General features: G+C 38.0%; 2 long non-coding RNA genes across 3 annotated transcripts; both read right to left on the bottom strand.

The window, feature by feature from the left end:
- Positions 1 to 20,498: 20,498 nt before the first annotated feature.
- LOC106047377 (uncharacterized) lies at positions 20,499 to 31,964 on the bottom strand. The gene is made up of 5 exons (XR_007163837.2): positions 30,838 to 31,964; positions 28,110 to 28,256; positions 27,893 to 28,027; positions 27,168 to 27,277; positions 20,499 to 22,170 (listed from the first exon to the last, which is right to left on the bottom strand). It is a non-coding gene; the product is annotated as an uncharacterized lncRNA (long non-coding RNA).
- Positions 31,965 to 46,694: 14,730 nt separating this feature from the next.
- LOC136790113 (uncharacterized) lies at positions 46,695 to 54,507 on the bottom strand. 2 transcript variants are annotated; one of them, XR_010829399.1, is made up of 4 exons: positions 54,277 to 54,507; positions 51,953 to 52,064; positions 50,317 to 50,483; positions 46,695 to 48,316 (listed from the first exon to the last, which is right to left on the bottom strand). It is a non-coding gene; the product is annotated as an uncharacterized lncRNA (long non-coding RNA). The 2 variants fall into 2 exon arrangements; XR_010829398.1 differs by having other exon boundaries at positions 46,695 to 50,483.
- Between the last annotated feature and the right edge of the window lie 17,582 nt (positions 54,508 to 72,089).

Consider the following 72,089-nt stretch of genomic DNA (forward strand, 5'->3'; position numbering starts at 1 on the left):
CCTACCAGCTACTATGAGCTACTTAACTCTGTCCTAACTGGAACCAGGACAGATATCCACCCCTTATTCCATACCATTTATGTCATGCTCAGGTTACACTCTGTCCAATACATTCTAATTAATCACCATTTTCATCTATGATATATAGCAATCATGGTAGTGATGACATACATTATTATATAATAATTAACATACTACAATTCAACTCATGGGCTATTCTCACCCAGTATCAAATCCCCTTGAGGTACACACCGGACCTCCCCATTCTTTTGCATTACCCACCAAGTGCATCCAGGTCCCTGAGCAAAAGCAATTCCACGAATGGGTTTGCCTTTTCCTGAGGCAGGAGTAGCCCAGACTGTTTTACCCAGCATGTTTCTTACGTGCACTACAGGAACTTTATCCCCTTCTACAGTGCGTAACAGGTTTGATTGGGCAGGTCCAGCTCGGTTGGCAGATCCCCTGGTATTGACTAACCAGGTGGCCTTTGCCAAATGTGTATCCCAATTTTTGAATGTCCCAGCACCCATTGCTTTCAGTGTAGTCTTCAACAGTCCATTGTATCGTTCAACTTTTCCAGAGGCTGGTGCATGATAGGGGATGTGATACACCCACTCAATACCATGTTCTTTGGCCCAAGTGTCTATAAGGTTGTTTCGGAAATGAGTCCCGTTGTCTGACTCAATTCTCTCTGGGGTGCCATGTCGCCATAAGACTTGCTTTTCAAGGCCCAGGATAGTGTTCCGGGCGGTGGCATGGGGCACAGGATATGTTTCCAGCCATCCGGTGGTTGCTTCCACCATTGTAAGTACGTGGCGCTTGCCGTTGCGGGTTTGAGGGAGTGTGATGTAATCAATCTGCCAAGCCTCTCCATATTTATATTTCAGCCATCGTCCTCCATACCAAAGAGGTTTTGACCGTTTGGCTTGCTTGATTGCAGCACATGTTTCACAGTCATGAATAACCTGTGCTATAGTGTCCATGGTCAGGTCCACCCCTCGATCACGAGCCCATCTGTAGGTTGCATCTCTACCTTGATGGCCTGAGGTGTCATGGGCCCATCGGGCTATAAATAATTCACCTTTATGTTGCCAGTCCAGGTCCACCTGAGCCACTTCAATCTTAGCAGCCTGATCCACCTGCTGGTTGTTTTGGTGTTCTTCAGTAGCCCGATTCTTGGGCACATGAGCATCTACATGGCGTACCTTTACAACCAGGTTCTCTACCCGGGCAGCAATATCTTGCCACAATGCCGCAGCCCAGATGGGCTTGCCCCTGCGCTGCCAGTTGTTCTGCTTCCATTGCTGTAACCACCCCCACAGGGCATTTGCTACCATCCATGAATCAGTATAGAGATAGAGAACTGGCCACTTTTCTCGTTCAGCAATATCTAAAGCCAGCTGAATGGCTTTTACTTCTGCAAACTGACTCGATTCACCTTCTCCCTCAGCAGCTTCTGCAACTCGTCGTGTAGGACTCCATACAGCAGCTTTCCATCTCCGATGCTTTCCCACAATACGACAGGACCCGTCAGTGAACAAGGCATATTTCTTCTCATTTTCTGGTAGCTTGTTGTACAGGGGGGCTTCTTCAGCACGAACCACCTCCTCCTCTGGTGATATCCCAAAGTATTTGCCTTCTGGCCAGTCCATAATCACCTCCAAGATTCCTGGGCGACTGGGGTTTCCTATTCGAGCCCGCTGAGTAATCAGTGCAACCCACTTGCTCCATGTAGCATCAGTTGCATGATGCGTAGAGGGGACCCTTCCTTTGAACATCCAGCCTAGTACCGGCAGTCGGGGTGCCAGGAGGAGCTGCGCTTCAGTACCGACCACTTCCGAAGCAGATCGAACTCCTTCATATGCTGCCAATATCTCCTTTTCAGTTGGAGTATAGCGGGCTTCAGATCCTCTGTATCCCCGACTCCAAAACCCCAGGGGTCGACCTCGAGTTTCCCCAGGTTCTTTCTGCCAGAGGCTCCAGGTGGGACCATTCTCTCCGGCTGCGGTGTAGAGCACATTCTTTACATCTGGTCCTGTTCGGACTGGCCCGAGGGCTACTGCATGAACTATTTCCTGCTTAATTTGTTCAAAGGCTTGTCGTTGCTCAGGGCCCCATTCAAAAGCATTCTTCTTACGGGTTACTTGGTAGAGCGGGTTTACAATCAGACTGTAATTTGGAATATGCATTCTCCAAAACCCCACGACACCTAGGAAAGTTTGTGTTTCTTTTTTGCTAGTTGGTGGAGACATAGCTGTTATTTTGTTGATCACATCCATTGGGATTTGACGGCGTCCATCTTGCCATTTTATTCCTAAAAACTGGATCTCTCGTGCAGGTCCTTTAACTTTATTCTGTTTTATGGCAAAACCAGCCTTCAGAAGGATTTGGACTATTTTCTTCCCTTTCTCGAAAACTTCTTCTGCAGTGTCACCCCACACAATGATGTCATCGATGTACTGCAGGTGTTCAGGAGCTTCCCCCTGCTCCAGCGCAGACTGGATCAGTCCATGGCAAATGGTAGGGCTGTGTTTCCACCCCTGGGGCAGCCGATTCCAAGTATATTGGACTCCCCTCCAAGTGAAAGCAAACTGTGGCCTGCACTGTGCTGCTAGAGGGATGGAGAAAAATGCATTAGCGATATCAATTGTGGCATACCACTTGGCTGCCTTTGATTCCAGTTCATACTGGAGTTCTAGCATGTCCGGCACTGCAGCACTCAGTGGTGGCGTGACTTCGTTCAGGCCACGATAGTCCACTGTTAGTCTCCACTCACCATTAGACTTTCGCACTGGCCATATGGGACTATTAAAAGGTGAATGAGTCTTGCTGATCACTCCTTGGCTCTCCAATTGACGAATTAGCTTATGGATGGGACTCAGGGAGTCTCGGTTGGTGCGATATTGCCGCCGGTGCACAGTTGTGGTAGCGATCGGCACTTGCTGTTCTTCAACCCTCAGCAACCCCACAACAGAAGGGTCCTCTGAGAGACCAGGCAAGGTAGACAACTGTTTAATGTCCTCTGTCTCCAAAGCAGCTATGCCAAAAGCCCAGCGGAACCCTTTTGGGTCCTTGAAATATCCTCTTCTAAGATAGTCTATGCCAAGGATGCACGGAGCATCTGGGCCAGTCACAATACGGTGCTTTTGCCACTCATTACCGGTTAGACTCACTTCAGCCTCCAATACAGTTAACTGCTGGGATCCCCCCGTCACACCATAAATACAGATGGGCTCTGGCCCTTTATAGCTTGATGGCATTAGAGTACATTGTGCACCGGTGTCTACCAAAGCCTTATACTTCTGTGCGTCTGACGTGCCAGGCCATCGAATCCACACAGTCCAATAAACTCGATTGTCCCTTTCCTCCCCCTGGCTGGAGGCAGGGCCCCTCTAGTCCTGGTCAGAATCTTCATTTCTGTGTTTAAAGGACTGCCTGCTGGAAGTTGGAGCAGCAAACCTTTCAGAGAACTCCTTTTTCCCAATTGTTTTCCTTTGCAATTCACGTACCCGTGCCTCTAGGGTCGCAGTAGATTTTCCATCCCATTTTCTCATGTCCTCTCCATGGTCACGTAGGTAAAACCACAGGGTGGCGCGGTGTGTGTGCCCACCATATTGTCTTCCTTGCATAGATGAACGTTTACCCCTAATAGCTGAGACACTGGTTTGTACAGGTGGGGAGGAAAATAAACTCTCTTTAAGTTGGTGGATCTCTTCAGAAAGTTTCTCCAAGGTATTCTCTTTTAGCTGGTGGACACTGGTTCGTTCAGGTGAAGGGGAAGATAATCTTTCTTCAAGTTGGTGGATCTTTTCAGAAAGTTTCTCCAAAGCATTCTCTTTTAGCTGGTGGACACTGGTTCGTTCAGGTGAAGGGGAAGATAATCTTTCTTCAAGTTGGTGGATCTTTTCAGAAAGTTTCTCTAAAGCATTCTCTTTTAGCTGGTGGACACTGGTTCGTTCAGGTGGAGGGGAAGATAAATTCTCTTTAAGTTGGTGGACCTCTTCAGAGAGTTTCTCCACAGCTGAGACACAGGCCTTTAGGGAAGAGGAGAGATTTCCTTCGTACTGCCGGAGTATTTTAGTCACTTCATTCACTGTGGGATTCTCCTCCGTTTTCCAGGCTAGCATTGCCAATGAGCTGGCATATGATGATGGGGCACTCTGTACAAACTTCCGCCACATGGGTAGTGTACACCGGACTGCATCTGGATCTGCGGATGTTTGTGCGTCGTCTAGGTCCTTATAAATTACTTCCCGTACGGCCAATTCCCTCAGGTACTGAATTCCCTTCTCCATGGTGGTCCATTTGCTTGGTAAACATACAAGTTCTTCCTTGAAGAGATACCTTTCCTTCACAGCTGACAGGAGACGCCTCCAGAGGCTGCGAGATCGTGCTCCATCTCCAATTGCTTTGTCAATGCATGCGTCCCTAGCAAGGGATCCCAGCCGCCTGGCTTCCTTGCCCTCCAATTCCACATAATTGGCTCCCGTGTCCCAGCACCGGAGCAGCCAGGTGACAAGCTGCTCGCCTATACAGCGACCAAAATCTTTTCGCACATCTCGTAGCTCACGCTGGTATAGAGTCCGGGTAATTACTGTTGATTTTTCGACATCCTCGTCCTCATCTTCAGTCTTCTGCACCTTTGATGGCCGGTGTAGAGTCCGGGTAGTTACTGTTGATTTTCCGACATCCTCATCCTCATCTTCAGTCTCCTGCACCTTTGATGGCTGGTATGGAGTCCGGGTAGTTACTGTTGATTTTTCGCCATCCTCATCCTCATCTTCAGTCTCCTGCACCTTTGATGGCCCAGCCTCGTCTTCACTACGCCCAGACTTAGCAGAAGACTGTCTGCGTTTTAAACGACCTGAGCCTCTATACCATTTTTTCACCTTGTCTACAGGGGCAACTTGCACTGCTACAGCTCGTTTCTCTGACCCAGCCACAGGGTCTGCCACAGGGGTTGGAATACCCTCTGCGGGGTCAACTTGCACTGCTACAGCTCGTTTCTCTGACCCAGACGCAGGGTCTGCCACAGGGGTTGGAATACCCTCTGCGGGGTCAACTTGCACTGCTACAGCTCGTTTCTCTGACCCAGCCACAGGAGTGGGAGCAGCTGCAGGGGCTGGAGCTGGAGCGGCTGCAGGGGCTGGAGCTGGAGCGGCTGCAGGAGCCGGAACGGCTGCAGGAGCTGGAGCTGGAGCGGCTGCAGGAGCTGGAGCTGGAGTGGCTGCAGGGGCTGGAGCGGCTGCAGGGGCTGGAGCGGCTGCAGGAGCTGGAGCTGGAGCGGCTGCAGGAGCCGGAACGGCTGCAGGAGCTGGAGCGGCTGCAGGAGCTGGAGCGGCTGCAGGAGCTGGAGCTGGAGTAGCTGCAGGAGCTGGAACTGGAGCGGCTGCAGGAGCTGGAGCGGCTGCAGGAGCTGGAACTGGAACGGCTGCAGGAGCTGGAGCTGGAGTAGCTGCAGGAGCTGGAACTGGAGCGGCTGCAGGAGCTGCAGCTGGAGTGGCTGCAGGAGCTGCAGCTGGAACGGCTACAGGAGCTGGAGCTAGGTTGCTAGTAGCATCAATTGCAGCTCGATAGGCACAAGCCAGACCCCAGCACGCTACAGTGATTTGTGTCACTTTGGAACTGCCAGAGTCATGACACCTTTTTTTCAAGCATTCTGCCAGCTTTTTAGGATTTTGCAGTTGTTCAGGGGTGAATGTCCAAAACACTGGAGGTGACCACTGCTCTAGAAACCTGCCCATATCCTCCCACACTCCCTGCCACTCGCAACTATCCCGCCTCAAGACAGATCTCCGGATGAGATTCCTAAGTAGTTGTTTAACCCTCCACAAAATCTGAAGCGCATTCAGGAGACATAACAACAAGAGCAGGCTGGTCTGAGTATCCCAAGGATATTCAACATCTCGGAGAACCACCGTAACTAACTCGGGGGATAAGAGGGTGGTGGTGAAGGAGAAAGGGAGAGTGAACAGGTAGGGAAACATGTCTTCCCCTGTCCCCTTCACAGATTGGCTCCCTAACGAAAACAGGCAATAGGTGTAATTGCTAATAGTTTCCGAGATATGGGTTCCAAAGTATAGAGTCGATGTCAGTGCTGAGTACAAATACCAGGTTAAAGTCATGACCAGATATCTCATCATTTCATAAGCCATTGCTACACCGCACAGTACCATAACAATCTTAAACCAGGGCCCGGAAAGGATAAACAGTGCAACAGGGAGCACATACAGAAAGTAACGCACCATAAAACTCAATTTGGAATACAGGTACAGCAGACTGGAGATTAAGGCAATCAACATCGTGACTAGCAACTATTAAGCAGGTCCAATACTTATACCAATTTTAGTTTAACACACTCTGGTCAGATTTGTCGATATCTCAACCCTTCGGGCCCCACGTTGGGCGCCAAAAAGACTGTTGTGGTTTAACCCGGCTGGCAGCTAAACACCACACAGCCGTTTGCTCACCCTCCCCCCTCCCTCTCTGGGATGGGGGAGAGAAACGGGAAAGTGAAGCCTGTGAGTTGAGATAAAGACAGTTTATTAAGACAGGAAAATAATAATAACAATAATAATAATAATAGTGATAATGGTAATAGTATTAACAATAATAATGTGTAAGAAAACAAGTGATGCACAATGCAATTGCTCACCACCCGCTGACCGATGCCCAGCCTATCCCCGAGCAGCCGGCCCCCCACCCCGGCCAGCCACCCCTATATATTGTTTAGCATGACGTCAGATGGTATGGAATACCCCTTTGGCCAGTTTGGGTCAGCTGTCCTGGGTCTGTCCCCTCCCAGCTCCTGCTGCACCCCCAGCCTGCTCGCTGGCAGGACAGAGCAAGAAGCCGAAAAGTCCTTGGCCTGGTGTAAACACTGCTCTGCAACAATTAAAACATCAGCATGTTATCAGCGCTCTTCTCATCCTAATCCAAAACATAGCACCCTACCAGCTACTATGAGCTACTTAACTCTGTCCTAACTGGAACCAGGACACTGGGTTAAAATCTGTCTGGACGACTGGGCCCAGAGAGTGGTGGTGAATGGAGTGAAATCCAGCTGGCGACCGGTCACCAGTGGTGTTCCCCAGGGGTCGGTATCGGGACCCATCCTCTTAAATATTTTTATTGATGGCCTGGATGAGAGAATTAAGTGCACCCTCAGTAAGTTTGCAGACGACAACAAGCTGGGGGGAAGTGTTGATCTGCTGGAGGGTAGGAAGGCCCTGCAGAGGGACCTGGACAGGACGGGTCGATGGGCAGAGGCCAATGGGATGAGGTTCAACATGGCTAAGTGCTGCGTCCTGCACTGTGGCCACAACAACTCCATGCAGTGCTACAGGCTTGGGGCAGAGTGGCTCAAAAGCTGTGCAGAGGAAAGGGATCTGGGGGTGTTAATCGATGCTCTCCTGAACATGAGCCGGCAGTGTGCCCAGGTGGCCAAGAAGGCTGATGGCATCCTGGCGTGTATTAGGAATAGTGCAGCCAGCAGGACCAGGGAGGTGATTGTCCCCCTGTACTCAGCTTTGGTGAGGACGCACCTTGAGTACTGTGTTCAGCTTTGGGCCCATCACTACAAGAAGGACATCGAGGCCCTGGAACGTGTCCCGAGAAGGGCTACGAAGCTGGTGAAGGGCCTGAAACACAAGTCCTGTGAGGAACGGCTGAGGGAACTGGGGTTGTTTAGTCTGGAGGAGGCTCAGGGGAGGCCTTATTGCTCTCTACAACTACCTGAAAGGAAGGTGTGGGGAGCTGGAGGTCGGCCTCTTCTCAAAGGTAACTAGTGACAGGACTAGAGAGAATGGCCTCAAGTTGCACCAGGGGAGCTTCAGGTTGGAAAATAGGAAACATTTCTTCTCAGAAAGAGCAGTCAGGCATTGGGACTGTTTGCCCAGGGAGGTGGTGGCGTCACTGTCCCTGGGGGTGTTCAAGGAAAGGCTGGATGTGGTACTTAGGGACATAGTTTAGTGGGTGACATTGGTAGTAGAGTGATGGTTGGACCAGATGATCTTGAAGGTAACTCTGAATCACTCTGCTGGCCTTTATTGACATTACTATAACTTGAGTGGATTTACAGTCTTTGGAACTGCCAAATGCTTTATGGCAATTAAAATTCATGGAGTTAGTTTTTCAGAGAACTCTTTAGGCATTAAGTACAAGTTACCTGAACTTGAGATATCCTGTGCATATATCACCTTTCTTTCCTCATGGTGACCAAAGGTAGGATACTACTTCTTTATCCCACAAAGTAGTAGTATATGATTTTTTTTTTGATACTGTTCAGAAATATAAATGTTCTCACATTTCCTCTTTTTATCAAATTAATTATCTTTATTCAGAAATGAATCGCAATCTCTAATGGGACATTTTGATGACAGGCACCAGTTATCAAACTGGTAATTTCTTCCCTTCATATTTTCTGTCTTCTTGCAGAACAGGTCTCATATGGGATGTTACCTTTCATGTCCTTGAACCAAGCCCAGCTCAACATACTATCATATTCAGGTAATATTGTGCAGGACCTACCATTTATGTGACTGTATTCTTAACTCTCTTTAGGCTCACTGTTACAATGCTTCTGACAACTATCTTTGCAAATATTCCTTTTTTTTTCCTTTTTCTTTTTTTTTTCACACTATATGTTAAAAACCTTATTGGTTAGCCTTGCATTTTTTCTCCATTCTTTATTTTCTCTAATAGACTTTCTATACTTCTTTCGCTTGAATTTCTGTAAGTATAGTATTAGTTTTTATTTGTATTTTCTGCTTTTATCCTTTTTTACCTAGAAAAGTATCTATTGAAAACTGTCCTTTATCAAAGAACTGTGGAAGAAACTGGTTATTATGGATGCCTCTCAAAGAACTCCATCTTTTCTTCTCTCAAATGCAGAATAATTTTCTGATTGAGAACTGTAGTCTATCTGCAAAATGATTTTTTTTCCACTTTTATCTGTTAGCTTTGTGAAATCACTAAAAGACAAGCAAAGAGAAAAAATAAAAAGAAAAAAATAGGACAGAGATGGAGAAGGAGCAGTGAGGTTGTCTTTGAAGAAGCATAGGGGAAGGAAGGAACAGACTCAGTGCCCCCTTGTCGGTGGAGCTGGGAGTGGTTGAAGGGATGGGGAGCTCTAGTGCCTCTTGGCCAGACTGGTAGGACTCTATCAATTTGGTATGTTGTGGACAGTTGAGTTTTCTAGAAAAGAAAACCACTTAGGTTGCTAGCCTGGGATAGACAAAGGGCCATTTTCCCTCTCACAAAATGGAACTTTTCTAGAAAAAAGAAACACTACTCCACTTAAATGCATTCACTTGACAGTAAAATATTTTGGCTTTTCATTGGAAAGGATTTCCATTTCAGAGTCAGCCAATGTTCTGTATAAAAACCATACGTGAATGTGTAAATCTCTATGTGTTACTTTGAGGTAAGATTAGGTCCTATTAAAAAAAAAAAAAAAAAATATATATATATATATATATATATTCTCCAAGCTTTGTTATCCCTTCTGCAGATCAGTTTTATTTCTGACCGGTATGAGCTGCAATTTTAATTTCAGCTTATACAGCTCCTCACTTAAGCTATTACATTTTCCAGTACTTCAGGAACCTGACAACTGGAATGCAACCTAAAATTTCAACAGAATTTTATGATTTTTTTTTTTCCTCTGACATGATTTGTTGCTCTAAAATAATTTCTAATACCTGGGGGTGGTGGTGGGGTAACAACAACAAATTTAAAATAAAATTACCTTTCTGAGACAAAGTAGGATACTGTAGGCCTTATTTCTGAATGGTATTACAGAAAAAAAATGGAATGATGAAATATTTTTTCTTCACCTTTAATGGGCCAAGTAATGGTAGGACACATGATGAAAATATGAATAATGTTTTCCCAGAACACATTTCCCTCTGATGTACAATGATCTATTTTCCTTTAACAAGAATTAGGTTGGCTTTACAGGGAAAATTCAAAGAGTTGAGAATAAGGTTTAAGTTACTGTTCAACAAATTGTATTTAGATTTAGCAATTTAATTTTCAAGCCCCATTTATTCCAGTGCTAAAAAATTGGTTTAACAATAAAAAAAAAAATCAACATGTAAGATAAATTTTCTCCTATATATTATCTCCTTCAAAACATTGTGGTTAACAGCTCAAAGAAAAAAAAAAAAAAAACAAAAAAAACAACAGAACTGAAAGTATTATAGAAATAATGTGACAGTAAATTTTAAACGATCTCTTGGTTCATATGAAAACAGGGCACTATACAAATATGTTATTGAAATTAATTTAAAACAGAGAAAAGCAGAACAGTATGTTATACAATAGCTAAAAACTTAATTTCAGAGTACCCATGCAAGTAGTTACATTCTCTATCTAGAAGGTCACAAATGTCTTGACGCATTACATTGGCTATCATTTGCATACATATCTTCTCAGCCCAAAGTCGGTATGACTTCAATAGCATGTCAGAGCTGGTTTTAATTCCCTTCACAGATAACATCAGACTGTAATGATGATTTGTCCCTGATCCTGTGAATGGTTAGCTACACAACAAGGAATAACATGAGCAGAGGAAAATGAATGATGGTATTTCCATTAGGACATGAATAAATCTAGTCTTCCACATTTAGGCACTTGACTGTATTAAGACGTAATGTTTTGAACTTGTATGTTCTTTGCTGTGTGTGAGTCAAGAGTATTAGACTTTGCTGGCAGCAATGGTACCTACCTCCTTGTAAACTTCACAGAACTTAATATCTATGTTTTCAGACAAGAGAATTCCTAGAGAATTTCTAACCAGTTCTGCCACTGAAAGGGCTTCAGCTGCTTCTTATACAGTCCAACAGTTCCAGTTTTCATTTGAAGTGTCCAAGAAATAGGATTAACAAGGTAAAATATTCCTTTCCCTGGTAGCTGCCATACTTTGGCATTCAGGGTACCCTAGGCCCTGAATAGAGGAATAAAGATGAGCATGTATGATGAGCACTGACAGGATGTTTGATTTTTTTTTATTTTTTTATTTTTTTTTACTCTCAGCTCTGAAGAGAAGAAATTCACAACTAGTAAAAAAAAAGACAACTTTGCTTTTGGACCAAGTGTTCAGTGATGTTTGTGGTGTTCGTGACACTCCTACAGTGCAGATGACAGGCAGCCAGGGCAGAAATTCAGCTTGCCTTGTAGACTGTCTAGATCTGCTTGAGTACTTGATCTGTGCAAAGAGAATATTAATCTATATAAAATATAAATGAGCATTCTTCTCTTTTTTCTTTTTTTTTTTTTTTTTTTCCCAGAGGAACATTAGGCAATTTAAAGAAATAAAGAAGACAATTCTTCAAGCAAGCCACAATGGTAATGGGAAACAAAAAAAGAATCAATGTAAGGCTCTCAGAGATGCTGATGCACATTGTACTACATACAGCCACCTCTAGGATGCAAAGACATCTCTTTACACTTCTAGTATGGAAAGCAGGCAGGAAGCTCTCAGGTGGTAACCAGGCTCTTACACTGAGATCACTGAGATTCAGCTTTCACTTAAGCTCTCCCTTCTGCATGCTGATACCAGTGAGGATTTTGTTTTTGTTTTTATCTGTGCAGTGCATAAAAGATCTTTGTAACTTTTCAAGATTTATCTAAATGGAATCATAGTTATATACACCCTGTCCTTACCTAACCTAAGTGAAATCCTCAAATAATATACATAGTTTCCATCAGACTAGGATATGTTTTTCAACTTAAACAAATCACCCTCTCCCTTTTTGGTGGGTCTGTAATAAAAATATGTCTTAAATTCATAGAATAATACTCTACAGTAACATATCTAATCTTTGCGTCTAAAGGATGTGCATCTTCCTTTCCTTTCACATAAGTTGTAATGTTGATAAACATGCAAAACCCATATACAAAATAAAAATGTTTTCTCTCTTCCACTGCTGACATTTTTTTGTTTTGTGTTTTCAGCTTTAGGTGCATTAGTGCTGCCCACTAGTGGACGCCTGAAATCTCTGTCAGCAAATTCCTGGGCAGATGTTGGTTATTAATCACGCTTATTTGGCCGGCTGATTTTAAGTAAATATAACCCTGGTGTTTTTGGATTTTAAATTAGTTCATTACTGGATTCAATTTTTTTCCCTTTAAATTATTTTCAAATTGAAGAAAAAAAAAAGAGAGAGAACTCTACTGTGCTAGCTCCAAAGTTAAATGCTACATGTGTGTATACATTTCCAGAAAATGTCAAAGTAGGCTTGGCTATAAGAACTTCCCTCAGAAAAGAAGCTGACTTGAGGAATATGTACTCTGCAAAAATAAGAACTCACCCACTTAAGCTACAATATTATATTACTTTCTGGAGTGTAGAGAAATTACATACAGGAATAAATTAGAGGAGAAAATTCTGAAAGACTCATTTTAATCTATTGCAACATGGATCAAACATTAAGCATACCAGTAATGACACAGAATTCTTGCATACTTATATATAGATATGTGCTAAATTGAGCCTTTAACTTTACAATTCTTATGTTTATTTGGATCAGCTTTTTCACAGCTCTCATTCCTTATCATTTTGGTACAGAAAATAGCTTTTTGTTTTCGTCTCACACTTTAAAGTAGGAATAGTGAAGTCTTCCAAAATACCATTGAAGTGGCAAGTTATATTTCTCCTACTGAAACTGGGTATAGAGAAGACCATTTGGTCAGGATAGGATACACAACTGTACAACTACAAATAGGTTTTTTTTTTTTTTTTTTTTTTGAATCAGTTTCTTCAAATTGTTTTGATAGGAGTATAGACCCTTTGGCAACAGAGTGTTGTCATATTTCATAAACACTTCTGAGTTTTAGCTTAGTCTATATGAAATTTGCTTTCTTTAGCAATGTAATGTCTTACTGACATAGAGATGAGCACATCAAACTTACTGACGTAAAGGTGAGCTTTCAATCAGGTCACCATGTCCTGTTCCTCACCATGATGTACACTCGGAATTCCTGTTGATATCATTGGGAGGAGCTCAAGTTTCTCTAGGCTTGGCAAATGTCTTCTATTATGTCTTTCCAGCCTTTCATATTTATTAAGAACCACTGCTTCTAAAAAGGCAAGTAAAAATTATTATCAAATAGGAGTCTCAAGGCATATGATGTTAATTTAATAAAGACTATACAATATATTAGAGGTGCTCATTTGGGAAGTGTCATAAATAGCTCCACCAGCCTCAACAATGCAATCCTTAGCAACCTCTAAGAGGTTTCTTGCAGGGATACTATTTTGTGACTCATCAAGGATTTAGTGTATCAAGATATATTGCCTAAATTAGGCAGCATATTAAAAAGTAATGTTAGGACAATTTCATGCAATTATACTTTTAACTGGGGGACTGATCATTTCTTGTTTGCATGATGCTGTTTTCTATTGCCTGTGCAACTTATTTCCGACTGGCAGGGAAATCAATTAGCCAGTGAATAATTATCCCCTATGAACAAGCAACAAAAACTGTCGTAACTTGAGTGGAATGGACAAAGTGGCCCAGCATTAACAGCTGTGATGAACAGACACATTCTTGGCTTCCTCAGCACTTGCAATACCTCTCTTTCCCCTGCACTGACCATCTCCATTTCATCCTTCCATCTGCCACACTGCCTGGTTACAGCATGAGCGACATATGTACACCTTTTTCAAGCCTTCCTCTGGAACAGCTACTACAAAACGGCTTCTGCAAAGCTACTACAATGCCTCCCCATGTGTTTCTTCAGAGAAAGATGCAACGGAAGACTGACACCTCAAATGGTACTCAACCTGTGTTTGTTACTACTTTGGATGGGAGTATAGGAATTGGGAAGGTGATGTGGGGTGGTAGCCATCTCCTGATGCAGAGAGCCAGTCTGCAGCAGCCCCTGGCAACTTCAAGGAACAGCAAGGAACATCTTTTTTTGGACTATCTGTGATAATGCAGATGGCATTGTCCAGCTTTGCTGTTTGAAAATATTCTTTGCCTTCTTTGGATTTGATCTTTAAGGCAAGACTTTTGTCAATATGCTTTTTACATGACGTAAAGCCTACTGAGACATTTTCAGAAATAATCACAGAGGATCACTTCTGAATAACTTCTCAAAGGGTGCTTCAAATACATAGCCTAAGTAGATGTAAAAATGAAGTAGAAGTTTGTGTGACAGATTTTCAACCTTCATTGCTCCTTCCATGAGTTATTTCATTCATACGTTTGAGAAGATGAATCTGTCTGAAGAGTTTAATTCTGTAAAATAAACCAGGGCCAGCCAAAAAGCATCAAATGACAAGTTCAGGTTGCTTAACAGAAAGTCACATTTTTTGGCAATATTTTGCCCTCCAAGGGAAAAAAAAAGTGATTTTGCTGAAACATCATTTAAGATCTCACTCATGGGAGGGGAGAGAGGAAGACTTCATCAGGCCAAAGTATATATGACATTGTGTAGTAAAATATTTGTAAGCTAATATTCCAGTAAGCTAATATACCACACTGATGATCTGGACCTACTGAAATCACTTCACATCATTCCCATCTGCTGGGCTAGCTAAGTGTTTACAGAGAGCACGGACAAAGACAGGTTTCCATTACGACATTCCAAACAGTATTATGCAATGCAAAGTAGTACAAAAAGTTTGAGCAGCAGTCAAAGAGCAGCAAAATAAATTAAGTATATCCTATGTGTTCATGTTCATATTGCTTGTGATATTAATAATGATAAGCTAAATGTTAGTGTATTTCTATTTTGAGGAAAAACATCATAAAACATGTTAAGCTGACACAAATTCATATTTATCTATTTAATTGTCTCAGAAGAGTTTTTGTTTGTTTGTTAGTTTGTTTTCTTAACTGTTGCAGTGAAGAGTGTACTAAGCAGTATGGGGTAGGTTGTGCCTAATTAATTTTATGGATTGCATTAAGTAAGGCTTGGTTTACTTGCTGAACTCAATATTGTAATAAAACTTTCACTACTTATTTGATGACAAGGGATGCCATTTTATTACCTTGTGTAGATTGCTGACTAGGGTTCTTCAATATTTCAGCAAAACCTTCTGGCAAAGATATGGTTTCCCCTGGGGAGATGCTTAAATGAACACAAGACCTTACTGAAGTCACAAATGTATTTAAATGGAAACTTCTGAGCATTTCCTTCAGATGTGCTGCCTATTAAGAACGTGGGAACCTGTTCAGTTTTGTTTTGCGCTTTTGAAATGATCTGCAAAACTGTAGTGCAAAAATCCTCTGTATCCAAGGAACTGCAAAACAAGAGATACCTACTTTTAAATTTGCCTTCTGTTTTCTATTCCCCTCCTGCTTCCCTTGTATGCACAGGGACTGATTAGGACTGGATAAGTTACCCTGTGTGAAAATTGATTTGAAATTGGTGAGTGAGATGCTGAAAAGCTTTTACATAGAATTGAATGAAACAGGAACTTCCAGAGCATAAATCCTCAAACTTTTTAGACAAAAATCAGATGAATCACACACTCGAGATTTTTACTTCTCTTCATACAGTGGGCAGGGAGTGCACAATGACTAAAATAAATATATACATCTAACTTTTAGGTGCTTAATTTGGGGTTAGTATACTCCACTGTTTGATCCAACATATTTTTATAATGTATTTTAGACCTTTCATAAGCATATGGTATTTTTTTCTTGTTTACTGGAATGGTCCCATCTCATGCCATATTCTTTTATTTGTGTTTTGATCTGCAAAAATTCAGGAAATAGTTGCCTTCAGTGAAAACCCAACATAGTTGCTTGCTCTGATCAAGTCTTTGACTTAACAGCTCTGGAAACAAGACAAGCTGAAGAAGTATGTATCTTATTTTCCCATTCTATTCTGGGAAATCTGCAAGGATCAAGCCATGTGTCTTCAACTAAACGCAAAACATAAACTCAAATGCATTACGAACCCTCGTTTGCCCTGTTTTGGCAAGATTGAGGTTACTTCTGGTATCAGTTTGGCAATCCTGTCCCAGTCTGGTAATCCAATCTGTACAACACAGACAAGCCTTCCAGTTTCTCTCTTTGATCTAAATTAAAACGTGTTCTCATGCCCTTTCACTGTTATAATAGCTTTGGTGATATGCACAGCGATTAGAGCAGCCACTCCTGATCATACTTATCTCAGTGAAGAACTGGAGATACTTTGTGGGCTATGGATCGTGGTGTCTGCTCTTCCTCCCCACCTCACAACACACACCACCTGTATCGTTTTGGAACTGGTCAAGTCAGTGCTTTGCCACCTTGAAAAATTTCTCCTTGCTGCCTACTCTCACTTCCCCAGTAAGACAGTAGGTAGATTGCCCAGATTTTGTTGCAGGAGGGTTGATTTGGATGTATTTTAATGTCTGCAACTAACTACATCCAAGAAATCTGTAATCTTTTTGTATTCTGGCAGATTAGATTACAGTCTGCTGCTAGCTGGCAAGAGTGGAGTGCAGTTCTTTCCTTAAATACTCCATCCAGGAGAAACTTTTGAGTAACTGTTAAACTGTTTTTTTTTTCCTTTTTTTTTTTTTCCTCTGCTTCAAATCAACTATTTTATCTTTGCTTTAGTTTAAATTGAACGTGGTCACAGAACAAGACATGGGTTGACAGCTTCTTCCAGTGACCCCAGAACTACAACTCTTTTGTCAGATAAGTGGTTTGGAAAAAAAAAGACACAAAGCTTGGTGCTTTGAATTCAGCTTTGCTCACTCTCTCTCTCTGTCTCTCCCTGTTTGTGTGTCTATGTGTATATATGTATGAGTTACAAGTTCTGTTAGGCAGAGAACAAAAAAGATGATTTCAGCGTCTCCATACTTCAGTTCAAAGGAAATGATGCCAAGTGATTGGTACTATAAAAGCCTAAATTGTCTATTGTGCTGAAAACCTTATGGCATCTCAGTGAATGCAGGCCACTATGGAGATTATGCTAGGGGAAAGGAGGTTTTCTGGGTGTATGTGTGATAGGCATAGGCTTGGAGATAAATTTCTGTATAGAGAAATAAAGTGGTGAGAAATCAGTTGTGCTACAATAAGGACATAGCGGTAAAATTCTCAGAGACCTTTGCTACTGCTTCACCCAATGTTCATGTGAGGAAGAAAAGATAACGAAGTCTAAGCTGAAGTCATCTTTTCTTTCTGTTTTAAGGGGAGTGAAAGGAATGCAGACCAGGACACCATTTCTGCAGGGAATGCCACCAAGGTCAAACTGGATAAAATGATTTATGGAACTGCTAGTAACCCTGTGTGATTAGGATTTTCCCTTCTCTTTTTTTCCTTTGTGTTTTGTTGTTGTTGTTGTTCTTCTTCTTTTTCTTCTTCTCCTTCTCCCTCTTCCTCTCCATCTCCCTCTCCTTCTCCTTCTCCTTGTGTTTTTTTTTTTTTAATTTATCTTTCCACACTTATAGTTAGACCAAAACCAAAACACTAAGGGTAGCTGTACCAGAAAAACAAGAGTGTGTATACTAACAAAAAAATTGAATACTGCCCCTTCAGATACCGTGTTTTATTAGAGCTGAAACTAAAACAATGTAGCTGCAGTTTTTGTAGCTTTTTATTATTGAATTATTTTACTGAATCTCTTCTCAAAAAACTTCTCAAAAAGCAATTAAACCACATAGAGCAGAAAGTCTTGGAGCTCCAAACCTATCCATGAAGTTTTTCTCTTTCCCATCCTTAATATAATGATGCTTTTAGGAGGCAATAACATACGAAAGTTTATTATAGGCAGGATAAAATACAGGATAACATATATGGTAGTTAATTTGCTGGGTTTTAAACTTTTGGCCTGATTGAAAGATAAGTGTTGCTAGAAATATTAATATCTACTGATAAATCAGATGTTGTTTATATATATATATATATTTAATTAGTCATCTCCTAAGTTGTCATACCTAGCATTATTTCCTACTTTGAGGAGCTATGCTCAGGTAGGAACACAGCTTAGGTTTTCTCTAACTAAGCGTGCTGTGAAGGAGGACATGATCTCAGGCACTGTGTTACTGGAACAGCCAACCTCAGAGGACACAAGGCTTTTTCAGGCTTTAATCTGGGTAGGTACCCTTCAGCCCAGTGCCCACAGCTTGGTTTTCATCCCTGTACTTGCAAGACTTAAAGTTTTTAGATCATTAAATTGACTATTCAGAACCAAGACCTTGGAAACCCTAAGTGTTGTCAGGGCATTTGTTGTCCAGCTGAAGTGATATGTTTGTCTAAACATAGTTCTTCAACACTGCTTTAGATATCCTAGGTTTTCCTGTGGGGCTGGCAGATAAAACACAGGATCTATGGGAAACCCATGTTTTCTGGTAGAATAGCTGCAGAACAGGAGCAATTTCAAAGGGCGTACAAAATGACACAAAAGTATTGTGGCTGAGCAGCTGCACTGAACTTCTTGTCAGCAGAGCAAGTGGAGTTGAGACAGAAAGACAGCTGATCAGCTCACTGAAGTACAGTTTGGATGCCTAAATGTTGGTGCCATTGGGGATGCCCTACTGTACATGTACTGTAATGGGAGATTTCTTCCGGTGTTGATACTGCAGCATCTGCTGAAAAGTCATTGGTTATTCACCCATTGATACAGAAGCTTCAGAAGCTTTGGAACTGGGAAACTTTTAAACAACAAAATCTATGTGAGATAAATCCTTTCTAAACCACAAGGCCTCAAATCATGCAAAAAAGTCTGTGAATAATCTGAGACACAAAGTCAAATATCTCTAACCCTTGGCTAACTTTTTAAAATCTGAGTAAATAGTCTCCAGTCTATAGAGGAGAACAGTGAGCACATTTTACTTTTGTCTTTTGTCTTTCTCTCTTAGAAAAACTGTAGAGATTTTCAAACATTTTTTAGTGAAAAAACTCAAACTGAAGTACTACAGTAAGAATCATTGTCAAGAATTCTGAGCAAAAGACAATTTCATATTATAATTTGTGTAAAAAATAACACTTTTTTCAGATGACATGCAAAATCTTTCTCTGACAATTGGCATGCACATTCAAGCTGTAATTACATAGTCACTCAGATGCAGCGTAAGTTTCTTATCCCACCTGCTCCCCTTTTATTCCACTTGTCTATCAAAGCTGTTCTCCTTGTACAAGGTTTCTGTGTGGCTAGGTAAAGAGCTGGATCTAGAGCAAAAATAACCATTAAAAATATGTTTTCTTTTGATCTGGATCAGTATATGCTGGCTAACAGAAGACAGAACCAGAGTAGTTGAGGGCATGGTCAGAATGACCTTTCCAGTTTGAGCTCTCTGTCAACCTGCTTTCCAGATGATCATCCCCCAGCCTGCACTGGTGCCTGGGGTTATTTCTACATAGGTACAGGACTTGCTAGTTTCCCTTGTCCTGTTTGCCCAGTTCTCCAGCTTTTCCATCTCCCTCTGGATGGCAGCACACACATGTGTCTGCCACTCCTTAGTTTTGCATCATCTGCAAACTTGCTGAGGTTGTGCTCTGTCTTACCCATCATCCAGCTCACTAATGAAGAGGTTAAACAGTACTGACACCATTCTCAACCCTTGCTGTACACCATTAGGGACTTGTCTCCAACTGCACTTTGTGCTAGTGCTCACAACCATTTGAACCCATTTGTTAAGCTGGTTTTCAATCCACATTGCTGTCCACTTATCTAACCTGTATCAGAACCTTTATGAGATGCTCAGGACTTTTTTCTGTATGTGCTATAACTGGATGCCCTGGAGTTCTTTCAGAACACTTAGCGATTCCAATAAGCTCAATATTTTTTCTCATTTTTTTTCTGTTTTGGGTGGAGAGATTTATCTTAAACTTTTTATTTTTATTTTTTATTTCCTGATTTTGGTCCTGTTTCCTGTGCCCTTCCCCTGTTGTGTGTCCCCTCCCTCCCCCCCCCCCCGACAAGTGGAACCATACCAGGCTGGTAATATAAATTCAGGAGGCAACAATTTTCTAATGGTCTTTTTTCTTCTATTTCTTTACAGTGCACATGGCATCTGATTCATTTCCTGTTGATGACATTCAAGATGTGTCTCCTGACCTGAGGGGGAGTGAGATTAGTCTTTGATGACGAATGCACATATTCCACTATAGCCACATGCTCCTCTGTTTCTAGAGACCAAGTAGAATATTAAAGCAAAGCAATACAAACAATCCTTGTCCTGTATTATCCCTTGCCAATCTATCTTAGGGCAGAAAAAGTATTTTTAAGAAAACACATCAAACAAAGTAATTTGTGAACTCTTTTTTTCTTTTTTTTTTTTTCCTTTTAGAGAATGCAGGCTGCATTACAAACAGTAATAGATTTTATCAGCTTGGGCTTTGCTCATGGTAGATGGATCACAAAATGTTGACAGTAGGAACCTGGCTCTTTTTCTCAAAGCTGTTCCTGCTTACTAGATTTATAAACAACTGAATCCAGATGGATTTGTATCCTAGCTTTCAAGACAAAGCTAACCCTAATGCTATTTCACTTGGCTATCACGAAAGAAACAATAAACTGAGATGACTCATATGGTTACCAGAGGAGAAAGTTGTGCTTTACTGTCTTGCCTACTAATATATATCATTGTCTGCACAATATAACTGATGGAATATACATCTCAGTCTTAGCTTAAGTTTCAGAAACTGTTAAAACTACCAGTAATAGAAACAGGACTTGCATTTAGCTGCAATGTGACTTTTTCTTTTTGTCAGGGAACTAACAATGATCAATATGTGAGGTGAAGATTTTGGGACCATTGAGCAAGGCAGGCTAAAGAGAAAATACTTGCTTCAAGAGAAAACCTAAGCCAAATAAGATACCAACAAGTCAGCCACTCCCTGTTTCATTGGCATCTCTGAATCAGTATTTGCGGAAGAACAGTTAGCTATCTTATGGCTATTGCACTAATAGCATTTTCTCCAGTAAGAAGAGACATATAAGTGAGAGTAAATGTTGTTTACAGATCACTTAATATGAGTCAGTTGAGCATGCATGTGGGCTGAGTTACTCACACTTACATAATCATTAAGTGAGTATTAGGTATGTAAACCCATTTTTCCCACTATTTTGCTTTGTTTCATTTGAATCCATTTGCAATTTTATTTCTTAAATGTAAGTACTTAATGTCAATTCCATAATCATTGTTTTAAGATTAAAAACGCGTGATAAATTTCATTTAAAATATCACGGTCTAAACTCTATTGATTTTCAGCCATGGAACACAGTAAAAATGCACAATGAAAATTGAAAACAAACAAACAAACAAAAAAACAGATATAAGAGGCAGAAGACTTATCGCATCTTCCCATTCTGGAGGCGTGGGAATCTCTGGACTCATTTCTTGCTGTGTGGAGAGTTGGGCTCTGCTGCTGAAGTTTTGTTCAGTACAGCCAGGCAGGGGAGAAGGCACATGCTGCTTCCAAGAACTGGGGTGAAACAAGCTCTGAAGAAAGGCATCAGTTCTTGTGCTGAATAAATACTGCAGTGCCACTGAATTCAACCTCTGTCTTGAACCTGGAGCTTCATACAAACAATTTCTGTTGATTTAATTAGGGATCACCTTATTTTCATTCCCTATTAGTAATTGTCTTTCAGGGTGAGATGAAACATACTTCACTGCTGTATTACCATATTGAAGTGTTTAGTAGGGTTTATTTTTACCTTTATGTAGTGTATTTTTTTTCCCAGGAGCACAGAGGCACATTTTAGCACATGTAATAGAAATCTTAATGTTCGGATTAACCTGTGCAATTATTTGTTTGGCCTCACCAGAACTAGGCTGCAGAACTAAGCATCTCAAAAAGTATAAATCCAAATCAGATGACCAGAGGTACTTGACTTTCTGACCTTTGAATAGGTGTCCACAAGCTTAACTACCCCATACCCTTATTTAACTCAGAACTGTGCAAACTACCAGAATTAGACAGGTTGCAAAACACGTTTTTGTTACAAACAGAAGTAGAGATAGCTACAGGAGGGAAATACATCAGGGAATGTAAAAACAGGACAAGGTGAAACAGGAAAGATAAAATATTCTCCAGAAACAAATGAAATGAAACAATTTTCTAAGTGAGTTTTCATTTATGAAAATATCCTAATTTATACCTGTATGCATTTAGATTTCATTGCTCTTGTGCAGATTGTTCTTTATGTTCACAAATGTCATTCAGATGAATAATTGTTAGCACAAAAGGAGTAGCCGTGGGTTGTTGGTGTCATCTATTATAAATTAAAATAGAAATGAAATTGGTTATTTGTCGACTCACATTTTCTCCCCTGGTGCACATCATAACAGCACCTGTTTCTCATACAGTCTTCCTACTTGTAAAGAATCCACAGAGAAAAAAACGCTAAAGTCTTGTATTTAAAAAAAAAAAAAAGTCTGTCTAGCACTCCAACCAAGCACAGCTGACATTTCCACACTTTGATAAACCTTTGCTCATATTTGTGCAGCATCTTTATGTCACTAGTGATACCCTCATTGTGTCACTAAGTGATGAATTATTTGCATGTTTTAAAAATACAGGAAGATAGCTTAACATGTGAAAATAAAATACTTCAAAATCCTCAGATCTGAGGCAATGAAATGCATAGCATTAAATGTGCTGGCAGAAAAAATACTATAGGGCCACCTGAGACTTCCAAAACCAGAATATAGAGACCTTTGCTCATATATAAAACACCTGTCTTTTGTGTGCAATCATGAGCCTTTGTTCATCATTGCACAAATGAAAATTCACTCCCTCAAGCCCATCACAGATATTTAACATGCTGGAGACACTCTCTGCACCAAGAATCTACCTGTGCAGGAATTTCTGGTAACATAGCCACAGACCAGTTTTCCAGTTTCTCTGTTTCCTAGTGAGGACTTTTTTTTTTTTTTTTTTTGTATGGACATTTATTTATATGATATTATGTGGACATCCAACAGAGTTACCCTCATGTCAGCTGAGAGCACAGACAGTATGCTTTCCCAGAAACATAACTAAAAATTTGCAAAAATATATGATACTTCTTGTCATGTCAACTTAAATAGTTATTCTTTGTACAGAATTTTGAAATTAAACAGTTCTTTATAAATATTCAGTATTAACAGCATAAATAGTGGCTTGACATGTTGCTCAGAGCTGAGAGAGTATGTAATTTACATATGGCATTTCATGCAAATTTACATCAGAGACTCTAGAATGCATATATTTTTTTTTCTTCCAGATTATCATTCAATTATAATGGCAATATTATTGTGAAGTTTACTATTGCTTACAATTCACATTTTTTATGAATTACTACTTTTGTGCCTGCAGGAACTCAGTAACTCATATAAATGCTAGAGGTTACAAACCACGACAGAGAAAAATATTGCACAGAGACATCATCATTCACAGATGACACAAGCCTTGGCCTCCAAACGAAATAGAGGCTTGCTGCAAACTGGCAAAGAGCACCAGCCAAGGGCTGGCTGGTTCAAACCTTTTTGTCACCTCCCATTTGTCAGCTGGTGTTCGTACCCTTACATCAGTATCACTGATGCAAGGCTTGTTTTGCTATTTCTTCTGATGGCTACAGTCAACTTGTGCTCTCTGCATTCTTGATAATTAGGCAGTCCAGATAGGAAGAAAAAAATCATTTTGCCTGCATCTGGAAATCTTGAGATGGCCAATGAATTAATGCCATAACAAACAGAATTTAGTACCCAGATTAATCCCACATTTTAATTAGCTCTGGCAATGCCCACCATGGCCACTCGAGTAAAATCTTACACACAATGATTTCAGAAGAACAAGACAGTAGATAAAATTTCCAGGCAGTAATCACAGAGAGAGAATGCCGCGAACTAGCAGCATTCACATTTTTAAACCTTTCATAGAACAGCAATTGCAGATAATGCTTGTTAACACACTGCTGCATCTTAACATGTATGCATCTCCAGTGCTGGGACAGGCTGCCTGTCTCTTTCTGGACGTGATCCAGATGAAAGCACCCATTTCTGCTGAGCTAAATTTGAACTGTAAGACAGCGCAATATCTCTGCAGTGTGCCAGTGTACTTTACGCAGGGCCTAAGCAGTACAAAAGGGCAGTACGAATGGACAAAATCTCCCATGTCTCCTGCTGCATATTCCTATTGGCCCATACAACAGTTACAAGTTGCAGTGCGACGCTGTGAAAGCAAACAGATATTGCAAGTGGTCTTGTGTCTGTGCTCCATGTACCTCTGGAGCTTTCAGTCCTTCATTTCCAGTCAAAGACACTGTAACATACTTGATCTGTCTAGCCAGCTTGGAATAAATTGTCTGTAGGTCTGTGAGAAGGAAGTATCTATCTGCTAACTTTTATTCTCTCTGTGCAATACAGAGAAGCAAATGGAAACAGAAATTCACAGCTTCATAAACAACAACAAAACTGTGAGTGGGAGGAGTATCAGAAATAAGTATTAGAATGGTGCTTCTTTTGCACTCTTGCTAGACCTTCATCTTGTTCTGCTCCATCCCACCTCCTCTCTGCCCTACCTCGCTTTCTCTGTCTCTGTATCTTCTCAAGTTTTCTGCTTTTCAAGGAGTACCCAGCAGACTGCAAATATTCCACAATAAATTCAAAAGTGCATGGAAAGAACTTTAGAAACTGTTCATGTGCTGTTGGACTGTCAGTCCAGCATCCACTGAACTGAAGCACAGCTATGGAGTCTACTGGGTAGCCTTGCCTAGACCTCAGATAATATTATTGTAAAGTACTTTTCTTTGGAATGATTCATAATATCAAAAAATAATAATAATATTAGGTAGATTAATCTCTAAGAGACCTTTAGCCTTATTCCCAAAAATGAGTTCACTGGGCTGTGCTAGAAATAGACTTCAGATATATTTATAAATGTGTACTCAAATTTCCCCACCCCCATCTTGTGAACCAAAATAAACTTTCCAACAAAAAAGACATCTTTGCTGGGTGCCAGGTTGCATTGCTTGCTTCTATGGATATGAGGAATTATTTAAACAACCACACAGATCTTATTTATTTATTTGTTTCCTCTTCCCCACTGACAAATAGACCCCGGGGATTGATTTCTTCACAGGAGAGAATCTGCTGAAGCTACACGATAAAGATTTGGCAGTGAAGCTTTGTTCCTGTGATGGTTTCAACACAAGCACATTCCAGCCAGAAAGATTGTTGCGTAAGGATTGGCATATTGCTGTTGGCACTGTTGCTCAAAGCAGGGAAGAGGGGAGCCTGCCACTGCCCATAAATTACACCATGAGAAAATGACTTTCAGCCCAGCTATAAACAGACAATTATGAAAAGCTATGGATTGCCATCCTCAGGCTACCAGTGGTGCTGGGAGAATGAGTCTGTAATGAGCAGCACATAATGACAACTGTTTTGTGTATTGTAAAATACTTTAACCCTAAATTGTCTTCAGATTCAAACAAATTTAGTGCACAGAACTTAATGCAGATAAAATATGTACATGGCAGTTCTGTTATTTCTAAGTGTTCATGTGGGGAAAAAATTCTTTCCCGAAATAGGAAGATGTAACTGCTCCCATGTAGCAAAATGGTTAGCAGAAGAAAATATAAGTGTTTCTGCCTTTCCCAGAAACTAGATAGCACTGATCACTTTTAGCTGGGAGACAGCAATGGAGTGCAAGCCTTTCTCTGAAGTCAGTACTTTCAGTTCACAACTCAACAGAAGACTCTGCCTGTCCCCTCCTTGTTTTGCACTGTTGATTCTTACACATAAGATCTCTGCCACAAATATGTAAATCAGAAAAAACCTCTACTCTTCTTTTCTGACTAAAGAAGATGCATTTAGCTAATGGATACATTGATACTGTGAAAAATTTATTAAGAGTATAAGCAGACATTAAGATGAAGCAGTAAAAAGACTGTGAGAGTTTCCTTCTTCAAAAAGCAAAAATTTGACAGTAACAGGATGTGCAAATTTCAGATAGATGTGAGTTCTCCCATTTTATGGGGTACCTTTGTCTATTTAAAAGGTCCATGATGGCAGACCTACCACTGTGGTCTTCTCTACCAGAGTTCCTTGACTCTGAGAAATGTAAAAATAAACTTGTCAAGACAATATTAAGTGCTCATAGGTGTAAGCATGCAATGAACTTTAAAGCTGAAGAAAAATTAAAATACAATATTGTCAATGGAAAAGCTAGATAATTTCCCTTTTGTTCAACTCCCACATGTAAAACTGAGTTGTTTTCAAAAGAAAAGGAGTCATATAATTTAAAATATTATGAAGGTCATACAGGCTAAAATACAATAATTGCAAAAGAACCATTTGCATTAAAAAAGTAGAATCAATCCTTAATCCTTAAAGCACTACAAGAAGACAGACATAAACATATTTTAAAAATCTAATGGAACTGAGTAATAGGTTCTTTAGACTATCATGACAGAACTGTCTTTATACATTATTAATTAAGTTCCTCAGTAACCCAAGGTCTATAAATAAACTGAAAGGCAATCCACATATTTGCCAAACTTATTCCTTTGATCATGTTTTTTTTTCTCTTTTTTTTCTTCTTTTTTTTTTCTTTTCTCCAAATCATTTCTGTTTATTCTGAATAAGTATGTTTCATTGTCTGCGTATGAATTGTTCAGCAAGCAGTCTGTGTGGTCAGTCAGCTGCAAGATGAACCCCTTTTTCTACTAGATTTTGCATCCTTGTTTGCCTTACATGTATCATTGCCATTATAAATGATACATAATAAGATTACCAGCTCATGATTTCCTTTATCTGCTGGAAGACCATGGTAGTCCTGTGATAAAGTAGAAGTTGATAAAGTTAAAGTGAAGATTTTGATAAATTATAAATCAATGCCTATCAGTCTTAGGACGTAATGTAATTATTTTACTTATGAGTAAACAGTAGTTTCTCTGCCACACATCACATATCATTACGTAGGCCTTCCAAATAGTACTAATTTCTTTAAGCACAGAGAAAAAGTTAAATAGTGGCTACAGTGACATAAAAATTATTTATTCATTGAAAAATGTGGCTTCAAGGCAGAATATGAATTCCTGGTTATTTCTGGCTGAAACTGAAATGTTAAAACATGTCAAAAACATTTTTTGGGTATTTTAAACTGTTGAAGTTCTTTGGCTTTTTTAATGTTTAAGTTGCTTGTAATACAAAACAAAACAAAACAACAGAGAGACAAAACTGAGATGTGCTGAACTCACAAAGAAAAAAGTATTGCTGCTATTACCTTCATCCAAACAGCCCATCATTTTTGAGACCGGATCTCAGAACCACAACGACAACAACATGAAGAAGGTTCATCTCCTGAATATCTTGTCCTTCTTGCGCTGGCATCACCTAACAGTTATTTGGAAAAAGTAAAAAAAAATAAAACAATAAACAGAAGCTGGAGCATCACTTCAACTGGCCTAACCAGACAGCATATACATGAACCATATGTGATCCTAGCCTAGATGCAGTCTTTTTTCTGTTTCCATGCTGTCTTCTAAGAAATTGGAAACTAATATATAAATAGAACAGTTATTTTTGTATAATAAACCAATGTTGGCTCAGAAACTCTCTGAATCACAAATCTTTAAACAGCAGAAATACTTGGGATAAACACCAGCTTTCTCCTCCTCCTCCTAAGTTCTTCTTGAAACACTCAGTAATGGTCATTCTCATACATTATTATTGGACATAATAATTCAAATTAATCTTTGATCTGATCCACTATTATACTTCTTACTTCCTTATGTTCGTATAAATAATTTAATCTACAACGTTATTTGCAATACTCAGCAAAAAAAGACTATTTAATCTTAAAATCCCAGGAGATATGCTTAATATTCTTTATCACAATGTCTTGACATGCTATTAAGAAGCTCTCAAAGGTATAGTTGTCTTTATTTTATCAATGTTTTATTTCTGTAAGCTAGATGTTAAAGGATTAAAAGGGTAAGAAGGTGTTACCTAGCTTTATTTGTTTCTACCTTGCTGTAACACCAGCAGAGAAGTGCAGTTGCAAAATACACAAAATGCAATATGGACATTTGAATCCAATCTATTTGAAGAGTTCAATTAATTGAACGTACTTGCCTCTTGTGCCTGAAAGCAAAAAAATAAAATAAAATTAGACAACAGGAAGGGTTTAGAATAATTAAGATGTGATTATGACTTCTGAAATTACCTTCTAGGGTGAAGGAGAACCAAGAAGGAAGTTGATTCAAATTCTAAGATAGTGCCTGACACAAGAGAGTCCATCTTAATCTTGATAAATTGACATACCATGCATATTGGGAATCGATATTTTATTCATATTCTAACTGCTATGATCCTATGAAAAAATAAAAAACACAATATTTAGACTCATGGCAGGATCACAGCCTGCGATTTCATCTCATATGCTTCATGGCCAAGAATTTCTCCACATATTATTTCTGGATAAAACCAAATTGTGCATTAAACGATCACTTAAGTCCTCCTTAGCTCTCAGCAAGTAGAAGTCCCCCGCTCCTGCTTTAAATTGTCTTCTTTCATGCTATTTTCAGGCTATACACGGTAGTTATGTCTTTACCAGGCATCAAGGCAGAAAACGCACAATTTAAGTTGATCATAGCGATTCCATAAACTCTCTCCTTGGCATTTTGCTAGCCTGTGACAATTGGTGCTCTGCTATGCCTTGCTTCCCAGCTGTAGCCCAGAGAACTGAGTGGGCTGTTCCCCATAGGTAGAATGGTTGTGGACATTTAGATGAGGATAATTCTACCACGCAGGTGTAACGTGTTGTGTCACTTGCTTCTTGCGGTGGGGGGAATAGTTATTTGATAAATTCATTTACTGATACAAATATAACCAGCTGGGTATAGTTATAAAAGTCTCTAGCAGGGTGACTACTCAGCCTGCAAGGGCTTGGAAAGTTGTGAACTGAAACACATCCCCAAAGTGGGCTAAACAGTGGGATTTCATCATGAAAGAATTACAGGCATTGTCTCTGCCTTTCACTGCCTACAGGGATATTGAACATACAGCTGGCTTTGAAATCATTACATGCCTTTAATCGCTGAAATATATCTGTGTACCTTACATGTATGTCAAGATACCCTGATATGCCACTTCAGGATGAGTTGTTGAATCTTTTATATCACACAATTTGAAAAAGTTTTTTTTTTAAAAACAAAAATCAATATTTCTATCACCAGTTTGACACTAGCAGCTGCCAACAACAGCTGTCACTCTTACCTAATTGAGCATTTTGGAACTAAAGAGGAAGCTCTATTAGAGAAGGCTTGCAAAGTGACATTATGAAGTGACTCCAATGTTCCATTTAATTATGCCAAAGTGATAGTTTTAAAAACATTTTGCACCACCTCTTTAATGGAAAAAAAAAAAAATCTTAGCCAGTCTCAGGCTGAATAATTCTGGCATAAGAGCTAAAGTTTCTCTGATGACTCATGGAAACCATTCTCTTTGGAAACAATTCTGTTCATAACGAAAATAAGTTTATTTATATTTTTCCTCATTGGTGACTATCAGTATAATCAAGAAAGCCAGATATTTATCAAATAATTAAATATTGTTTGTTTTGATGCTTATTCTAATCAGGTCTGAAAGTTAAGGCTGCTTGGCACACTAGCCAAAAGAAATCCAATATGAAGTTTGACTTCATAGCTTATTAGTCTGAATGTAGAAGAGATCTTACTACTAAATGTGCTACATTGCTTTTCTTTCTTTTTTTTTAATATGTTGGAGTTCCAGATGTTAATCTCCTCCCTTTTTATTACTTATTTCCTGTACTACTTGCACATTACATGTTATGTAGGACAACTACACTATGCAGACCCTCCTTGGATGTGAATTTATCCAATTAGGACTCAAGCACTGCAGAAAAATCAGGAGTTTGAATGGAGACATAAGGTGTATAGATTTAGACGTAGGGGGACATGTTTGAGAGTGTCATATTTAGGTAAAGGCAATACCTCATGCTTGTGCTATGATGAAAAGAGAGTGATTACAGACTCTTACTTTATTTTTGCATATGCAAAACCACACCTGCTAATAACTGCATATACATACCATTATTAAATGAAAGAAAAAACAAAAAAAATGGTAAACATTTAGTCAGATAACTACTTTCCCAAACCAAACAGCTAGAAACATTGCGACTTGAAGCTTCAATTGACCTGCGCGTTTCTGCAATACAGACATAAAAAGTGGTCCCTCATACTCGGGATCATATTGCAGTCTTTTACAAAAGAAAAGTTGGAACTCCAAAATCTTAACCCAGCATAGCAAGTGGCAAAAGCCTATGTATAAGCATGCACAAATTGCTGTGATTTTTTTTTTCTAAGCATTATCTTAGAGAGGACAATCGCCCTCAGCACACTGGATGAAGACCTACGTCTGATAGCCAAGGAAACTGAAGAGTGTTTAGGGATGTTACCAGCCACTGGAACGTGCAAGCCTGTTCCACTGAACTGTGAGAATAGTCTCTGACATGTTTGGGGCTCAGGTCAAGTAGCACTCTCCCAGACAGATCTTTGATGACTCAGCACTTACAAAGTCCTAAGAAACATTCTCAAAAGGTGGTTTTGCCACATCCTCTTAGGAAAGTGCAAGTCTTGCATAAACATGGGCTGTTTTATGCCAGCTGGTGTTTGTGCCCAGAATATTCCTGGACATGTTTCCTGTATTAGGATAGAGGTAGAAAGTGAAGATTTTAAACAGCAAGTTTTAAAAACAACTGAACATTTAATAATCTCTTTGCGAAAATAAGGGAAAACAGATGAACAAACACCAGAAGCTATTACACTTTCTTTTGTCTGAGGTGACCTTAAGTTTTTTCCAGCCCAGCTGATGCAGTATGGTCCTGTTTTTTGTTGCCCAGAACCCCTGCATGAAATTCTTGTAATATTTACCTCTCAGCTTTCCAAGAAGTCTTCATCTTCTTGTTCTGGATCCACAGAACCCTGTCTATTAGGGTCACTCTCTGCTCCTGCTCTGGCATGGTGTTCCCGAACTGATCCCGTGTGGGTTTCCTACAGACAGCAGCCCTTCAAGAACTGCTCCCACATGGCTCCGTATCACGGGGTCCATCCCCCAGGAGCAAACTGCTCCAGCACGGGTCCCCCACGGGCGGCAGCTCCCCCCAGACCCTCTGCTCCTGCGTGGGCTCCTCTCCACGGGCTGCAGCTCCGGCCCGGGGCCTGCTCCTGCGGGGGCTCTCCATGGGCCGCAGCCTCCTCCAGGCCACATCCACCTGCTCCACCGGGGGCTCCTCCACGGGCTGCAGCGTGGAGATCTGCTCCGTGTGGGACCCATGGGCTGCAGGGGGACAGCCTGCTCCACCAGGGGCCTCTCCACAGGCCGCAGGGGAACTGCTGCTGCGTGCCTGGAGCACCTCCTGCCCTCCTTCTGCATTGACCTTGGGGTCTGCAGGGCTGGTTCTCACTCCTCTCTCTCTCCAAGCTGCTGTTGCCCAGCAGTTTTTTCCCTTTCTTAAATATGGTATCACAGAGGCCCAACCAGCATTGCTTATTGGCTCAGCTCTGGCCAGCAGTGGGTCCCTTTGGAGCTGGCTGAAACTGGCCCTTACCTAAAAAGGGCAGTTTATGGAGTCTTCTCATAGAGCCCACCCCTGCAGCCCCCTGCTACCAAAACCTTGCCATGTAAATACAATACAGGTAGAACTCATTTCTCTGGCTGTGTCAGAACTCAACATACCTCTGATTACCAGAGGAGGTCTGGATTAAATGAAGAGAGACTGGCCTGGCCTAAGGTAGAACAAACAAACAAAATCATCCTGAACTCACTTTTCCTCTTAGTTTGCCAACATTTGCCATTGCTGGCATGTGGTAATCCTTTCTTTTTTCTAGTCTTTTCATTTGAGGAGATGATGGTGGTTGACTGAATCCTATTTTAAGAAAAAAATATTCCAGACAGAAGCTTTTTACATACACATTGTGTATGTATTTACGTACAATTAATAATCTTACACCTATGCAAACAAAGAATTAACTTGCGTTTGCAAGATGGAGAAGTTTGTTCTAGAGAGCAGTAAGTATCTGTAAAAGGTTGGCCAACTCAAAGACACATCAAGGAAGAAACCCCATTTTTCTGGTTTAGTTATGTAATTGACACCAGTTTCAGGTTCCTACTGAAGAAATGCTCTTAAAAGATGTGCCTCGGTTTCCTGTTCAATGAAGGAAAAGCTCAGTACCTCTGAAAGCTTTCAAAATGAGATCTTGCCATATCTGAGTTTATGTGTAGAGGTTCAACTGTTTTGCCTTATCTGCACAGTTAGGATTCTATCTGGAAAATCAGCAAAAAAAATATATATTTTTTAATTTATTAAAAAAAAATAAATCAGATGAGAAATCTTGCCTTCAAATGTAACATCAGCATTTATCCTAGGTAAAGCAGATTACATGGGTCTTTTCTAGATTTATGCATTGAACGATTAGTGCTATCACCTAATACAGTATCTAAAAGCATGCTGTTTTCATTGCTGGATTTTCACAGTGCATCCTGCCTGGTTTTAGATATTTTATTTTAAATTATTTTACTAGGATTCTTGCCTTTTTTTTTTTTTTTCCTGCCTTTTTTTTTTTTTTGAGGGCGGGGGAAGGAATGTGCTACTTTTTTGCTTTTTATTGGTATTAGTAGGAGTACCTTTTCTATGAAGTTGGGGTGGAAGATGAAAGCCACCTTTCTCTACAAATACTGTTCAGGTTGAAAGATCCACATTTGGGAATATATAAAAAACTATTAAACTATTTTGTTATCATAGGAATATGCACACTAATCGGGCAGAAAAATTTGATTTGCGTGTTTATTAAATGTAGAATTATATTACATGCCCTTGAATCACGCTGTGCTCTCTAATCCTTCAAGGGCAATATTCCAGATTTCTTCCCGCATTTCAGCATAAACTGTCCCCTAGTCTACAGAAAGAAATATAGCAAACCTATTTCTGTTCAGGGGCATTTACTTTTATGAATCAAACCATCATGTGATGAATAACCATAAGAAAAAAAAAAACATTTTCAAATTAAATATATATATATATATTACAAATTTTAGTAACTTGAAGACAGAGAAAATAATCAAGTATATTATATGAATTGTTTTTTTTAAAAATATATTTAAAAAAATCTTACAAGAAAAAACATACAAACAAACAAAAAAAAAATAGTAACATCTTGGAGCTATGTTGACTGCCTACCTGTACTGACTGCAGAAGTTCGCACTACAGATTCTATTCTGAAAACCTTTATTCTACTTTAGGTCTGCAGGGAGTTTAGCACTCTAGGTCATGTAGCCTTTTGTTACGTGAAAATTTCCCCTTTCAAAAATGCAGAAGAGAAACAAATTGAATAGTGTAAAAAAGAAAGGGGAAAATATCCTTTCAATGAAGAAATAATGATAATATTTCTCTGTTTCTGCCTTTAGGTTAGATACTTTTAAATTATGGTGAATACCTCAAATTATTATGAGGGCAAACGTTATCATAGCAAGGTGTTTTTTACCTCTAAACCAGGTTTTGCCTGGTCTACAGGTCTACAAACTCATATTAATTTCCAGTATGGAATTTGCTACTGTCTTGAGACTACTGTAACTTAAATACTTAAAAACCTGTACAGTGGCAAATTCATTTGCTAATATCACATAAGTTTGGGGTAAACATCCAAATGTCTTTGTAGGGAGAATCTTAAAGTCATCTGAATCAATCTGTGCAATTCTAATATTCTGCAAAAAAAGGGGGAAGTCTGAATATTTTGTTTGGGACTAAAATAGTACTCCATGTTTTTCTGCTTATACTATCCCAGACACTTAAGAGAATTTCAAATCACTTTCTGGGGCACCACCCCTGTTCTGAAATGATTTTTCATTCCATGTGTGGAATGAAAACAAGAGCTCTTAAGTGACAATCCTTTTAGGTTCAATACTAGGAATTTTCCCTTTCTTCCATTCTCTATCTTTCTGCCTTTCTGAAAGTTAGGACACCAAAATTTTGGAAAACTCTTTCAACTGATTCGGCCATATTATCTCCCTCTTTCTTTCTGAGTTTTTCAAAGGAACTAGGAACTGGGTTAAGGGCCTGCTTGTATAAATCTGAGCTATAATTTTACTGTCTTTGTTCTTTAATACTTTGAAAAATAAATTACATGAACTCATGTCTATCTGCTATCTAGGTTGTCTGTATCACATAAAATTAACACCAGAATCAAACCACAGTACAGTAATTTCAAACACAAGAGGTTTGTGAAATATACTTACTCTTATTCAGCTGAGTGTGGTAAAATTTCTAGGTGAAGATGGAGGTGCAAGCTCTGAAACACCAAGTTTGGAGGAATAAGGGTGATAAAACTCATAAATTCACTAAATTAAAACAATGTTCATGTTCTCTGGTCCAGGATAATAAATTCTTACCAAAACTCTAGATACAAGAATTATTTTTATAGATATCGAAATTTATATTCAATGATTTCTCTCAAAACACAAATATTCTCCTCTTAAAATGTCTAAGTATGATAAGGACCATCTCACCAATTCAATTAAACCTTTCTCTTTTGAAGTTTTTAAAAGTTTTCTTAGAATCTTTCAGGTTGGAAAAGACCTCAAAGATCATCTAGTCCAACCTTTAAACTAGTAGTAAAGTCCATCAGTAAACCAAGCTACTAAGTTCCAAATCTACACATTTCTTGAAAACCTCCAGGGATGGTGACTCAACCACTTCCCTGGGCATCCTATTCCAATGCTGCACAACCCTTTCAGTAAAGAAATTTTTCCTAATATCCAAACTAAACCTCCACTGGCACAACTTGAGGCCATTTCCCCTCATTTTATCACTTGGTGCTTGGGAGAAGAGCCAAATCCCCACCTCACTAAAGCCTCTTTTAAGACAATTGTAGAGTACAATAAGGTCTCCCTTGAGCCTCCTTTTCTCAAGGCTAAACAACCTTAATTCAGATCACCTCAAGCAACAGGAGTAGACAAATGCTGGCATGAATGATTTTTACTTCACCTACATACCCAGGAATGCAATCATGAATAATGTGCATCAGTTCCACAGCAAAGATAGAAAAAATAATTCCTGCTATGTTCATCATAATCTAAACAGTATTACCTTAGTCTGGTCTAAAATGAGTTTCACTTATCTCATTCAAATGCTATAGAAGTCCAACAACACTTTTGTTTTCTCTTGTTTTTCTCTTGTTAATTTCATTTAAGTTAGAGGTGGAAGTGAATCAAATTGGAACAAATCAGGACTGACAAACAAAAAAAGATTTTTTTTTCTTGGAGTAGTAATTGGACTAAAACTTACTGGATGGAACAGAAGTGTCCTAGACCATAATAAATATTTACCTAGATCCCTAGAGAGACAAGAACCCCACAGAATATTTCTGAGCATTTATTCCCGATAAAAATACAAATTCCTTTACTATTACCTCTTGGGGTTCTCAACCAGACCAATACCTTTAAGAATGTCCTGTGTTTCAACATCACTCTAAAGTATTCACTCTGTTCCAATATCACTATTAAATAATAAGAAAAGTCAGAATTGAATCCTGATTATTTTCTGATGATGGATAAAAGTGGACTAAATGCCTCTGGCATGGTTTCTAAGCTGGTCACAAAATCATGAAATAATTTGCCTATGTATAATAAATTCTGAGAACTCCAGAAGAATTACCTTGACTTGCTCATCTAAAGTCACTCTAAAAATAAGCAAAAGATGAAAAATGAAACAAGGTCAATATACCATCAACGTGATTTTTTTTTCAGTTCTGTTCTCAAATTTTCAGTTTATGACACCATTACCTAGGCTGTCTGAATAAATTCAAAATCTATTAGTTCTGTTGTTATTCAGCAAGAAGTTGTTTTCCTTGACTTTAGCTAGGCTTTTAACATAGTACCCCTTAATATTCCTGTAGATAAATTGGTGAGATATGAACAGGATATGTGGACTATAAGGTAGGAAAACTAGCTGGACTACATGAGATATGAGGAGAGAGTGAGAGTTTGGGGTTTGTTCAGTCTAAGCAAGAAAAGGCTAAGGAGTGATCATATTGCTGTCTGTAGCTGCTTAAACAAAGGTAGTAGAGTATAGTATTTTCTCAGAGATATGCAACGATGGAACAAGATGTCCCAGACACTAGCTGGAATATTATAAGTTGCAATTAGATATAAGGAATTTTTAAAATGTATTTTGCCATAAGGATGGTCAAACATAGGAACAGGCTTTCCAGACATTGTGAAATCTCCATTCTTGGAGACTTTCAAAATTCAGATGGATTTGAACAACCTGTTCTAATTGATCCTGCCATGAACAGGACATGGGACCTACAGAGGTCCTACTGAAGTTAATTTATTTTATGAATCTATGATGTTATACTGTGTGTCAAAGATAAAAGGAGAGGTTTCAACTCAGCTAACGTTAAGGTACCATTGCAGACAATTCAGAGGAATATTCATTTTTAGTTCATCTACTTCAGCTGTCTACTTTGGGATGAAAAGAAGCATGTCAGTGCAGTCCTAGTTTTCTCTGTTGCCTATGAAGGGAAACCAGGGTGCCTAGATCAGACTTGCAGATCAGCCACAGACAGCACATCAAGAATAAGGAGACACTGATGTAAACAAGCAATACATGAAATATGATTTTGAGAAGTATGCATGAAGATTCAATGCTCACCATAAAGTATTTTTCAATCTCTTGCTATGGTACTCAGAGATGCTGTTTTACTTAGGTTGCAGATCTTAGACATGATGGAGATTTATTCTGCTTCACTTGTAAATCGGTATTGTAACTCCAAATTTAGCAATTTTTCACTTTTTTTTTAACATTGAATACAAATTTAATTAGTTAATTGCAAAACTGAAAACGTTTGGGAGTGTATGGTTCAGCACTGACAAATTTATATTTTTCTAGCCTACATCATTTATATCAAAAGCCTCCTAGCCTACTTTTTATCAAAATAACATTATTGTATGCCACATTACTGGTGGATGGATCTAAGCATCATATTGTTATTGCTTATCTGAAGCATGATTGTCTAGCCTGGAATAAAAATTTGGCAAATAATTTAAGTAAATGAAAAACTGAAAACAGGAAAAAACAGGTCTGTGTAAGATAGTTTGATAAATCATGGTGGGATGTGCAATCCATAAGCAGGGTTGAGAATTATTATTACAGTATCTCAATTTACTAAGACTTGTCCACAACATAAAAATATGAAAATTTTCTTCATCATTTAAAAGACTTTTTTTTTTTAAAAAAAACCTATTTTACTGGTTTTGTTACAAAACAAAATGTATCACTTTGCATGTTAATAAGGTTTCTCTAAAAATTAACATTTTAACATCTTTTATCTTTGAAAGGCTGCACAATTTCTCATGTCTCATACTCAATTAAATTCTGCTGGATATCCAATTTTACTTGCCTGTGTTGTTGAAACACCAAAGAGTTGTCTAAGCTGGAAATGTTAAGTCTTTACATTGTTTTTTGTTGACAGTAAAATATTAATTAATTTTAAACATAGCAACAAAGCAACACAGTTACTGTCATTGTAATTATGATTGCCTGGTAATGGTATGCTTCTCAATGATAACGAGAATCAATCAAATAATTAGTACTTTGTGCTGCTGCCCAAGTATTTTTTTTTTTTATTGTAATTTTCATTTCCAGGTGGTGATTACCTGTTAGGTGAAGGCATGTGCATGAAATACTCTTCTACCCCATAAATTTTCAATATACAGTCTGAGACCTACAGCAACCTGTGATTAATCACTTACTAATTGGATCATTCCTTCACTGACAATAAGTTACATGCTGCATACAAGGCACTGAACTCCACTGTCTACCAGATTGTTGTTCTAGAAACGCAGCATATTTTGTAGTAGGAGAATCATCATAACTATAACAAAAATGTTGTTCTTTATTCAAATGCAAAATGCACTTGATTTCACCATATTACCTCCCATAGTTTTGCCTGCTAGGGAAAAAACAAAAACAAAAACAAAAACAAACAAACAAACAAAACAAACCACAATTGCAAGCAAATGTTTTCTTTAAAACCCTAATTCTCCTCCTAGACAAACTTGCAGAGCTTCCACTGATTTTAATGATACTGAAATACACTGAAATGTAGGCTGGATAGAATTTAACCTACACATATATGTTACTCAATTCATAGCATGCTGAGAATGACATCTACTAAAAAGCTTTCAAAACATGCAGTAAAGATGAGATCAAATCCTACATGCATCTGAACCTCAAATTTGAGAATTATTATTTCTACCAGTTTCAATTTTACATACTGTGTAGAAAGAGAAGCATGGTTGTAATACTCCATGTTAACACAGCCTATGGGTTAAAGATGAGAAAACACAAATGAGTATAACAGAATCTGGAGTTGAGATAAGATTATTCTTTCTTTACTAAAAAAAGAAAAAAAAGGATTTGTATAAATTAATTTCATTATCTTAATATCTCTTTCTGTTGTAGAAGTAGTTGCATACACTGAGTATTTAGCTTCCTAGTAACTAGGTTCAACATTTAATTATTTTAAATTTTACATTTTTTTCTAATTAAAGGTGACTATCTTCCATTAAACCTTGGTTTAAACATCAGTTCTAAACAGCTGCAGGATAACAGTAGATTAAATTTTTATTTTTACTTGGCCAGATCCCAAATTCTTTATTATGGCTAAAAGTGGAAGGGCATTAAATTAACGTGGAAATATATAAATATAAATTAAAAAGCACTTACCAACAAGTATTTACTCCAGTGGAAGAGCTTATAGAAAAGAGTTTTTCTCCACTCTCAGTTGAATTTCCTTAAAAACATGCAAATATTACTTTTGATGGTTACATAGATTTAAAAAACAAATAATTGGGTGGCACAATTCATTTAGTGTCTTTAGAAGTTGCAAACCACGCCAGACATGCATGGGCTTCCATATACATAAGCATGTACAGCAACAAGAAATGTACCTGCTCCCAAATGCATGAATTGAGGACAACTGGAAAGGACTAAATGTTGTATTTAAAGACTCCGAAGTCACTCCCTCATGAGCTCATCAGTGAGGGAAAAAACATACCTCCACCAACAAGAAGAAAAACAAGAAGAATACAAAAAAAGACTAGTTCATCAATCTTTCTTGATTTCTGTTATTACAAGTCCCTAGAAACAGACCTGAAAATTGAATTTGGGGGAGGGAGGAGATGGCAAGATATTTCTGAGTAAAATCTCTGCTTAGACTATCAGCACATTCTTGCTCTGCTGAAGTCACTGAGCTGTTGCCATCCCACACTGTCACTTTGCTGGGGGTTTTGAAGCACTAAGGGAAGGGGCTAACAGAGGCAGCCAGGAGATAGGTGCTGGTGCAATTAATTGAAATGTCCAGAATTGATGAGTGCTGTCAAGAGCTCACTATAAGCTCACTACCAGGGGAGCCTAGTAAAGTGACTGGAAGAGATCAAGGATATTACAGGATCTCAGGAAAATGGCTGGAAGCAACAAAAAACAATGGGAGAGCACAGTATGGTGTGTAAAAAAGTAGAACAATACTTGTAAACCCAATTAAGCATTCAGGAGTGATTAAAATGCCAGGGGGAATTAAAACACTGCACAGTAAATACCAGCTTCCACTTATCAGTGATCAAGACACCACTATCCTGTGAAGATAATATTAACTTATTTTGCTCTACAGTAGCATGATCCTTGCATTTCACATATACCTAATGAAAACAATAGTGGCTGGGATGTTGCTGTTTTCTTCCTGAATGAACTTTTGAAACTATAAAAATAAATCTAATAATGGGTTTTGGTTTTATTTTTATTTTCTAAGAATACCATGCTGAGTGTATCTTTCAAGAGTGAATGAGCAGCTGTGATCTCCCTGGAAAAAAAAAAAAAAGCAATGGATATTTTGCAAAAGGAATTAAAAAGAAAATATGTGCAACTTGTAGCAATATCACAGAGAGAGGAAAAAGGGATAAGGCAAAAAGAGAGACAGGGGCAGAGAGGCAGTGAAGTTGTTTTACCAAGTAGTCTCATCCTTTGGATGACTACAGAAATAAAAACCTGTTAGTGGGTTCTACGGCAGTCTGAAGATTGATTATGTGTCCCAGTTCCCCTGTGCTTCCAGTGCTGACAATGTCTTTTTGAACTGCTGATTTCACAGTCTACAAAAGGCCTGAAGAAGGAGGCATTGGCTGCGATCTAGACGTAAGATTGAAAGGTTCAGAAACCACCTTGAGAACATGATAAATATTTCTGCTTCTCCCAGCACTTCAAAGAATTGCAGTCACTGAGGATGTAAACTTCTTGATTGATAGTAGGTAGTCCACCTTGCATAAGCCTTCACTTTGCAGCTGAATCAAAGAAAGGCAAAACAAAGTCTGGAATATGATTAATCAGGTCACTGACTCAATGAACTAGTTAAAAATACATGTTGCATTTGCCTGGCTCAGGAGGCAGAGCATCACTCAGTGAAATTTGCAGTGATGCATACATGAGCAGTCCTGCTCAAACGATCAAGAAGGAACAGAGTGATAACAATTTACACCAGACGAGGATCTGATGTAAGCATATCTCTCGAGTAATTTGACGAGCAGTGAACAGTTCTTAATGAAGGCACTGTTTTGTTCCATTATTTATTCTAAATGTTGGTTTAACTGACAAAAATGTTCTGTCTTCCATGGTTTTTGTTGTTTGTTTTGGTTTTAGTTTCAGTTTTAGTTTTAGTTTGGGGGTGGAGTTTTTCTGTGAGTTTTCTGCCACATTACAAAACTAATTGCTGGGGCAATCTCTCTCTTTCTATTAGGGCCTCTAGTCATTATTTAAATTATAGTGTATTTAACCTTTAGAATCAACTCTCAGTTTATATTTTGTTATTGTAAATACATCAAGGAAGAGAAGGAAGAAAGTGAATGTGCAATATTGACCAGAACGTAGTGGTTTGATTTGCACCCAAAGCTGGGGAAGAATGAGAATACTTTATCTATCTGAGTCCAAAGAACTTTTTCTAAGGTCTTGGCCATTTTTGGAATACATTCATTAATTAATATTATCACATGGAGATGTCCCAATCACAGTCACAAGGCCACTGTAATATGTAACATGAGTACCATTTTGAGACTGGTAAGAAATCCTTGCACTGGTTGTATCATTGCAGTAGGAAGAACTTGTTGTCCATCAGATATCCTTTAACAGAAACTTACAAAGCAATCTGCTAGAAACTGGTATGCAGGTATTCTTTCAAAAATAAACAAGATTTATTTATTTATTTATTTATTTATTTATTTATTTATTTATTTATTTATTAGAGTATGTTTATGCATAGTCCTTCCATTGCGTAATTCGATTTATTATGGTAGAATTTGATTAGAATTAGGGTCATCCTCATTCTGAAATTGATATCATGAAATTATTATCTTTAACGATAATGTTATAGCTTTATAAGTTTGGTCTAAAGGTCCACTGCAATCTGTAGTAAGTCTCCTACCAGTTTCACTAGGGTAATAATGGCAAGAAAGAAAAAAAAAAAAACCTAAATAAATAAATAAATAAATGCATACTTAATATATATTGAAGTAAAACTTTTTATAATATTCATTAATATTCTTCTTTCCCCCCCCCTCCCCCCCCCCCCCCCCCGGAAAATTTATGGGCTTATATTTACATAAATATACTGATCACACATGACTGTGAGCTCTAATCTCATAATACTGAAATAGTTGCAGCAGAAGTACCAAAAATATAAGAAAAAAACCCAAAACATTTAGAATACAATGTTGTATAAGATAAATGAGTCCATGGATATTCAATATGTTGTGCATTAACCACTTCACTGCTCTAAGGATATGTGAGGGCATGAGGGAAAAGAGCAAACTGATAAACAATGCATTACAATAGACCTCCTGTGACTTTACAGTGACAAGGATTAATAAAATACCACTTGTGCAAACTGTGTATTGCAAGAAGTCTCCAATTGAAAAAAGAGATGAAGATGTCTGTCACTCGTGCTGGCAGGTAGCAGTAGTGATGGGGGGAGGAGGACACTCTTCAGTGCTTTATCAGACCAGGGGTTTCACTGAAAACCTTCAGCTTAGCTTAGTGCTCACAACACTTCTATGCCCAAAATGCAAATCAGGACTTTTGAAAACAGAAAAAGAATGGCAATGGTGGGTGCTCCAAACAGCTTTGTGACTCTACCAAATGACAGGGAAGCACAGAATTCCTAGAAATGTACCAAATGATGACTCCATGATTATTATTCATTCTTAATGGTTAGAATGTGGAAAAGGTAGAAAACGGGTTTATTGAGAAGATCGCAGTTTGTAAGCAAGTGACTAAGTTGATGCCAAGTGCACACAAACAACATCTATCAACATTACATTTAAAACAGTTCTGTGATATGCAGGTTTGTTATTTGGACAGGCAAAGTGACAAAAGAGATTGATGCACCCATCTGAGAAGAATAAGAATATAAATCTCTGTCTTATCATAAGGAGAATGCAGGGAGCAGATAGGGATGAAGCAGTGGGCATAATCTATTTAGGTTTCCAAGAGACATTTGACATTGCATTGTAGAGTAGAATAATATATCTTCAAGTTAGTGAGTAAAGCACAGCACACGCTCTTCCTTGCAGGCTTCTCAAGCTGCAATGTAGGACACTGATTCCCAAGTGCAGGACGTGTTTTCTTCCCTAGTTTTCTTCTCAACTTTTTGGGGGTTTTTCTACTCCTTGCATTTTCTAGAAAGCTCTTCTAGAAAGTCTCTTCCTATCCACCATTTTCATGCTATTTTTTCTGTCTTTTTATTAATTTTGACTCATTTTCTCTGTTTTTGTTCCTTCTTATTTACTATTTATTTATTTATTTATTTATTTATCGTTTTTTTGTTTAAATCCTCATTCACAAATTGAGATTGCTGATCAGGCATCCTGGCCCATTCAGATTAGTGTGCTTTTTTTTCTAGCATTAGTATTTAGAGAATGTTGATGAAACATCCTCATCCATTGTGGCCTAGGAGTACTAAAAGCATTCCCAAATAAAATATGATTGTCTTCTCTGGGAACTTTCTTCAGTCTTACCAGGAAACAGAACTGGGATATATTATACAGATAGTGCATGAACTGCTTGAAAACTGTATCCCAGAACTGATATGAATAGCAGTTCATAAGATATGCATAAGATTTCCTTGATGAGGAAATAGAAACAGTAGTAGTACTAACAAAGGTTTAGATAGCTACGGCACTATTCAGGCTTCTGCATACCCTCATCTACTCCATTTGGCAACATCTGGTCAAAACACAGGAAAGAGGAAATGCCCCATACTTCAGTATGTACTAATGTTCACTCACTGCCACTTCTTGCCTTCTCTTTTGTACAGAAATGAAAACAGCTTTGATATGTCACATCGCATGGCCTATATCAATACACATGTCCCCATTCTTTGCAGTTGCACAGTAAAGCATGTCTGTCACTGAGACTGCACCAGTATTAATATCAGTTTCCATTATAAATTTAGGATGCACACACCACTGTTTTACCACAGCAAAATGTGAAGCTGTCTTTGGCAGCAAGTAATGCACTGTGATATGGAAAGCAAGACGCGGTACCAATGCAGGTCAGTTAGGATTTTGCTTTTAATATGCAGAACCAATTTGTATATGATACAATGCAGATAACTCTTCCTCAGAACATTTACACTTCTCGGGTGAGATCAATTACGTGTTCTCGAAAGAGAGGATAATCCCCTTGAGAGGAGGAGGTGGGGAGATTATGCAGGGATGTTTACGCTGGTGTGTATCATAGAATCATAGCAGAAATTAGGTTGGGAGTCCGGAGGTCATTTTGTTCGAACCCTCACTCAAAACAAGACCATCCTTTATGTTACAGGAGGTTGCATGGGATCTTTCTCAATGAAGTCTGTGATATCTTTATGGATGGAGGTCCCTCTGAACCCCAGTTTTACCACCACCTCTGTGACTTTTTTTCCTTATATCCAGTCAGAATTTCCCTCTTTGCAACTTGTCCTGGTTCTGGTATATTTGCTGTGCACCTCCAAGAAGAGCCTGACTCCTCCTTCTCTACAATCCTGCATTAGACAGCTGAACAGTAGTCTTCTATCCCTTTCAGCCTTCTTGTCTTCAGGCTGAATAAACCTATATCTCTCAGCATCCCTCTGGTTTTCAAGTGCTCTAGTCTCCTAGATGGTCCTCAAGCGTGGCCCTATGCTGGACTTAGCCCAATTTTCAATATCATTTTTGATGGACACAGTACAGATGCAGTGTCGCAAGTGCTGAACAGAGGGGAATAATCACTTCCACTGACACGCTGCCAGGTTGTTACTTAAGCAGTCCAGGATACCGTTAGCCTTCATTTGCATAATGGACTGCATTAGTAACAAAGATTTAAGATTTTAAGTTTAATGTGTTTTGTAATCTCAATTCAAGAATATCAGTATATAAAATTAACAGCTTAAACTGCCAGTAACATTTAAATTGCCAGTGACATGTTGACTAACTATTTAGAAAAATTTGCAGAATTACAATACGCATCTCATAATTGTTTTGTGAAACTTAACTTTTTAGTATTATTATTAACATAAATGCAATGGTATACAAGGACTATCACTTAAGAAGGAAAACTTTTTACCTTTTGAAATAATGTAAATGAATTCTTCTATCAAACATCCTTTTTAAGTAATGAACACAAATATAGAATCTGTCTTAAGAATTTTCCTCAGTGCATTAAACCTGCCCTTTAAAAAAATGGTAATTGCCGAGTGAGATAAAATTCATATGAGTTTGCCCTTTTCACTGCTGTCTATCAAATATTTGTCAGGAATTTTAGGTAATGAAATGAGCTTTGGGTTCTTCTGACACGATATAACAATGACACAAGAAACAACCATCAAGTTCAGCAGGTGTACTGCTAATTATGACCACAATGACCTATTCATACCTGCACAGTAGGCCTGTTCAATCCTCATTTGCATACTGATTTATGGACGCATAAACGTACACCATTGTGTTTGTGGCTGGAATGGAATGAGAAATCAATTAGATACAAAAATTCCACAAAGAAAAGGAATATTGTAAATACAGTTGTGAAGCAAGATGAAAGGAAGAAATTTCATGTAGGGTAGTAGAGAAATAAGATCAGATACAGCTAATTTTCAGAAATTAACAACTAACTTTCAGAAATTAACAGAATCCTATCATGTAAAGACAAGGTACAACCTTTGTCAGTACTATTGCACAGAAATTTCTTTCCAGAATGTGGATTGCCTATGGAAGTCAAAACCAGAAATATTGTGGTAACTGATAACATGAAGGATAACAAACTACATGCAATCTTGGACTATTCAGGACCAAAACCTTGGATTTTGACTTCACTGGACATTGCACTTGATGAAGCTGAATTTAGATGTTTAGGCTAAGTCTATCATACTAAGCAAAACAAGGTTAAGGCACAGTTTGGTTCAGTGATCAGCAAACATCTACAGTATTAATTGTAAGCAAGCCTCTCAGGCATTATTTTGACCTTTGCTTACTCATGTTTTCCCAGACAATACTGAGGTCAGCTGGGGGAAAGCGTGCCAGGGAGTGTTCCTGATAGATTGTTTTTACTCATAATCTCTCCTTTCAATAACACAGTTGCAAGTAATGCTAAGGAAACGATCTGAACAGAGGTGCGCTGCTGTGCTGTGCATGTACATCACGTGCTCTTCAGACATCTTCATGGCACGTTCTCCAACCAGAGTTTGCTGCCTGTCAGCTGTAGGACACTTCGTGGCCTTATCGCAACTTTCCTGGTCTTAGCCTGTTTTTTAGACAGTGTTCAGTGTTAGCTTTACCTGAAGAAGAAAGTGTACATCTTTTTCTAGGTTATTATATATTTTTTTCCCCCCAAAATGTTTGCCACTGGAATTCCATATATTCCACTTCTTTTTTTTAATTTTTTTATTATTATTAATTTCCGTGGGAAGTACAGGAGAAAATATATTTCCTAATGCGCATGTTTTGGCTAGGCTTGAAAGAAAAATAAAAGGTCTTAATTATCTGGAAGTAACAAAACTCATTGTTGGCAGCATTTGTCTTAGTAAAAGGAGATGTCTCAGTGTGGATTGCCACATCTGAACTAGTCAGTTCTACTATAAGAGAATTATCATCCATAAAGTGGTTGACTGCATTTGGCCAGATGAACCGCTGTACAAGCAGTTATGCCTCTCCATTGAAAATAAAATGATTAGTTTTATTTCACAAGGATATAAAATTAATATAATCAAATCCCACTCCATGTTTTATGGACTGTATAAAACGAAGATGACTTTTCCTGCCTGAAGCAATTGCATACTGGCAAGGAGACTTGACATCTTTGGAAAGTGTGATCTCCCATCCTAAACCCAAGGAACTTTTTCAGACAGAAATATACAGGAGTCTGTCACTTAATCTGAGGGAGGTCATCAACAAGCAAATAGCAAAACAGCTTTGAGTGCTGTCCATTGGGATGAGAAACCTAAGCTTTGAAAAAGTTTCTGTACATGAGGAAAAAAAAAAAAAAAGAGGACAAATTCTCTATCCTGCCTTTCTGGTGAATCAGTTCCTGGGTTCTGAGGAAAACAGAATGAAACAGTCTTTTAGCCACAGAATGGTGGAGATAGCAGCAGAGAAAAGGAAACAAAAGATTCAAATTCTATGCCTATTGCTAAAGCCAACTTCATGGGTAGCCTTGAATAAGTCACTTATTGTCCTTATGTCTTCGGTTACCCAGATGACAAATGAATAAATCCTAATGCATTGAGTGCTGAGAAAAATAGTTATTAGCTTTTGAAAAGCACTTTCAAAGGGTCTGGTGCAGTATAAATGACACATACTTCTTTTAGACAAGAAAGCAACAGATATGACCGTTTTGTTTCAAGGATTTTATTAAAGGAAAACAGAATTGTTGTCAGTGTAAATTATTTTCTAACACAGCGGGAATAGAGGGTTACCAGATACTCTAAGTAGGTGAATACAGTAGATGTAAGGCAGCTACTTTATGCTGACGCATTAAGAAGCTGAAATGGTTATATGAGATAACTGAGGGAATGTGCTGACATTTATGCTGTACCTCAGGTTTATGCTATCATTATTCTACATGCTATGGAACATACACAGAGACATCCCAGTATGTGACAGTGCATATAAATTCTGACCAAAAGCTTTACAGAAGAAAATAAACTTATTCTTAATGTTAATATGCTAGTATGAAAGTCCCTGTGCTGTGATGAAAGATATGAGCACGCTGAATACATCTTCAGCACAGATCACACGGATTGAAAAAGGATTTTGAAATTCTTTCTAATGCTTTCACTGTGAAAGGATCGATTTCTTTCAAGCCCAACATAATAGACCTTAGCCCTATTAGAAGCTTCTAATTAAAATAGTCTTTACTTCTGAATACCACTTTTAGAGAAACGTCATGAAAGATGAGATTCATTTCTGGTGTATATGTTTTCAATAAGGAGGTATAGGATGAACATACCTCCACAGAATGAACAATAGAGTTACATGAAAGAGGATGGAAAGATATCACTTCTGATTTTTTTTTTCTTTTTACAAAATTTCGAGCTGACCAGTATTCACCTTCTCTCTCCACCAGTGTGGCAGATAATTTGGTTTTGGTTTGGATCCAGGGATGGAAGAGATGACTGATGATTAGCAGAGAACACAGCACTGACATGGCTCCCCTCCCTTCTCTATTTGCTTTACTTGTAGTAGCAAGGGAAAATATTAAGGGTTATACAGCTGGCTGGAAACCTTATTTTCACTTTTCAATAAAATTTCATATTCAGAGGGGAAGTCCAGCATTTAGGGTTTGTTTTCTTTCCAAATTAGCACAAAAGCTTGATTTCTATAATTATCAATGAAAAGAACACTTCCTTCAATCCTCCAAAATTTGGACCTCTTAGAAACCTGCATGTTGATAAAAGAAAAACATCCTAAATATGACATAATTGAAATATTATTAAATGTATGTAATATGATAAAAATGATGTATACATTTTCTGAAAATCAGAATGGCCTAAATGTAAGCAAGGAATGTATAACAAAATATGTTTTAATATTATCATTACAGGAAAATCAAATGATCAGATTTTTTTTCTTTTTCCCCCAGGAGAAATATTATCCAAGCTACCACATTCCTACAGGTTATTCTGAATGGGATGAAGCTGCATTTTCCAATGGAAAATCATTGTGTCATTTTAATCTTTTTTTCTTTGAATCTGCTTTCTTTTCTAACAGCCTCCGTGTATGTCATTGTCATGACAGGCCAAGACAACTTGTTCAGATGGCTCCTTTCTCTGCGAGTCCAGATGTCTAAGAAAGCAGAAGGACCTGTAGGGGTGTAAGAAACTGGATCAAAACAAGACATTCTTTTTTATATTTCTTTATATATATATATATGTATATATATATAAAAAGAAAAAATAAATGAAAAAGAACACATTCTGGCATTTTTTAAAATAAAACTCTGTCTACCAAAATTTCTTCTGATAATTCCCCTACCACCTCCCCCTGTGAAAATTCAACAACAAAATATCATCTAGTGTTGTTGCTAATGTTTGAGAGTATCGGTGATTCAAGAGGAGCATAAAATTTTGCTTATTTTCTGGTTTTGGTCAAAATTTGAAGTGTCCTTCACAATTTTATCAACTATTTCAAAGGCCTACTCCTTTCTTAACATACTAGAATTGCAATATAAGAGAAATAACAAACCTTTCCCCAAATGTCTCATGCTACTGGCAACTGGCCATGTCTACATTTAGTAACTGCTAGTTGCTCAATTCTGAGTGAATGTGGAAGCACCAGAAAGATTCCTGTGCTTGATTCATTACAGTGAGCTTCTAGATACATACATCTGAGACATAAGCTATAAGAAATGTTCACATAGACCTGGCAGTTATGACACAGGACCTGAAACACACCCAGCTACTTCTGAAGTAGTAGCAAAGGCCAGGCAAGAGGGCTTAGGACATCTCAAATGATAAAAGGTAAAAATGATAAAATATTGACATTTGTATCAAGCTCAGAGGTTGAGATTTATCTCCAAATTAAATCAGTTGATCTGTGACATCTGCATGTGCATTTGTCTAAGTTTCTTATGGCTTCCACTGCTTCCTAGGTAGTGGAAACCTAGTCAATAGGTGGCTGCAAGTGTCCAGTGCTCCTGTACAGGTATACATCACCCAGAAGTACGTGCCTAGGTTAAGTTCAGTTGCCTGTGTCTAGTGTCATTTTCCAACAGTTTTTAGCCTGCCCTCCACCTAGTTTTAGAGAAGAGTGGAAGCACTTTATAATTCCTATCAGAGTTCCTGGTACACATGAAACTACTTCCACAGGATGTTTAGGAGAATCTAAGGTGTCTAAAATGGTTTTCCATGCAGGAAATAAATACTTTGAAGCCTGCGTTTCTCATTCACAGTCATGCATAATTCTAATACTGAGTAAATAAATAAATAGGGAAGACAGGAATAAATCTTAAGGCTTTTAAATAAATTCTGTTCACTGACATGATCAAGATCTAACTGTAAAGTTTAAACTTTGTAAACTTAATGCACTGGATTTTCTTCATGAGCAAAGAGCAAGAGAAAACAAATAAGTGTAAAAATGGCATTGGCTCTTAATCTCACAACCTTAATTAAAAAAAAAAAAAGAAAATTACAGTAGGACTATACTTTTATTATTGTCATGTATTTTATAGAGGTCTCTTGTCCTTTTTTTGTGCTTAGATCTTTGAAGCAGTCATAGCGACAGCTGTTCTCTTCTACAGAAGGTGCCTGCGGTGTTTAAAACCAAGCATATGTTTCTAATTGTATTGTCTCACCTGAGTCCAGTTTCTTCACAACTTGAGTTGTCATGAAGGTTTGGGTTTATTTGCCCATGTACTGCTGAAATGGCCTATGAATCCTCTGTTGGATATACTCCAGCATAGTCATAAATCCTCTGGAGCCTGAGGATTCAGCCTCCCTATTTAGCATCTGAGAGATGCTCCAAGCAACGAGAAAGAAATTTACCTCCTTCCCTTCTGTCTAGCCTAGTCCATGCCAAATCACTTATAATAGATCTGGGCAAGAATCACTTTCCACCACCCGGTTCTTTGCTATTATAAAACACAATGGTTGAAAGTTCCCCAAGAAAACATATTCACACATATTTTTGTATCTGACTATTCAACAGAGCTCATTTTCCTGATGCTAAAGAGATATCAATTATTTCTAGTACCGCCAGTACAAAAAGACTGTTGTACAGTGAAGCTAGCATCTGGCTAGATCATCCTTTGTACATTCAGAAGGGATTATATGAAATAGAATAGCTCTTTTGTTTAGACACTAAACCATATTCAACAGTGATCTCTCCCTCTCGCCCTTGTTTTGTTTTGCCTGCGTCTTTCCGGAGGAGGTCTGCTGAAATGCTCATGTTCTTCCATGCTTTTAATACTGGGATGGTTGGACGGTAACTTCTTGGAGTTCTGTATGCTTCTGTAGCATTTAATTTCTCTTATCTAAAAGTAATAAAAGATCATTTGTATTTTCAATGGATTAAAACACTTCTTGGTCTTCACATTTTTGATCTTCACATTTATATCCTTGTTACATTAACTACCATGGTAAATAAACACAGAAAACTTACCAGAATTGGAGCCGGTTTGTGAACTCAGAAACTAAGCAGAATAAACACCTGCCTTGTGTTATATACATGTGGCAGAAGCAGAACATTCCGAGAAAACATTGTATTTTAAAAGAAAGAAAGAGAGATTTTATTTCTGATACAGTTAATTAAAGTACTTTTATGAGTTCAAACTATAGCTACCCTAAGCTATTAGCCAAAATAGTAAACAATAGTGGTCCTTTTAGAAAGCAACTGAGGTCCTGGGTGGTTTGAATCACTGTTTCTCTGTATCTCTTCACTGCATTCAGAAGGTGTCTGTTGCACCTGTTCTTCTAGGTTAGGAGTCTCCTGTTAAAAGTGAGGTGAGATGGTTCCAGAGACTTGGTGTAGTTCCCTTATCAGAGAATGATATGATTGCAAAGATACCAGGTTATCTTCTCTAAGTAAGGGCTGGGCTCCTTTTAGATTGCATTTGCTGAATTTTGTAGCAGATGAGCAGAAGTATTTAATGTAATAGGTGAAAAAAAGGTACTTATTTAATGAAATCCCCTTTGGCTTTAATACAAGAACAATTACTAATTATTTCCTTAACTCTCAAGTATGCACAGACAATTCAAAACAGAGAAAAGAATTTCTACAGAAAATTAGGAACCTTTTTCTTCCAAGCTGCAACAGAAGTCCTTTAAGGGTCATATTTCCATGGGCTTCCCTCTGCTAGGAGTTCCTCTTAATCAGTGAACACTGAGTTTATTGACTTAACACATTTTTAGACAATGCTACATACTTTTAGACTGCATATATATTAGTAAATTAAGCTGCTAGTGAACAATCCCAATATCCCAGTCACAACAAATAGAATTACGTAGATAAATGGATAGGATACTTGCTTACACAGTTTTGTCTGAGTTAACTAGGCCTCCTTCTCCCAAGCAAATCCTTGGCATACTTTAGAAGACAGCATGGACCAGGGACTTGTAGCAGTGGTAAGCCCTTTTCAGACGGTTTAAAAGCTTTAAATAACACAGACTCAGAACTTTCAGTATGTGGTTGGGAACGTTTTCAATCCTATGTAATCATGTAGCAGTTTGCGATAGGTCAAGGTAGTCTTTTGAATAATTATAATGAATAATATGTAAGACACAAGCACATTAAAGCACCTTATAGGGCATTCATATATACTTGGAATGAAGAAACCCTACTATTCCTTCCAACAGTGTAACCCAATTTTCTCAGCTTATTGAAGGAAGCATCACAGAAAATCTTGCTGTTCCCTACCAATTACCCTTTATATTTCTCTTGAAGCGCAGAGTTGGTGAGAATGGTGACATTTCATAGGGAAAGAATATGGCAAAATAATGATACCTTTTCTTTTTAGAAGTCTTCTAAAAATATGAGGCAATTGATCCCCTTTTGTAGTCTTTTATTCACTGCAGTCATAATTATATTTGTATGTATTTGTCTTGTCTGGAGGTACCTGCAATAACAGAGCTATTGTAGAAGCTGCTCATAGCAGAGACATCGAGCTAACAATAACAGTAACTGTTGTCTAGATCATTCTGAGAATATTTACACACTTTCTGATTTGATAAACATTTAATGAAGGTGTCATATCTAATAAAAACCTAGTTCCTGCCACTTGTAGTTGAACTTAAAAGAAAAAAAAATCCTTGAGATTTACCAGGTAGGCAAAACTAACAGAAATGAAAAATGTAAACTGTATTAAGTTATCTGCTTATATGTAATCTACCAGTATTTGTTTGCTGATAGCGATCTGAGGAGATCAAGAAAGATCAAGTAGCTCTTCCAGATTTTAAAAATAACATTGGGAAAATTGTTAAATCTTTAAGGATAGTCATATCTCCTCTTGAAAAAGAAGCTTATAATGCTATTCTCTTACCAGTAACTTTAGTGTTCAGGACTGTGGATCTAAAGGACATTAGATTCTCATTTTTATGGCCTATCTTATGGAGTAATAAAAAAGCATGATAAAACAAACAAACAAATAAACACAGATGCTATAATCAGGCTGGAAAATGTAACCGGAAAATACATTTGAAAATTGTAGTCATTTGAAAATACATTTGAAAATTGTATCTCGTAAATAAAATTTCTCTAAAAATGCACTGGAATAACACAGTTTTAAATAAGATCATAGCCTCACTACAATAAAAAAATAAAAATTAAAATATTTCCCACATCTTGTCTTTTGAAGATGATTATCCCTCCCAAGTGTAATACTTTAAACATATTCCTATTGAATTGTATTTTATTTTTGAAAATCATTCCTGCAATTTGTGAAGATTATTTGAATTCTTTCCATCCCCTGCAGCATGCTTCCAGTCATCCACATTTTGATGAGCATAGTCTTAATCCACTAGCTATTAATGAAAATATTAATATGAATCAAAAGCAGGACAGATGACTTTCAAATCCATACAACTTCCATTTTGACATCTAGCTTGGTTTCATCATGTCAAAAGCATTACAAAGGTCAGGATATATTATATCTTTGCTGAACTCTAGGACTTTTGTCCTTTTTGTTTTTATTTACTTATTTTTTCCAGTTAACCTCTTTACCATTCTAAGAACAGTGAACCTTCTCATGGGAGTTCTTATCAAAGCTTCCTTTCACCTTCAAATTTTCAACTAATTCTCTACATGGACTATACTCTATCTAAAGGGGATCTCTTTTTCAGTTATTATCTGTGATTGTCATAGAGTGACAGATATCCCTGAGAATGAGGTTACTAGTTAAAGCAGGAAGTTTAATAAACTTCTATTTTCCTTTGTTGAAGACCAAGGTTTTCAATAATTTGTGGCTCTGAAGAATTCACATTTTAGAATATCAGAACTTAGAATTAATTCATCTAACACCAGCATGTAACTGGTATATCTAAATTGCCCATACATCTCTTTGAGGCTCTGTATGTGGAGTCTCAGCTAGGGAAAGACAGACATGAGAGGATGACACAGATCAGAGACACACATGAGAGGATGTGCCAGATCTTAGATGGGATGAATCATGTCACACATACTTTCTCTGCACTGATTCTTCAGTGAACCAAAGGCAACTGTGTTCTTATTATAGGTACCTCAGATAGGTCCCTAAAGTTAAATGAGATGAATCTAGGCTCAAGTATTTGCAAAAATACTAGTGTAAGTGTAGTTCTACATTCTTTAGAAAAAGTACTGTGTTTGGAAGTCAGAACTGATGGCAGATACACCGAGAAGACCCATATCTTTCATCATATAGTACAGAACAGCAGATGGCACTTATTAACATGCTATAATAAGTTTGAGATGCCCCAGGCAAACTGATAAAGCAGCAAACAAGATGCAATGTTACAAGCAATAAAACAGTTCAGCTCAAAACGGGAAAGGTGCTGCAGGGGATATATGCTCATAGAAACACAGGGATAAGCTGTGTTTTTGATGGAGAACAAACAAAACAATCCAGGGGATTTAGGAGCAAATATTCTGAGACATTTTTTCGCAGCTTAAGTCACAGGTACAACTGAAGTCAGTGCCTTTGCTGCTTGAGCATACAAAGAAAATAACAATGTGAGGTACACAAAGAATACAGAAATGATGATTACAGAAGAGTTTATTAACCTGCAGATTTCTGTTCATTTCTCTGATAGAAATGTGAAGAAATGCAAATAACTTATACAGGGAAATCATCTTACCTGAACATACACCCTGATTGAATCCAAACTGATCACTGCTGCTCAGGAAAGAGATTTTGGAACCACTGTGGACAGTTCATCTCATTGCTCAACAGTGTCACTCATCTACAAAATCAGAACTTCATGTTAACATTTCCATCACACACCATCCCCTAGCTACAGAAAGATTTGCCAGCCCAAAAGACAATGATTAAACTTGAATGTTGTACTCTTAGATCTGCTGATACTCTCTCTAAGGATTATTATTATTTTTTTTTTTAGTACAACAGAAATATATACCTATTGGCATTTAAAACATGGTGAAAACCAATTTTCTTGGACCTACAATATCATTCTGTTTCCAGCAAAACAGTACCAATCAAGCCACGGAACAATTTACTGAAATTGATTAAAGAATATATTTCAATTTCTGTGTGTATGCAGAACATTCTTATCTAGAGAACTATCTAAATGAAGAGCAAACCAAAATTAATGCAGCCTTCATGTAAAAATTCATGATAATAACAAAGCCTTCTAATAAGAGAATACAATTCTTTTAGGTAGTGACCTTCGTACAAAACCTCAGAAAAGGCTTTCAAAACCATTATTCTCTAAAGTTAATTGAGTTAGCTGTGAAATACAATCATATTCAAATGTACATTTTTCAAAACAATACAGCTAATAGATATATTTTGATTTATATTTAATTTTTTGAGACACTACATCTGTTGTAGAACATCATTTTAGATATGTAGATAGAGGTCAAATCTCTTAAAGGAAAGATTCACTGAATGATAAGGTGTTTTAGCACTTTTCTACATTTAAATAGCTTTTGTTATCTGCCTCTTAAAACCTAATCTAAAATATATTAATAATCTTCTAGCTACAGTTCATATCAGTACAAATAAACAAATATAAATGAATAACACAAATAATAAAAACAAATTCTGACAGTTCCGAGTGATTAGAATCATTCTGTCAACTTTAAAACACTGATCATTATTTCAATAAAATAATCAAAACAATTCAACAGTTGCACTTTTTCCAAAGAGAAATCATAATCATAGAATCATAGAATGGTTTGGGTTGGAAGGGACCTTAAAGATCATCCAACGCCAACCCCTCTGCCATCCGCAGGGATTCCACCCACTAGATCAGGTTGGCCAAGGCCCCATCCAGCCTGGCCTTGAACACTTCCAGGGATGGGGCATCCACAGCTTCTCTGGAGAACCTGTGCCAGTGCCTCACCACTGTGACGAGTGATGAATTTCCTCCTAACAGCTAATCTAAATCTCCCCTCTTTTAGTTTTAAACCATCCACCCTTGTCCTGTCATTATCTGCCAAACCAAAAAGTAGCTCTCCATCTTTTTTATAAGCCCCCTTTAAGTACTGCAAAGCTACAGTAAGGTCACCCTTGAGCCTTTTCTTCTTCAGGCTGAACATCCCCATCTCTCTCAGCCTTTCTTCAGAGGAGAGGCGTTCTAGCCCTCTGATCATCTTTGTATCCCTCCTTTAGACTTGCTCTAAAAGGTCCACATCTTTCTTGTGATAGTGCCCCAGACACGGACTCCAGGTGGAGCCTCACGAGGACACAGTAGAGGGGGAGTAATAATAAAAATGAGTAATTTGTTAAAGTAGTATCATTACAGTTCAGATTGGAATGTTGTTCTGAATTTAGTCAGGGACTTCTTTTCCTACTTGTGGAGTACCCGCTTTTACAATTCATATCAATGGAGCTTCACTATCATTGCTGAAGAGCAAAATTTTTCAATTCCTTCATTATTAATAAATTAATTTATTAAGATAATGATCTTTCCATAAATCAGAGCAGATAAAGATGTTTAGTTTTTCATACAGCACTACCAAGGATTGTGAATTTCTTGTCCATCCACAGAGCCAAAGTTGTAAAGCGAGCAATTATAGCTAAGACAGAAACTTATTTCAGTTTCTGTATGTTGCAGGAGGGCTTTGCCTGCAAATAAGGAAATCTGTAATTTTAAAGGCCTCCAAATTTTTGCCCTTCAAGATTTCCCATTCCCCTCTTTCTGGACACCCTAAAGGAATTATTGTTAAACAGAGAATTAACTCTATGGTTCCTGAAGAAGATGGATTGTGGCAGGAATGCAGGAGGCTTGCATATTTGAAGGGAAGAGACAAGGAACCATGGGTGTATGTTCTCTGTTTCTGTATTGCATTATGGGATTCAAATTGTCCTATGAAGGGACAATCCTTGCTCCTCTAGCAATGATTTCTGTGTAGTTATGATGGTTTTAAAACCACAGGAATTGTCTCTCCTGTCAACCATTTGAAACATAACTCTAAATTCCACTGTACATTATTTACCATACAATCTATACAATCAAAATGCAATTTATTTTTTGGATCCCAAACTGGCCTTGAAGACAAGGAGTTTAAAATTAAAAAAGTTTACCTTGTCTCTTACATTGAATAATATTGGAAAAAAAAAAGAAAAAAAGAAAAGAAAAAAAATCATAGTGATATAATTCATAGGCATTTTCTACAACTAAAAAGTATGCTTTAAAAATGGATTTTTTAAAATTTGTATATTTTGAGGTTTTATTATTTGTACTTATTTTTGTAGTTTTTTTTCTTTTTTTTTTTTTTTCTGCTGATTGGGTGCAAATCACATGAAGGTGTGGTTGCAACTAAATTGATGCTATTTGATATAATTTGTAAGTACAAAGATTATAGATCTTACTATACTTACTTATTTACCTACATAAACCCATATTTAACAGGTATTATTCAATGTCATGTACACTGTGAAATAATCCTTCTGATGGGAACAAAAAAATTCAAAATTAGTGGCATAAGTTATTCATTCCATGCAATTCAGGCCTTACTAGTGCACTACAGGAAAGAGGAGTTTGCATATTGCACAAAAGGATTATTTAAAACCCTTTATCACTTTGTTAACCTCTCTTGCCCTTCTTCATCTTCTTTGCAACCCCAATAAGGCTGCAACAGCACTGCAACATAAAGATTAGTTTAATGATTCTATATAAAAGTTGTCAACCTTGTTGATCATTTCCTACTCCATTGTCAATATAGAAGTATATTTTATTTCAATTCTGAAAGGGCTATGAGAACTATTTTGGTGAGTTATCTGAATAAACAAATTATTACTTTGGACATCTATTAGGATTACCAATTTTGACTTGTCATCACAATTTACAATAGAGTAGAAAAAAAGATCCCTAAACTTGCTTGTTTTGAAGCATAATGCTTCTTTCTCACACTCTTAGTTTAATACTAAGAGTTTTCTCACACACATTGCTCTGGATCTGAACCTCATTCCACCTCCACTGCATTTCCTTAGGCTCATTTCTACATAGATGAATCCTCTGTGCTATGGCCATGCCCCACATTCACTGTAAGATCTTCAGCCCTGTTCTTTCCTGCTCACTTCCTTTCCAGCAATCGACACAATCCTTCAGGGATTCCTGGGTGTGTAGAGGGCTCTAAGGAGGAGGAGTGCTTGGAGGTGCAAATGAGTCCCTACTGCTTGTCTGTCCAGTCTTCTGTATTCACTTACAATGTGCTTCCCACAACTCAATCCCTTAGTATTTTATGCATCACACTAAAGGGCTGAGGTTTCAGTTTTAGAAAAAAAAGATATTTATATACTTTAAACTGATAAACATTTGTGAAAATATGAGTTGGAAAGCAGGTGATAGATCAGTTATGTGGTCTTGTTTCCATTTTACCATCCTGAAAACAGGAGTTAAGTCCCTGCTGTGTAAACAAGAACACAATTTGTCAAAGGTTGTTTGGCCTAGATCTTATAATTCCCATTGCAGGGCTAAGCTCTGTTTCCTACCCTTCCAGATGATTAATGCTTTCTGTTTTCTTTACTTTGTCTCTCTTGTAGAAGAGAAGAAGAGTATTCCACAAGAGGATTTGTTTCTGTTCTTTCTTACAGTCCAGTAAATCCTGGAAGGTATTAAAAATCAGGCAGAATTACTCAGAACTATTTCCAAAGAGTTTCTGAGATGTTCAGGTGGTTGAACTATATCCTCAAATTATGAAATAGTCTCACCAAGCATACAATAGGTCTCAGTCTCATGAAGAATTTGGTGTAATCTTTGTTCACACTGAAATGTTAAGGGAGGGAACTTTGAAAGTCTAGGTCTGAATTTCCAGTCTAGGTCTGAATCTGAGAAAAGTTTGTGAAATTTATAGATCTGTTCTTACAGTTCAACAGAGAACTTCTCAGGTTTATCTTCAGTTAGTGTCCTTACTAAATAAGGGTTTAAAAAGTGAAATGTAAAATCCCCCAACGGCACATTCTTGCCCTCAGTTTTTCCTTAGGTATTATCAGAAAATGTAAAGACTCCTCTGACTCCTCTGTAGCAGAACAGGGCTCCTCACGCCTAACCCATTACCTCTTCATTTCTCTGCTCCACCACATAGCAATCCAGAAACTCTTCTGGCTTCATTACATCTCAAACATTAACAACTGCACATTTGCACATTTGCTAATAGTACCTTTTTTTGTTGCCAGCGTACCCTTGCTGACACTCTGTTTTCTTTGCTTGACACTCCACTTGCTGTTGACTCTTAGTGAAAGGAATGGAATTGAAAGCCCTGGCATTTCAGTGTGTGAAACGAAGCAGTAGCTGATGAAGTACAGTTTCTCATACTGTGAGAAATTATCAGTTATATTGGCTTTGGGATGGCTTTCAGAACTCTCATTCACAATACTGTTTTTTAGTGTTTTCTGAAATGAAGCCAAATCCTGAAAAAATACCCATGCATAACCATGCTATGAGTGCTTACTGGGCCTTACAGAAGAACCATCTGAATAAAGTTATGGACTCGCTGGCAAGCGAGACAGAGTACTCCATGTAATTAAACTAAATGAGATTGTGTCTCAGAATAAGAGGCCTATAAGCTAGCTTTTGCTTGCAGTGCTACATAGAATTTTTGGCAGACATAAGAAAACAATGTTGTTAAAGACTGCCATAACAACAAAACAACAACAAAATAAAACACAACCATGTTAATAAATACAATTTAATTTTCATTAAATTATAATGAAGTCTGCTATAGACACTATTGTGGAAGAAAAAGTTTACACAGTTATTTTCGAACTAACTCCATATAAAGTTAATTTCTATCTCATTCTCCTCAGATTAAAATCAAGTTATTACAATTTCACATGATACATTTCATATACTAGATAAAGCAGAATGAAACCTAAGAAAGACATAGACCTGTGAGAGCAAGTCCAGAGGATGGTCATGAGGGATGATCAGAGGGCTGGAGCACCTCCTATGAAGACAGGCTGAGGGAGTTGGAGTTGTTCAGCCTGCAGAAGAGAAGGCTCTGGGGAGACTTTATAGTACCTAAAGGGAGCCCACAAGAAAGCTGGGGAGGGACACTTTGTCAGGGAGTGTAGTGATAGGACAAGAACTAACGGCTTTAAACTAAAAAAGGGTAGATTTAGATTAGATACTAGGAAGAAATTATTTACTCAGTGAGTGATGAGGCACTGGAACAGGTTGCCCAGAGAAGCTGATGATGCCCCATCCCTGAAAGTGTTCAAGGCCAGGTTGGATGGGGCTTTGGGCAACCTGCTCAAGTTGAAGATGTTCTTCTTGGAGGGGGGTTGGAATTAGATGATCCCTTCCAACCCAAGCCATTCTATGATTCTATGAAGACAAAATTTAGGAAGAAACTAGAAAGCTACAGGGTAAAATCCTAGCAAGGTGGATTTTGGAAGTCCAGAATGATCTACAAACAACAGTTACTTTTTCTTGGTCTTTTTGACTGCAGTAAAACTGTATTTATCTTTGTCTACATTCCCACTATGGAAAGACATAGCATATTATATGTCCAGGCGGTGTAATTCTGTAATAGCTCAGGAACAGAAAATGTTGAAGATGGGAAGGCTAACATTTGTACCTGCAACATTATAGAGGCAAAACAAGACTTGCATTAGCTCCAAGATCTATATACCATATGATGTCTTTATGCCTGGATGTCAGTCAGCTCTAAGTCTGTGTACTTCTTTTTTTGCTTCTAAGCAAAACACAAGCTTATAAGACTGGAGAGAGTCCACAGAAGGGCCATGAAGGGACTGAAGCACCTTTCCTGTGAGGAAAGGCTGAGAGAGCTGTGACTCTTCAGCCTGGAGGAGAGGAGGCTCTTATCAGGGTGGCTCTTATCACTGTGTATAAATACGTGAAAGGAGGGTGAAAAGAAGGTGGAACCAGGCTTTGTTCGGTGGTGCCCAGTGCCAGGTCAAGAGGCAATGGACCATGGGGTCCATCCCCCAGGATCAAACTGCTCCAGCAGCCCCCAGACCCCCTGCTCCTGTGTGGGCTCCTCTCCACGGGCTGCAGCTCCGGCCCGGGGCCTGCTCCTGCGGGGGCTCTCCACGGGCCGCAGCCTCCTCCAGGCCACATCCACCTGCTCCACCGGGGGCTCCTCCACGGGCTGCAGCGTGGAGATCTGCTCCGTGTGGGACCCGTGGGCTGCAGGGGGACAGCCTGCTCCACCAGGGGCCTCTCCACAGGCCGCAGGGGAAGTGCTGCTGCGTGCCTGGAGCACCTCCTGCCCTCCTGCTGCACTGACCTTGGGGGCTGCAGGGCTGGTTCTCACTCTTCTCTCTCTCCAAGCTGCTGTTGCCCAGCAGTTTTTTTTTCCCTTTCCGAAATCTGCTCTCCCAGAGGCCCAACCAGCGTTGCTCCCTGGCTCAGCTCTGGCCAGCAGTGGGTCCCTTTGGTGCTGGCTGAAACTGGCCCTTACCTAACAAGGGGCAGCTTCTGGATTCTTCTCACAGAGGCCACCCCTGCAGCCCGCTGCTAGCAAAACCTTGCCATGTAAACCTAGTACAGGTGGAACTCATTTTTCTGTGTCAGAACTCAACATACCTCTGATTACCAGCAGTTTTTTTCCCTTTCCAAAATCTGCTCTCCCAGAGGCCCAACTAGCGTTGCTCCCTGGCTCATCTCTGGCCAGTGGCAGGTCCCTTTGGAACCAGCTGAAATTGGTTCTTATCTAACATTTGGCAGCTTCAAGAGTTTTTGTCAAAGACTTTTTTTTTTTTTCCCAATTTCGTTCTTTTCTTTTATGAAGACGTCTGTGAAATACACTTATTTATAGTAAAAACATTGTAAGACAAACATATCTGTCTGATCACAACGCTTCTGTGTATGAAGAGTGCATGAGTAACATTACTTTCATGTATTTCTTTCTTTCAGGTCCTTTACTACTACTTTACTGTGTCTTCACCTAGAAATTGAAAACTCACTAAAGAGAATCTAAATTAAGTTAGATAACTGATGCAGCATTTCTGCTGTTCTGAAACAAATTTTTAATATTTTTTTTCATAGAATTTTCCCACTTCATGTACCTCAATCCAAAATATATCAATTGCTACAGGAATCCCCCTTCTTTGCTCTGTTAAGTGAACATCTGCTAAACAGTAAATCCTTGCAATCAAAGACTAAATGAAAATAATTGTAAATTGAAACATGATTTGATATATATTTTTGTGCCTTGTGAGAAAAAAAAATCATTTTTCAAATGTAACTCAGCCATTTTTTTTTTTGAAATACATTTATATTTTTTATCTTTTTTCCTCCATGGACAGCCTTTTATCCCAAATATTTCATCTTATTTTACTGCTGCTAGTAGATATTCTCCAGCATTGCATGAGGAGGCTGGCTGCATTTAACCTACAAAGCAATGCATGTTCTTAGCCTAAGGAAAAATTACCCATTTCAGAAAAACAGCTGACTACTGATATACAAAAGATATAGTATTTTCCCCTTTTAAATTATTTAATTATTTTATTTATTTATTTATTTTAACATTTTGCCATCTCAGAATGATGTTTTTTTTTCAGTGCCTTTGTTTCTCTACCTCCTTTGCTCCCATCCCTGAAATCTTCTGTACCATCCTCCCAAAAAGTGCACTTCCACCAAAATGTCTGAAGGAGAATGGTATATTCCATAAGTGTATTTCAGTGAATATTGTTACTGTAATAAAATCTGTATTTTACCTTCTAATTTTCCTGAATCTTTCATATCTGTTGAAATTTAGGATATGACCCCAGAATCATAGGAATTTTCTAATGCAGCATGCAACCTCATTCTCACCTTTGTATTTTTCCAGGAGATCTTGATTCTCACCGTCAGTTTTCCAAGGCAATTTCCTCCTACCATTCCCTACCATTTTTTGTGCCTTGGGTCTAAAAACTTCTGATAAGACCTATACCTTTCACACTATGCCATTCTGCTTGATATACATGGAACACAAACTTCAAGGAGTACTACCTGAAGAGTTAATGAGTATCAAATTAATTATGTGTGCAATGAAAATTGATTATTCTGCCTCATGACTAAGCACTGTAGATGCCCTTCATACTCTTGTGGATTTTACTTAGACTAAGCTCTGTAACAGTAAATGCACACTGAAATAAATGAAAGCGTTCAGATGTTAGATGATGATTTCTACCTCTCTAATCATTCAATAATCTTTTTGTTCAGGTTATAATAGGAAATCGAAATGTGTGCGGCAGAATGTTCAACTGAAAAGAAAGCAGAGGACAGATGTAAGAAAGAAAAGGAAACTAAGTACACACCAGACTACTTTCTAGTGCAGAAAATTTTAACTAATTATGTCATTACTATGGAACAAGGTTTTAATTGCGTCTGTTGGCAAAGGCGAGTTGCTAACACTGAAAGTTTTAAACCCTACCTCTGCACAAAACCTCAAATTACCCTTCATCCACTTCTTAAAAAGGACAGCTGTATTTTCTGCAGGTAGCATCTTACACAGTTTATGGGCTCCCTTTGAGTAGCTCCAGGACTCCTGCAGAACTTATCACTGCTCTTTGACGCCTTTGTTTCCCTTCCTCCTCTGTTCCTATTCCAGTTCTATCCTCTTAAATGGTGCAACTCCACGAAGATTTTTGAAGCTGATTGTTATGTTCGTTAATTATCTCAGATTCCTTAATACATTTCAGAGATGACAACAGTACAAAAATAAATTTAATATTTAAACTGAGCAGTACTTGCTATGTCGGCAGAAAAGAATCATAGAATCAGAATCATTAAGGCTGGGAAAGACCCCCAGGATCATCTAGTCCAACCATCCCCCTACCACCAATATTACCCACAATATTACCTACTAAATCATGTCCCTAGATACCATGTCCAACCTTTACTTAAACAACCCCAGGGATGGTGACTCCACCACCTCCCTGGGTAACCTGTTCCAATTCCTAACCACTCTTTCTGAGAAGAAATTTTTCCTAATTTCCAACCTGAAACTTCCCTGGTGGAACTTGAGGCCTTTCCCTCTTGTCTTATTGCTAGTTTGCAAGAAGAGACCAACACCCAGCTCCCCACAACTTCCTTTCAGGCAGTTGTAGAAAGCAATAAGGTCTCCCCTGATACTTCTCTTCTCCAGCTTAAACAACCCCAGTTCCCTCAACTGTTCCTTGTAAGACTTGCGTTCCAGACCCTTCACTAGGGTTTAGACACTCAGCAGCCAGCGTAGATTGATTAGAGGATCTCAAGTATGGTGACTTTATTTCAGGGGCAAGATTTAGACTTTCTAAGCCAGGACCTACAAAGCTAAACTCACTTCTTGACTTGATCTTTTGGCCACAAAAATGGATCACAGGAAGTTCTGCACCAACATGCGAAAGAACTTCTTCACGGTGAGGGTGACAGAGCACTGGAACAGGCTGCCCAGGGAGGTTGTGGAGTTTCCTTCTCTGGAGATATTCAAGGCCCGTCTGGATGCCTACCTGGGCAATCTGCTCTAGGGAAGGGGATTGCTCTTTGTTAGGGGGTTTGGAACTGATGATCTCTTGAGGTCCCTTCCAACCCCTATAATTCTGTGATTCTGTGATCTTCCTCAGTTCTACCTAACAGATGAAAAAAAAAAGGGTTGATTCAAACACCTGCAGACTAAACGTGAAAATTAGTTTTGCCACTTACAGGTGATTTTTTTTTTTTTTGACTTGCAGACTGCAATAAAATGTACATGATCATTTTAGAGCACGCTATTGTGGGGATTTGGGGGAGAAGCATGTCTTTTGAATTCTGTCTAGGTGTTAGGTGGAAACAGAAAATGAGCCTCTAAGCATCGGGGAGTCCCAGATATGGCAGGATCACTGCTCAGAGGGCAAGACACTTTCCCAATTAAATGTCAAGACATTTTTGGGTGTGATTCTTTGGCTTAAATATAGGTTCTTCTTGTCATCTCAGGTCCCCTAAAGCATCTCAGCTGTCTGATAGTTGCCTTTCCAGAAGACTTAACATGGATAATAGATCCTTTATTATATCTGTTATCCTTGTGGAGGTATCTTGAATACTTCAAGGTATAGAAGAAGGCATAATAAACCTCTTCTTACACACACTTAGCAAATATGTTTATCTTTCAAAGAGTAGCAGTTGGTTTGGATTAGAGTTTTGGGCCTGGGTAAGTTTTCTTTACTGATAGACATGATATTCCAGTAGGCCTTCAAAGGCATAATCAAGTTTCAAGAAGGCTTGTTTCTTTTGTGATGTCAGCCTCACTGGATCCACTCCTGAAATGCACATACAAATTCTGCAAAAATGAGACATTCACATAAAAAACAACACACAGAATTAATCACTTCCACCCTTTTCTACCAGTTTGCTCTCTTCACAAAAACACCACCTGTGGAAGTGACTTGCCATGACCTTTCTGAATATGCCAGGAAACCAGCTTGATGCTTTCTCAGCATTTAGCTAAAATTTTCGTTGGCTGCACCTGAACAATTTCCAGTTCTGTCTTCCATAACTAAATAAAATTACCACTGCATTTGCAGCATTGTTTTACCTCAGGAAAAGGTCTGAAATACCACGATAATGGCAGCTTCCTCATATAACTAATTGGCAAGACTTTGAACAAAGACATGACTGTTCTGTATTTAGAAGTTATGCCTGTCAATAAGTACCTTGCTGACAATATGCTTTACTTCTTACTGCTAATATGCTGTGTGGACTGCACTGAAGATTATTACTATTTTTAATAAACAAACTAGCATCAGGAAACCTACAGGGAAATATCCTTATCATATAGAACAATATGTGATGGCTGGCAGAGAATAGCAGTCCTAATGCCATGTCTGTTTTGGCAGCAATCATTCTGGCCAGTTTTTGTCTGTAGCCTCAAGTGCAAACTGAACTTTGAAAAGAGCAAAAATCTAGATAAAGTGAGAAAGATTGACCAAGACTTCTTGAACTCTGTCAAACAATTTTCATGCAGCAGCCTGAGACTCAGCTTCCATTTTACATCCGTTCTGAGACATCTCAGGAGGGAAGCCGTAGATTTCTCCCCAGCCCCAACAAAGCTCAGGGTGACTTTGTGTTGTGAGTTGTTATTAAAATTTTAATCTCCAGACCAGATGCTCTAAATCTGCAGGAAAATAATAATAATAATAATAAAAATAATAATGAAATAAAATAAAATAAAATAAAATGTAAGATGTACATTGCTTAGAAGAACCGGTAAGGAAATTAAAGTGTAAAAGGTGGCATTCAAGGAACTGAAAGGGAGTCTTTGCTGTTGCACTCTTTCTTTACAAATTATTGCATAAAATGATGATGAAAAATGCATGAAATGCATCAAGGAGTTGCTCACCACCTACTGCACTAGTTCATTTAAAATGTTTCCCTTCACTTGGGAAGAGCTGAAATTGCAGCACTGTCTATTAATAGTTCCAAAGGGAATCTGAAGCAATTTGTCACTGGCAAGTGTTTGAAGTCCATAGTAACTCTTTTTTTTTTTCTTTTTTTTTTTTTTCCTTGTATGCTTTATTTGAGTAAATGAGATGAAATAGCAAGTGTCAACCTCCATTTCAAGAACTGAAGAACTGCCACTCATGTACCTTTAAGGGTAGAAGACACAAGAGATATTTATGCACAATAAAGCAGTATAGAAGCTAAGATTACAGTAAAAATGTTATAAAAGCACAGTAGAAAAATACATCATGCCACTTCTGAAACCATATGCTCATTCAATCACACTACACCTGGGCTGCCAGTACTGTAATATTTTTATTCATTTTTTGAATAAAATCCCTCGTATTATAACATTGCCACAATAACCATAATCAGTAGTTTCATGTCAAGAAAAGGCTAACTGGTAATTCAGGAGTACAGCACAGGGCATATTTAGTGGTTGGGTGTAAATAAGAATATAGAGAGATAGATTGATAGGAATTATAATGGAAATTGATTTGAAAAGACAAACTGAGTGCAGAACTAGGCAGTTCATCATCTTTTGCTAGCTATTATGACCAGATTCTATGTATTTTACAGCAGTGTTATCCATAAGCAATAATATTCATAACCATTATGTGTTATCAAAACAAGTCTTAGTATTAGAGTGAATGATTTCCTTCTGTAATATTTTCATATTAAAAATGAGCTACAACCTGCACCAAACAAAACACACACATATCTCCTGCCAATGGTATACCATCTTCTAAGTCCTACAAAGATTTAGCCATGTAATGCATAGACTGAATAGAATTAAGCTCCTCAAGACTTAGTTCATGAATGTTTGAGACATAACACTCTATTTATTACTTTAATATATTCTTTGACATGTTATAAAGAGGCTTTTTGCTGTTCAAACTCAAAACATGAAATAGTGATGCTCTGTTTCAATGAAACATTTTTTATTGCTCATTCAGAGCTATCAAATGAATATCAACATATTACATATTAATTTGTAACCGTGAAGACACTTATAAATTGTATTTTATGTCTGCAATTTTATAAGGTAACATCTGATATTCACTTGCAATAAAACTGGAGAAAGATTTCTGACTTAGGAATTCAGAGTTTATGAAAGCTCTTCTTCAGTCTACAGGCATTTCATCTGGCTTTAAAGCTTCTTGGGACAAGATATTTTTATTTATTTCTGTTAATAAAGGTCTTGCCCAACAGAGGCTGTTTTAGAGGGATACCAAACCCTTGTATTGTGTTTGAACTATTATAATGATTCTATACCTTAAAAGGTTCTAGCTGCACTGAAGTTATTATCATCTTTATTTTTGGTGCAGTTGTACACAGTCAAATCTTGTTTAAAATTTGCAGTTTGATAAAGAACTAAATAACTTAATGATAGAGTGAGAGACTATAAAAACAAACAAACAAACAAACGAACAAAAAACACATCATAAGCAACAAAACCAAAACCTGAGGAAGAAATATAGTAATGTTCTATAATTACTTAAACATACTAGTAATGAGAAAGAACCCTTTTTAAGTGAAGACAGAGGTCAGCAAGCGTGAGGGAAAGGAACATTTTAACCATACAACACAAAATAATACTACTAGGAATTTAGAAAGAGAACAAATTTTTTGTTGCCTGGGTATCAGCTGGAGGTGTTAAGCTAGGTTTCTGTCTCTAAGCATGGATCCTACAATGGAGAAGCATTTATAGGCTTTACAGGTGAAGATAAGAGGTCTAAGTTAATCACTATTGTTTAGTAATGCAATTGCATGTCTTTATTTTATGTTTGGTGCAGGAAGACAAAATATAAAGCAAATGCATCTTGATACTAGAGCTTGTCAGAAACATCTTGATAGCAAAATATGGTCTGTCAACAAATATGTCTATTTCCCTGATACAGTTCTCCTGAAGAAGAAACAGAGAAGGAGAACAAATAGTTCTGGTACTTTCAAAAGTATTTTCACTTTTCTCACAATGAAAGATCTGGTTTCATAAAAAATGAAGATTAACTTTTCATATAAAATTATCATTACTTGAAACAAAAAAGACTTTTTGAAATACAATTTTTTGTTCTTGGTGTTATCTATATACAACATGACAGATGCACATAACGTTTTAATATACTAAAATGGCCCTGTGGCATACTAAGGTCTCAATCCTGCTCTTCTTGAAGCTTGTGGAATCAGATTGTGTCATGAAGTCTTGACAAGGTTACAGTAAAATAGGAGGGATATATCAATTTTATTTTTTTTCCCCTAAATTGAAGGGATTTTGAGGTAGGTCTACTGTACTTCCAATTATGTTTTGTTTGTGAGGTTTCTCTGCTGAGCACCTCTGCTTGAGACACTTGACATACTTTGAGATACTAGAATTTTACAAAACAGGTGGTTGTAATTCAGTGCATTCTTTGCTAAACTGAGTCCAGTGTCTCTTACAGTATGAAGAAAACCCTGGTCCAAGCCCAGTTATAGGCTCTCAACAGCTTCCCAACTTGCTGACAAGTAAGGCAACTCAACACTTCATGAATTTAGTTCCAGCAAAATATTAAGGACTTCTCATCTTTTCCTATCTACCCGAGTATACTTAGTTCCCTTTAAATCATTGCAAATTGGCAGTGTTTATTTTATAAAAACTGTTCATCATCTGCAGCCAGGATGTTTTGGCTCTTTTCAAACTTTCCTTTGTGTCTCATTTGTTTGAGGCCATAGGTTATATGCACATTTCAGCTACCAGGTTTCTAATATACTTGCAGAGACAAAGAAAAATAAACCTTCTAGTGAAACTGGAGTACTTTTAGGAACTTTGTGTTTGGCTGTCCAGATTCTGTTATCAGAGGCTTTAACTTGATCTCTTCCCAAGTTCTTCATAAAGATTGGGGAGATTTACACTTGTATTCCTCATGTTCATATGTATTCCTTCATGTTCATTCCTCATGTAAATGCATTAATTTATTTGTTTAGTCTAATACTGTATGTTTTACTGTGCTAACCAGAATAGCTGTCAAAGAATTTGTTCTGACTTAAATCACAGATGTCACTTTCTGGTCACATGAATTAAATATCTTTTGTATCTGAAACACTACAGAATATATACTGTTGATGATCTTCACAAGATGCTGCAAAGCAATTTCTAATATATACTTTTTTGATATTTTTCTTTTAATTAAATTTTATTTTCCTGGACATAAGGAACTGTGATTTATGTTACTATGGTACTCCAAGCATTTACCCTTGGAGTTTTTATTCATGGTATAACTCATGTAATGGATGCTAAGGAAAAGATTTCAGGGAAAGACAAAACAAAACAAAACAAACAAACAAGCAACCAAAACCAAAACCAAACCAAACCAAACGAAACCAAGACATTGCTGGCGTTTGCCTGTTTCATCAGAAGGACGTATGGATGAACTGATGGAAAATCAGATTGGGAAGGGAAACTCATTTATTCTAGTGTCTTTTTTTGACTTGACCCAGCTTTAGGAGGTGGATAGATATCCCTCATCTTTACTCTGCATTGGTTCTACAAAGGGGAAATGAAACAGCTGAACATCTCTTCTTTCTTTCCATATGTTACCCATAAATCCATGTCAGGTATGAAACAGCTAATTTGGAGAGGCTGCTGCATGGCCCTCAGTCTCTTAATTTCCAAAATCGGGGGGAAAAAAAAAAAGCTTTACAGATTCTACCTCAGATCAACCTGCCAAACGTACTTAGGTAAATAAAGAAAGAAGAATTTTAATTTCTGAAAGGAAATAATTCCTTTATCACAATATAGTGCTGAGAGGACTCAGCAGGAACATAAATAAGAAGCCTGGGAGACAAAGCCTCCAAAACCCCACAGCAGATAAGAGAAGATATTATTTCTTTGTCCAGTGAGGTATCCTTCCTTTATAGTGTCCTTGCTCATTCTTCAGAAAAAGGCTACGAGCATTTAGAATTAGGATGAATGTGAGAGGTTAGGCTACATGAGCTGATTTACATGATTTCCCAATTGAAACCAGATTAATCCAAGTTTCAATGTATTTCGTGGCTTGAAAATATATTTTTATATCTATGGAAAAATGTATCTAAGAAAAAATAAAGTTTAATGCATAATTTCTTAAATTTAAATATGCCACTTAAACAGTACTCTGAAGTTTATTGATAGAAAGTATTGTTCAAAAAGTTCTATAGATGAGTAATGAATAATTTAATTTACCGTTCTTATTTAACTGCTCTTTATTAATAAAAAATTTAAGCTCTAAATCAAGTTAAAAATTCTGTCATTAAATACAATAATTCAGATTCTAGGATAATAATGCAATGAATATGTATTTTAAACAGGTGAATCTTGTTAACTCAGAAAACACTTCATTTTCATCTTGTTATCAGATTTTGCCAGCAGTGCATTTATTATATGGTGTTCAGCTGCTTTTTACTTTGAGTAACTTTTTACTTTTTTTCTTTTCTAAAATTTATTCTGAAAAGTTTTTGAGTATTGGCTGAATGAAAAGATAAACAATGTAGATTTTTTTGTGACCAGATTGCAGTGAATTAAATAATATGTTAGTTTGACCAAGGGTATATAGGTATTCTAGGACTACTCTCAGATCTTTTGAGTAGAAGAGAATTTATGTGCCAGGCTGTTTTTACAAGTTTGGATTAATGTACTGCTGCTTACAGCACCTTTTGGCACCTTCCTTGGAATGAAGAAAAACTTGCAGCATATGTTGGGACTGAAGAATGCCTAATGGAATTATCTTTACTACTGAGATTGAGCCTGCTATAATTGACATCATCCATTGCCCATTGAGAGGTAACAAGGGAGAGAGAGGAAAGAGCCTGTGGAGGAGCCTTTCCCTTGCTCTCCACAAGTACATTCAGCCTTTGCCTCCTAACCAAGACTGGAATAAATACAAAATGTAAAGCAACATCTGATAAATACAAGGAAGATTAATTTTTTTTTCTCTGTGTTCTCTCTACCTCTTTCAATGACTCGGTCATTGTTATAATCCTACTTCCACATTGCCATACTGCAGGTTCCCCCCCAAATACAAAATCAGAAGATTTTAGAATTCTTTTCCTGGACTGAACCACTTCCTGCTTCATCTGCTTACTCATCCTCTTTCCTTGTAAATTATCTCCCTACATACACATACTTGCTTATTGCCCCCTGCCTAAGCTTGATAATGTTATCATTAGCAGGGAGTGGAACAAGATGGGGAAAACTGAGTAATTACCATCCTTTATTAAATTATGCAGCATTAATTAGTTGACTGGGTAGCTCAGGGACTGTGTCTGTTCATATCGGAATAGTGATTTTCAGTTCAGAACAGCATCTGTTTCACAGCTTTAGAGCAACAACAACAAAAATTAATAATGTATGGATTATGTCACAAAAAGAGAGGTGCTGCATTCATCCATCTCCCTGCCACTTGCATGTCAGAAATAAAGAGCAGGCATCACTGTGCTGCAATCTCTGCAGGACCACAGAGGCTGAAATAAGCTTTACAATTTAGTTTGATAACAAATGTAATATTTCTGATAAATTTTAAGGGCAGGGGAGATTAATTTGCTCTCTAAAGACTGAAAATTTTCTGATGGAGTTGTTATACTTTTTTGTGATGTTCAAGTTTATTTTTCTTGCCATAAGACAGAAAAGTATTGCTTTCACTGATCCTAGTATCAATTTGCAATCCATCAAGACAGATCACTTTTATTTCTGCTGGTAAGAAATTGAAGTATACAGCCTCTTCTCTTAAAAAACACGGAATTCTTATGTCTGAAAAATACCACTAGGGGTTTCCCCCTGGTTTTGTAGCTTATAGGCCTGAACTGACAATTAGAGTTTATTGGTTCAATTGTGGTGAAGATCTGGAAGTGAATCCTTTTGCTTTGGTTTCAAACTGTTGATAATTACATGATACAATACTAGACATTTGCAGCAGATGAAAAAGTAAGTTGCCACATCATCACAAAACAGCAGGATATTTTTCCTTCTAAAATGCCACAATGGGAAAATGTCTATAAGTCTCAAAGGGATTCTTAAAATCATATTTTATTAAAAAAGTGTGTAAAAGAAAAATTGAAGTACTTTCAGC

The sequence above is a fragment of the Anser cygnoides genome, chromosome 1, assembly GCF_040182565.1.
Source record: "Anser cygnoides isolate HZ-2024a breed goose chromosome 1, Taihu_goose_T2T_genome, whole genome shotgun sequence".
In the NCBI taxonomy this organism is placed as follows: domain Eukaryota; kingdom Metazoa; phylum Chordata; class Aves; order Anseriformes; family Anatidae; genus Anser; species Anser cygnoides.